The following is a 52331-nucleotide window of genomic DNA, read 5'->3' as shown; positions in this document are numbered from 1 at the left end:
CCGTTTATTTTAGAGTTAAATTTAAAAGACGTTATATTGGTTTCTAATTTGATATGTAATCCACTCCAACGGACTCCTTTCCTTGTCCAAGGAAGTAAACAAGTAATAGTCTGATGAAGAAAGCTTAGAAAAGTACGTGAGATGGACTAACTGCTGCCAATCAAATTCCTGAATTTTTCTTCAGTATTGTGAGACCTAGCGTTGTCATAATGAAATGTCTGGCCATTTTTCCTATCACGGATGGATGTGTTTCGTTCTTTTGCCAAAACACGGTTCTGCGGCGTGTAAAATTTTTTAAAAAACCCCCTTCTCACCTCTTGTCTCTCGAATGAGCCTTCGACGCTTTCTAAATATTCAGTAGGTACATTTTTCATCCGAGTTTTCATAGTCGAGCGGTAGGATTGATAAGTGTGTCATATCTTCAGCATTACTGGGCCGTTGGAATCTCAGTCGGAATTTGTGTTTCACCCGAAGACTTCTCCAGTGAACCAGGCATTGTATTTATGCAGACTAAAATGAGAGAAGGTAAGAAAAGAAGAGAGGAAGATTTTTTAAAAAGCCATAAGATACAGATGATGATGATGATGAAATTTCGCAGCATACAACTCCACTCAACTACTTTAAGGAAATTATATGGCATTATGCAGGTTCAATTTGGCTTTGTTGCGACGGGAGTGTATTCAATTAACATTTTTTGATCCAGGTGTAAAAAAACACAAGAAAAAAAAACTACGAATAAAGTTGATAAATACTCATAACACTTCTTAGACTGTTTTATGGGTATATCTCATACGACGTTACGCTAAAAATAGTAGAGCTGTCGCATGTTTGGAGAATGGTCTTCAGCGATTCTACTATACGAAGCTTTTTCAAACTTAAAATAGACTCACAAACTTAAATGCTTTGGATCACGTTTACCGCTTCTGGCTCTAACTTATCTTGTACTATTCTAATCAGTATTCGATTTTCGTGTGGTTGGCCCAAGATAATTAGCCAAAAGTGTTATTCGTATACATATATCGAAACCACTCATTGATTATTATTCAGTCAACTCTTGTCTTGCTTGCGAAGATTAACTGGTGAAGATGGAAGTTCTTACGGTCATTCTGTGGCTTATAATATTTATTATTCCTGCCACTTATCTATTTTTCAAAAAAAAAATATTCATACTGGAAAGATCGTGGAGTGCCGTATGTAGAGCCGAAAATTCCTTATGGAAGTATTCATATTTCCACCGGTTTGCGAGATTCAATCGAGAAATTTTATAAATCGAAAGGCAGTTTCCCGTTTGTTGGTGCATATATGCTTACAACTCCGGCGGTTATTGCCACTGACTTGGACTTTATCAAGGATGTGTTAATACGTGATTTCAATTATTTCACTGATCGTGGAGTCCCCCACAATGAGAAAATTGATCCGCTCACCGGAAATTTATTCGCTCTGGACGGTCAAAAGTGGCGCACACTACGCACAAAATTATCTCCAACATTCACCTCTGGGCGGATGAAGTTCATGTTCCCAACAGTACTTGAAGTTGCAGACAGGTTTATTGAAACGCTTGGGGAACTTCTGCAAACCCAAAAAACTCTGGAGGTAAAGGATCTTTTGGCGCGTTTCACAACCGACGTTATTGGTACCTGTGCTTTTGGAATTCAATGCAATAGTTTAAAGGATCCCAATGCTGAATTCCGTATGTATGGACGAAAACAACTAGAAAACCCACCTCACGGACCACTTGTCATGGCCTTGATGAATATGTTTCCAAAAATCAGTGATATGTTACGTTTAACGCGAGCACATCGCGATGTTACCAAATTTTTTATGGATATCGTTCGAGAAACAGTTGATTTTCGCGAAAAAAATAATATTCGGCGAAATGATTTTATGGATCTTTTGATTCAGTTGAAGAATCATGCGACACTCGAAGGAGAGGACCATGAGAGCGTCGAATCGAAAATAATTGACAAGTTAACTTTGGAGGAGCTGGCCGCCCAAGCCTTTATATTTTTCGTTGGTGGATTCGAAACTTCGTCGTCAACCTTGACTTTGACCCTCTATGAACTATCTAAGCACCAGGACATACAGGATAAGTGTAGAGCAGAGATTAATCGCGTGTTAGAGAAATATAATGGAAAACTGAGCTATGAGGCGATGAATGAAATGCATTACGTGGAACAAACTGTCTTGGGTATGTACTCAAACGTTACTGTTTTTAGGTACTCCATAATCATGTTGAATATGTGAATTCAATTGTTAGCCAAAATTATGATTCTTGAAGAAAAAGTAAGACGAATGTTCTCTTATTGGATGAAATTCACTTTATTATACCGTATATATGTATGTATTTATGCGGTTTCTGGGAATTCAGCTATTCCCTTTTTTACTGGTCACTGTGAAATTCAATAGCTGTATCCCAAAGTACCAGTATGTTAAATAAGACAATTTCTAAGCAACAGCGGGAATACTTCTTTGATAATGTTTCAAATGTGTAATTTGTATTGAAATTAGAAACTAATGAATGTTAATGCAGTCCCCATCAAAAACGATTTTGTGTTTGAATCTATTTGGAGCTTTGTTTTGGTTCTTGCTTTACTGACATTTTTATTTTTGCGGGTCACCAGTTACATGCGGTAAAATCAACTTCAATACTTTCGGCAGTAAAGTCAGTAACCACTAAGTATTTTCTTTCGACAAGATTAAGACTCTACCACCACCAAAGTCGCAAACAAATCGGAATGCGCATATGTAAGATTCGTTCTCTAAATCGCAGTTCATTCAAATAGAAAAATATCATTCCTAATAAAACAGTTTATCTACACTTTTTCTTTGCACTCTTATATATAACTTATACATATATAGTCGTCATTTACCCCTCGGTGGGGTATCGCGCGTGAACCACACCAACATACCACAGTTGCGGTTACCTGAAATGCCCTTCAGCTCCCTCCACGACTTACTGAGGCGCCCTTGGGGTGACCCACCTGTCGGCGATCTTGGGAGAGTGGATTCCACTGCATGATATAACCAATAATACAATTGTCGCCCCTCATTAATGTGTGACTTTTCCTGCTCCACTTTCGTCATAGTATCAGGACAGCGTAATCCAATGATACGACGCAAACAAGTGCTCACGAAGGCTTTTGAGTAACAATGAGGGCCACTTTTCTTGCTATCCCCATATAGCAATACGGAAAGAACACTGCATTTCCAGATTTTCGACAAAACAACGAAAGCAGATTATAACATCTCATTAAGATTATTATGCTCACAAAGGCCTTCTTGAGTGGTCGAAGACGACCAAGAGGGGAAAGCTCTCCCAAGAACCCAAACAGATGGCGAAATTGACGGTGATCATCCGCCCGCACTGAAGATCCATCGAAGTGCTCTGTCTGCATTAGTCTGCACCGGATCCTGAAACTAACCAAACGGGGAAATTCGCATGACATGAATATTAAAAAGGAAAATAAAAGGAAAATAAAAGAAAATAACGGTTCAAAAGCACGCGGATCCGTCGAACTCCGGATCGGTGCCACGATCGAAAAGAATGATCACGACGGATCGCATTCTCGATCCATGCCACCCTTGCTTCAAATGTATTGTGAGGCGCGGCCTTCGAGGTTTCCTCCCTACCTTGGTATCTCCTGACCATTCTCTGGGAGGTTGCCCCTTTCCAAAAACAATTTTTCAGAACTAGAAAGGAGGAGAAAAAAGGAAGTCCTTAAATTAAAAAGAGTTAACTGACATTCATGTCTCTCTATTCAGTTTAAAAAAATTCATAAAAATGTAGCAAAATAAATAATAAAATAAGATGATAAAAAAATATGAATAAATTTTAAAGGGAAAAGAAAGAAAAGTAAGAAAAAAGGACTAAAATAATTGATAAAAAAAATATGAAGTAAAATTTCAAAAATTAAAATAAAAGGAAAGCTGTTAAATATCACAAAAGTAAAAAAAGTAAATTAGCCCTCACCCAGAACACCAGGATAGGTGAACAATTCGTCACACTTTCGTTTTTTTACACAACAGGTAAATATAATATGAAGTCGCTTTTTTTTATTAAGAATTCTAAGTAAAAATTCGATCAATCAAATCAAGCAAAACGTGAGTTAGTGTCACATTCTATACATCATAGTACTATTCTTCGAGCACCATCAGTTGGTCCACTATTTCCTCTCCATCCCTTGTCCGTGCTGATTCCTTTGGAAAACCAACTCTGAACCTCTGGCCGACGAAAAGACGCGAAGACAGGCGTTCAGATATCCACAGCAAGAGGCACCTTAGTTTTGTTTACATACTCGTTGCATAGTTCTTTAATAATCTCTTGTTTGGGATGTTTTTCTTCCTTTTTAAGGTTTTGCGTAAAACAGAACCTTATTAAAATTAGTTTATTATGTGTCCGTCTATCACATGCATTTTTCGCGACAACGGTTATAGCGTTGGTGGAAGTTATATCGGGGGGTCCCCATGTGTGCAAAAGAGGGTCACTATTCCAAATATAGTAATGCGAGGTATCAAATAAGGTATTTCCGGTCTTAGTTTTGAGATTTGTTAGAAAAATGCTGAATGCGGGGGGTTGAAAGTAATCATTTTTTTTCACGAACCCATTCTCAGAAACTACCAAACCAAAAATCTGAAAAAACCAATAGGGTGCCACTATATGGTGTATACACTCCGAAATACCTTCTATACTGATATCTGTTCACATTAAGTTAATGGTAGCATTCTAGAATGATGAAATTGCAGCAATGTAGGCTATAGAATGGAGCATGATTCTACCATGCTTTGGTGGATATGGGACAACTATTAACAAAGTTAAAATAAGTCAAAATTGTCGCTTCTATGCTAATTCAACACTTTGAATCAAATGCAAATTCAAGACTTTGAATCACGACAGTATCATGCGAAAGTGGATATTCTCATATAACGTATGCATATCTTACGTGCTAGATTCTAATGGGACAAATGTCCATTCAAATGTTTCTATCAAAGAAATACACAAAACCTTTCATACCTAAAGCGTCCAGCTTCCGGCTTCTCGACTTGTTTTTCTTTTTCTTTATACGGGATACTATTCGCTGGGCAAAGAATGGTGTTCGGCGAACGAACAACTACAAAAATCAAATCAAAAAACTTCTACACCACTTGCTTATTTAAATCTAAAGACTCTCTGCCATTTAAACTAGGCACACGTGTTTCGCCTTCCTATTAGAACATAAGCGAACGGCTATGCACTCTGCGCTTGCGAGGCAAGTTTAGAAATATAAGCCTCATAAACGTTCACGCCGCTACAGAGGAGACTGCAGAGTCGGAGAAGGATACCTTCTACAAGGCAGTAGAACGAACCCTCGAAGCCTGTCCCAGATATGATATTAAAATCATACTTGGGGATTTTAACAGCCAAGTAGGGAAGAAGCCCGTATTCAGGCGATACGTTGGCTCCCATAGCTTACACGAAAAAACAAATGATAACGGACTGCGAATTATTCAATTAGCAGGGTCACACGAAATGGTTGTTGGAAGTACCTGGTTTGCGCGGAAAGCGGTCCACAAACATACGAGGGCCTCTCCAGACGGGACCACTTTCAACCAAATTGACCACGTGTGGATCGAACGCCGCCACCTCTCAGCCTTGATGAATGTCAGTACATATAGGGGGGCCAATATAGACTCGGATCACTATCTCGTTGGGATGGTGCTCCGAACTCAAATAACAATACCACCTAGAATCCCATCTGACAATCAGGTGAGAGTGAACACTGAAGTCATCCATAACACAACCCTCCGCTACACCTATAAGAGGGAAATGGATGCTCCAATAACTGCAGTCAACAGAGGACCTGGAGATCAAGCATCAATAAATTATCTTCACAATCACATGAAGAACGTTATCATGGATGCGGCCACAAACATACTTGGCCCCAGCCGCAAAAGGAGTTGGAACGGCTGGTTTGACAATGAATGTAAGCTAGCAACGGAACGGAAGAATGCCGCATACCGAGTAATGTTGCATTCTCAAAGAACGCGGGCACGCGCACAGACTTATCACGAACTCGAGCGGAGAAGCGACTTCACAGACGGAAAAAGGAAGCCTGGGAGAACCAACAAGTCTGTAAACTAGAAAAGTACAGGGAGCAACCGCACCAGGCGCGGGAGTTTTACCAACAAGTCACCAGGATGAAGCCTTATACACCTCGATGCACATCCTGCCGAGACAAAGAGGGAAATCTGATTATGCGACAGAATTGGCATATTGGGGCGATAGGTTGAGTACTTTGATGAGCTACTGAACAACCAGAACATCGGCGAGTTGGAGGTCCCGCCAACTGAAGACGATGGACAAATACGGCCACCACCAAGTTTAGAAGAAGCCAAGCCAGGAGCCGATGTAATTACAGCCGAATTGGTTAAATATGGAGGCGACCAGTTACACCAAGTGGTTCATCAACTTGTGCTCAAGGTATGGGACAGCGAATCAATGCCTGACGATTGGAAATGAGGCATTATCTGTCTCATACATAAAAAGGGAGATATCACACAGTGCAGCAATTATAGAGGTATCACGTTGCTGAGTACCATCTATAAGATATTCTCCACTATCTTGCTAGGCCGAATAGCGCCATACGCCCAGAACATCATTGGCCCATACCAAAGAGGCTTCACTCCAGGTAAATCAGCAACAGATCAGATTTTCTCTGTGCGGCAAGCGATGCAAAAACTCTTGGAATATGGACAACAGTTACATTATCTGTTCATCGACTTTAAAGCCGCCTATGATAGCATAGCCAGGGGAAAACTGTACACAGCCATGAGAGAATTCGGTATCCCGACGAAATTAATAGGATTGACTAGGCTAACCCTGACCAATGTGCGAGGCCAGATAAAAGCAGCAAGATCACTCTCAACACCAACGGTCTACGACAAGGGGATGCCCTATCATGCGTCCTCTTTAACCTGGCTCTCGAGAAAGTGATCCGTGATGCTGAGGTAAATGCAAGAGGTACGATCCTCTTTAAGTCCACTCAACTACTGGCCTATGCTGACGATATCGACATCATGGGAAGAACCACCCGAGACCTACAAACTGCCTTCATCCAGATCCAGCAAGCTGCGATTGGTGCGAGATCTTGGGTTGCACATCAATGAAGGCAAGACAAAATATATGGTGGCAACGTCAGCACCGAAGACAAATCAACCAACAACATCAAACCGCACTGGTCAAACACGAAGAAGAATAAGGATAGGAGAATAACTTTGAGACCGTTGACTGTTTCTCTTATCTAGGGTCAAAAATCACAACCGATAACAGCTACGATGATGAAATCCGCGCACGGTTGTTGTCAGCCAACAGAGCCTATTTCAGCTTACAAAGACTATTCCGCTCGAAACGTCTCACCATAGAGTTAAAGCTCTTACTGTACAACACTATGATCTTGCCAGTTCTCATGTATTCCTCGGAAACTTGGGTTCTTAGCAAGAAAAATTGCGAACTCTTGGTCGCGTTCGAGAGAAGAAACCTCCGAAGAATTTTTGGTCCCCAACATGAGGATGGACGATTCCGTAGCCTACACAATGACGAAATGTATGAGCGATACCACCGGTTGTGGATAAAATCCGGCTCAATAGGTTACGGTGGGTGGGTCGCTTAATCCGTATGGATGAGGATGATCCCACCTGGAAAGTCTATAAGGGCAATATCTATGGTAGAAAAAGAAGACGAGGCAGACCCTGCCTAAGATGGAGCGATGGCGTAGGTCAGGACGCCAGAAAGCTTTTAGGGATATTGAATTGGTAGACCTCGGCGCAAAACCGGGATGTCTGGAGTTCCTTATTAAGGCAGACCTAGACCGAATACCGCTTGTTGCGCCGTTGATGATGATGATGATTAGAGAGAACACGAACGGTAGCATGTAGTTTGATGGCTTCGCCTTCTATGACGCCGGATCCCTCCCTTCCCGGTGCGGAATCGCTGTTGAGGCTGACACTTCAATTTTCAGCAATTTGCCGCTTACCTTTTTCACGATCAAAATGAAAAAAACCTTGCCATCAGCCGATCCCGGTCCCAGTAATGCTCATTCCGTGTCCATTGAACTTGAAAATTTCATGCCAGCTCAGCAACACGAACAACTGCCCATACCTCGGTCAGAAGCAAGAGATCGGCTAAAGCATACACCCTAATACGGTGATCCCTTCACTATGTTGGAAAATTTAATTGCGGAAACAATAACGACGTTCCGAAATTAGGTACAATCGAAGAAAGTGAATGCAATATTGGTTTGTCCTATTTGGAAACTAAATCAAAATTTGGAATTTTTCCAAAAGATTCTTCGGGTTAGGGAAAGCAGCCACTTGTTAGGTTTTCCATAAAATAAATAAAATTATTCATTTTAAAAGTTAAATGTTGAAATGGAATATGAAGATGGGAATTGGTGAATTGAAAGTGGTAAATTGGGATAGCAAAGGGGTATTAGGATGGGAGAAAATGAAAGAATATTGCAAACTATTAAATGCATTGTCCCATCAGATTGTCCCTGGACAAGGAAGATAATGTTGTCTATATCGCATAGTTGCGGACACTACAAGATCTAACCCTGTTAATGCGTCGGACAACATCCAGTTCAGTGCCACCGTCGAAAGAAATCAGGCTTCATACATATATAAATTGATCAATGCTTTCGATGTTCTGGCCATTAATGCAATACGGAGAATATGGACTCCGTTTTTCCACCTCAAATTCCTCTGAGATTTTACCTCGATGCAGCGCGTGACATTTTGCGCCATCATATGTCGCTCTGATAATAGCTAATAATTTCTCTGGAATGGCCCTCCTGGGTTGTCAAAATCGATGAAAAGCAGGTGAAACGAAGATCTAAACTCCGCGCAGGAAAATCAGCCTGCTCTCTGCCGATCAAGCTTTCGAGATGTCCTTTGATGCGTTCTATATAGGATTATTTTAGCTACTATCCCTCCAATTACCAGAAAAAACGGGTGCACTTTTTACGAATGAAAGTTGCAGATCTGCAGTAACTACAGGTGCAGCGACACAAAGTTTCTGTATTTAGCCATATGCATCCCGGTGTGTCCTGGGGTGTTTCAACCCTTGCTGCTACTTTCGTTGTGAGTTAAAACGCAATCAACTATTTTTCCTTCACCGCTTCATCAATTTTGTTGTTCTTCTCCATGGAAATCTTATCAGTGTGTTGTGTGCAAGGGAAAAGGCCGCAAAAGTCAAGGGTGTACCCTCGAAAACAAAACCTCTACCCCAGCTCCCTGAGGCTATCTACGGTTAGCTGATCCCGGAACTCAAGGACGAATTATCGCTCGCTCGCTGCTTGGCACTACCGTACGTTCTCCAGTAGATGTAGGGAAATTAATATCTTTTCCGATCTTTTCGCCGAGTGTTATCTTCACATTATTCAATGAATGTGAATCAAATACTGACTAAAGGTGGTGGTAGAATACATCTCGCATTCGGTGAGTTATCCTTATGTTCCGTTGGAGCATGTTTATATATTTGTTAGCCGAACTTTGAAACATTTAGTTTTAGTTTTTAGCGCACCAATTCCTTCATTGATCGGTCAGAAACCTATGATATTTCTGGTCAAATTCTTGTGGATGACAAAAAACTACGCCGCGTTTTCACGGTCTAGACTTTTTTCGTTTTAAAAATTAGCGTGCGTTCGAAAATTAAATGTCTCACTGCCTAATAATTTCTTATACTACCAAGATATCTAGTTTAATTTTTTGACCTGTTTAACTTTCCCAGTTCTGAAATAACAAAGCACTTTCAGGTTCCAAACTTCTTTGTTGTTGAACTTTCCAGGCTCTCTAGTGGCTTTCCGGAAATCCGTACTACGGATATATGCACCCTCCTCCTCTGGAGGAGAAGGAAACCAAGAAGATCATTTCCGCTATAACGCAAACTGCCTTACTCGCTGCTGACCTCTATGATCATGACACCCTCCTCACACTTGGCTGAACTCACTATTTTCCGGCTTACGGTGGTATCCGATGATGATATAGTAAGACGCATTTAACTATCCCTGGTACGCCTGATGCCCACTCCTCTATTTTTTAATATCTACATAAATCTGGAATTCATAGAATCTTAGGACTTAGAGATTTAGAAACTGAAAACCATTAACCTTCCAAGCGCCTATGATTATTGTCTGCTTTCCGTTTCAGAATGAGGTAAATTTAGCGCACCTACGAGTTTCGCAAATAGCGCAATATTCACCACTATAGACACGCTTAGGAAACGATCTTCTAAAGCAATCCTAACTGCTTGCAAGCATAGTCTAGAGAGCAGTATCCCATTAGAAGTCTTATCACAGTTTAAATGCATCCCGTCTTAAGGAATTCAGATTACTTCAGAAAAATGTTTGCCTACCACAAACGAATTTCCCCATTTTACTCTTCCCAATGACCTCCTAATGCATAACAGACTTAATAAGATATAATTTAAGGCAAATGACAGCTTTGATTTTACCATTGTGGAGCCAAGTGCCGGACGAGCCAGTCTATCAGCTTTCCCGTTACAAACGATGTCCAACAGCGTTGATACCCATATTAGGAATATTTCGTTCAGTAGATTGAGCTTAATCAGCATCTTGGGCAGCTGCATACCAACTGGCTTACATGGTCTTGTCATATATAATAAACATGCCTCTGATGCCAGAAAAATTGTACTTTCTGGAAACATTCCTGAGCCTAATCTGCCTTCCATGGCTTTCTCATCACTAAAGGGGGCTATCATAGTGGACCCGTGACCGCCTGATAAGTATTCTTCCCTTTATCTGGAAATTGTGTGATTTGTAGGTATTAGAGGCGGGTGTTTGCGTAACGATTTCACAATAGCCCTGTGGATCACCTTTCCATGCACGGGCAATATCTGCGTTTGCCATTTTCGTTTTACCTCCATATTAACTGAAGATTAAAATTCCGTAATAGACCTAGTTTCTACTATTCAAGCAAAGCTTAGCCGGTCAAGTCTTTCGATTTGTGCTGAAAATTCTTAAGTCTATTCCAGTTCTACCTACAGGACTTCCGCTTTTGGATATGCGGTTACAGAGTTTCAAAATATTTCGGGCACATGGCAATAGAAATATTGCCATGTGCCATTTACCTATTCAGAGTACAACACACGTGATAAACTGGGTGTGACAAAGTTCCCACGATAAAAACGTGGCACCTAGAATGATATTTTGAAATTTTGATAGATTAGATTATGATGACTTGCAAAAATCAGGAATTTTGCGCGATTGGAATGTAATTTTCTAATGTCATTATCAGAATTCCATGACTTGCAGAAAACCAAAAGGTTGCGCAATTGTAATGTCACTTCCAACTTTTTTTAATTAGATTACTTTGCCAGAACCAGAAAAGTTGAATGGCATTTTCCAACTAATTTACGTTGCATTGCAGTAGAAACTATAATAGTACGGTCGGGAAGCAAGTTCCTAGAGCAATTGCAATCGTATGAAAACGGAGCTATAAAAAAATATATATTTTAAGAATGTGTTAGTGCATCTCATATTTATGTAGAGATACTGAATGTTCTACACAGAGTGAGCCAACGTATTTTCGGCGTCCGAAAGCATATAAACTTCTAAGAGATACAGCCAACATATTTTCCAAATGGATTCAGCGCTAGATTATAGTATATGGGCGCCTTAACAACTGCTGTCTACTCTACCAGTTACAGCTACCAGCCCCGACTTTATCGTTCCTTCTACTGTTTCACTGATCTTGGGTCGCACAAAAAAATACTCAAGCCCAAAATTTCAAGTATCAACACAAACATTTTGAAATGCTCAGTTTACCGTAAAGACCACATCGACCTTTATGGTAAATTCAGAACCACCAAAAACAATACCTAAACGTGGTCCCCCAGGCTCATCATCTTGGGACAGTGGGTTCCATTGCAATGGAGCTGTCGCCCTTTCTCATTGCCTGGCCTATCTGCTGCCATTTTCTCAGTGACATGTCCACGGATGTCTCCCTATACACCGACAAAGTTCTTTACTTGTTTTTGCCTCAGAATAGAATACAAAATGGCATGACATTGACATGCGTTGATGAAAGCTTTGAGTAACGCTAGCGATCACTTTCTATGTACTACTCATATTCCCATAAAGAAGTTCAAGAAGAGAATATTGGCAAACTCCGCCATGCTATTAACGTAGTTTAGTGGTCCCAAGTCCAGGTAAAGGTGGAGAGTTTGAGGCAACATACTCTGTACTATCCTCACTAAAACAAAAATAAAATACTGAGATCAGGGAAAGAGATAAATAGAGTATAATAATAATAATAACCGGTAGCGCAACAATCCATATTGGACCAGGGCCTTGAAGTGTGTTAGAGCACTTCATTCAAAACCGTAACGGTAAACTACAGTACACTATAGGAGTCAATGTGGTCAGCATTGCGCTCGCCCGAGATTGTTACCCTGATTTGGCGCAGGTACTCATTCACAGCTGAGTCGACTGGTATCCGACATCCAGTCACGATAACAAATCCCACCGCCACCAGTGAGATTTGAACCGCGACCTTCCGCTACGACAACCCAGCGCTCTAACCACTTGAACCAACCGGAATATAGAGTATAGTTGGAGTTATTCCACTATGCTAAATCCTGCCTGATCTCTCTTGGTGTGATTAGTCGATCGATTGATGTCAATTAATCGGATTGAGCCACAAGCCTCGGAAAAATGCTGGGGCGTCCACCTCAGTCGACGCGGCAGGACGGACCCCGGTTCTGTCGAGAAATCGGCAAAGGTTATTTAAGCATGGACGCCGTCAGGACGTAAGCAAGATAGTCCGAGCAAAACAAATACGTGTCTGCACGCTAAATGCGGGCACCTTAACTGAAAAGACCGAGGAACTCGCAAGAATGGTCTGGTGCCAAAAGCTGCAACACTGCACGCGAATGCGGTAAAAATGGCCATAAACTTCTCTCTTTCGGTAGCCCACACACTCAATATGGTGTCGGAATTGCCATCTCGGAGAGTTTCCGTGATGCCATTAAAGAAATCGAACGATTTGGTGATCGGCTGATGAAGCTCCGGATAACTGAGTGGTTAGAGCGCAAGGCGCGGTTCAAATCTCACTGGTGGCAGTGGAATTTGTATCGTGATTTGACGTCGGATACCAGTCGACTCAGCTGTGAATGAGTACCTGAGTCAAATCAGGGTAATCATCTCGGGCGAGCGCAATGCTGACCACATTGCCTCCTAGTGTACCGTTACGGTCTTGAATGAAGTGCTCTAACACACTTCAAGGCCCTGATCCAACATGGATTGTTGCACCAACGATTATTATTATTATTATGATGAAGCTCACCATTATATCAGCTGATCACATTATTCACTTTTTCACCGCGTACGCACCACAGACAGGTCGACCTGACGCCGAGAAAGATGTCTTGTGGCAACTTCTCGATGAAAAGACTTGCCACGTGCCTGCTGACAACTACTTATATTATCATTGCCGGCGTCCTTAGTGGTCATGCGAGTGAAAAGGCAGACGATAACAGGTGCCATGGGGGAAAGGAATTCGGAGCGCGCAATGAGGGTGACGAGGGTATAACCGATTTTGCGGACACTCACGACCTTGTACTTATGAATATATGATTCATCAAACGATTGTCTCATCTTCCCACATTTTATAGGGGAAACAATAAAACGCAAATCGACTATATTCTCATAAGATACCGACATTTTACCACTGTCACTGATTGCAAAGTCATTCCCTGTTAGATCACCGAGGCCCTCTACATCGGCCGTTGATCGCCGTCCTCCGAATTAAGCCACCGATAAAACAGCGTAAGGAACGCACTGGCTCGCCGTGTATTAAATGGTGGCGATTTCGTGAGAAGAAAGAAGAAATGATCTCATTTACGCGATTACGAATGTGCAAGAATCGTGAAACATAATGAAAGACATGATTCACAAAGCGGCCTCTGCAACCCTCGGGGTCACCAAGCCAGGTAAGCGGTACATCAACCGAGGTACTGATAACTGGACACTTGGATTGGCGAAACAGATCTGTAACGACTTACTAGAAGGCATAACGAACACAAACAGGATATTGAACACTTCTATTGCGGTAATGACAAGTACGGTACTTTGCTTACTAAGCGTCGAGCCGCAACGGATAGATAACGAGAATACTTCGAGCAGATTTCAACTGAAGAATTTGCTCATCCTCCATTTCCACAATTATTCCCGACATTGGGACCAGTTCCACCTGGCAGTGCAACTGAAGTGGAGAGGGCAATAAAACGAATGAAATCGCGGTAAGCCGCAGAACCTGACGACATAGCATCTGAGCTCTCGAAGGCAAAGACATGGGACCCAACACTGTGGCTCAGTGAATACCTTAATCAGGTTATTCAGGAAGGTAGAGCACCATCTGACTGGCAAAAAAGTACCACTGTTCCAATATGGAAAAAGAAAGGTAGTCCAACATAATGTTCAAATTACCGGTTACTTTTCCATACCATGAAAATTTTTGAACGAATTCTTGACAATCATATTCGCGAAATCGTTGAAATAACCGTGAATCAAGCCGGATTTGTCAAAAACTGCGGAACTACTGATGCAATACACGCTGGGCGGTTACTCATGCAGAAACACCGTGGGAAGCATCGCCCTCTTTACATTGCATTTCTGGATCTAGAGAAAGCGTTTGACCGTGTGCTACACCAACTCATCTGGCATACTTTACGACAACACGTGCCAAACGAACTCGTGCGCTAGCTTCAACTGCTCTGCCACGATCCGAAAAGTAAAGTTCGAAGTATGGCGGGTGAATCAAAACCGCTTCGTGTCCCTGTTGGTGTTCATCAAGGAAGCGCCCTCTCACCACTCCTCTTTGTTCTTGTTATGGATACCGTCACACGGGACAGCCAATGTCCAGCGCCCTATATACTGCCTTATGCATATGATGTTTTCCTAGCGTCCAATAGCAAAAATGATCTCGAGCAACTTGTCCAAAAATGGAATGGTCACAGATTGAATCTGAACAAAGCTGAATTTTTTACGACCGATCCCCATGTAACAGACACAATCACTGTCAGCGGCAGTGATCTACCCAGAACTGAGCGCTTTAAATACCTCAGGTGAATGCTATCAGCCAATGTAGAACTGCGTAATAAAATTGCTTCACGCATTAACGCAACCTAGATGAAGTGGCGTTTCACAACTGGTTTTCTATGTGATCGACGTTTCAGCGAACGTCTCAAATCTGAAATTCACCGCAATGCCGTCCGTCATGTCGCTCTCTATAGTTCTGAGTGTTGGCCGACTATAAAAGACAGTGAACGGCGTCTTGCGGTAATGGAGAAGATGTTGCGTTGGACTAGCGGTGTGACATGTCACGCATTTCGCGCTAACGAGAATTCACTTGTTAAGATGGGTCTGAACGTCGAAGTCGATGGTAGACGACCAAAAGGCAGGCCTTGATACGCTGGATGGGGATTTAAAAGCCTCGAGATTCCATCCAGATCAGGCATTTGATAGAGTCAAATGGCGAAACTGATCACGACGAGCCGACCCCGCTTGTGAACGGGACAGAGGCTGAAGAAATAGAAGAAGAGGGAGAGAATATTTTCATGGAACATTCTCAATTTAGTGTTAATGCCAAAGTAAATGTATTTCGAGATTTTCGACAAAACAGCGAAAGTAGATTCAGCGCTGTTAATATCTCGAGCGATACCAAGTTCGCTTCTGGGTTTCGCAGAGACAGTGTCTGCAAAGTGATGAACGCCTTCGTTGTTCGGTCCATTAATGCAAATGCGAAGAGTGCGATGACCAATCAGATTAAAAATTTGGCTTTATCGGTGTTCATCTTCAGTCTAACCTCGTTACCCCTTTTCCCAAATTGAAAGCCACTTGCCCAAGGCCCATTACTCGATGCTAGAGCAAATACTTGTTAGCTACAGCTGTTGAAAATTATTTGACAATTTGAGTTACGAGACCGACTTTGCCTTATCATAAAATATAAATATGTTCAACAACAGTGGCAAGTTAAAAACCTCCAGAGACTAATATAAATGATAAAATGCAAGTTCGCATTTTATGAATGGGGAAAAGAGATAAGTGAAATTGGGAAAAGTATTACCAAATTAAAGCAAAATCTGCTTAGCCGAACTAATGTGTCATAATTGAAACTAAATAATACGAATAACAGAATAACAATTTGGGCGAAAATTTGCTGAGAAAGATGGGAACTATAAGCTATTAGCTCAGGAGATAAAATAAATGTTCCAATTGACCCACTATCGGCCACTACCACCAAAGCCTCTCAATTCTTTTTAACACGTTCACTGCGGGTTCGAAGCAAATTAACTTTTTCATCCGCCTAACCAATTTTTTTGCGAATAAGCCTTCTTTAGAGTTGAAATGACATTGTTTTACATTTATTAATTATGTTCGAATGGATTAAAATAATTAATGAACGTCACCCTGTCGTCCGCCGCCCCGGAGAACAGTATTATGCGGCCAAACCCGCAACACTTGATTTTTTTTTAAGTATCTAATTCCACAACGTACAGTTACTGAACCAAGTTATTATTTGGAAATGTGAAGGAAAACCTGGTCAACCCTTTTAGGAAACTGACAAAAGGAGTAAAAAGAAAGAACGTGGTCAATTGATCCTTCTCGGAGCCTAGAGAGGACAGAACTAAACCTTTTAGAGGACCTGCAAGGCAGGGGCCTTGGGTAAAGTAAATATGACCTAGACGTCACCGTATCGTTCACCGCAGTGAACGTGTTAAGTAAGATTGTTCCATGTATCTGAGATTGCGACGGTTCAGAAAAAAATAGAGAAAGCAAATTAGCTAACAAAAAACAAACATTTTATCTATTTAATTAGTTATTTAACATACATAGAGCCTTTTCTTTACTACGACACGAAAATATTCTTCGGATTTGTTGATACCACAGACTTACCACCGAACGTCCAGTTTATAGGACACAGGACTACACCCAGTTGGGCAATGAATTGATATGCTTGAACTAAAAGTAGCGTTTCATCGAAGTTGCAGTGACCCGATTTATCTCGTTACCTGATGGTGAGGCGAACGAGAAAGATTAACAGGGATTTCTTTGCAAGCACCGAAACGTATAATTTGCCTAATCTGACCTGTGCATCGGTATCGATAGTGCATACAGCCACCTCTCAGCGAATCTCATGGCACACCTGCATTCTTTCCGAGAATGTTATAAATTTAATCAGGCGTACCAATACATAGAACAACCGAACCACATAACCTCCCGTCAGGTTAATTCCCTTGAGGTAACCCCTTCCCCCTTCCCCCCAATTATGGAACAGGCTTCTAAGCCTGCGGCTTAGTGCCCACTCAATTCCTCCAACCCATCACTTTCGGATTCACGACAGTAATAGAGACTCACTTCCATAAGTTACACTGAGTGTAAACTTTTGCTTCATTGTCCAAGCTAAAAATCACGTGATGCCACGTGCTGATCGAATTGCGTTTGCTAGTCGAATCCGACACACGTCAGTCTGTAAGAGGCATTGCAGAGAAATTGGGCGTACACTACTCGGCAGTTTCCCGGCACTTGCAACAACTTGAAAAGGTGAAAAGCTCGACAAATGTGTTCCGTATGCATGTATGCATGCATGTATAACAAAACACAACGCTTCAAATGGAAATTTGCAGTTCTTTACTCTCCCGCAACAGAAGCAACCCCTTTTTGCACAGAATAGTGACATGTGATGAAAAGTGGATATTATACGACAATCGTCGCCGATCAGCACAATGGCTAGACGCTGATGAGCCACATAAGCATATGCCGAAACCGAACCTCCATCTGAAGAAGGTAATGGCGGCTGTTTGGTGGTCTACGGCTGGAGTTATCCACTATTCTTTTTGGGCACCTGGAGAAACGATAAATGCACAGAAATACTGTGTCCAATCGGAGGAAATGCACCAAAAATTGAATATTCAATGGCCCAGATTAGTCAACAGAGATGGTGTGCTACTCCTTCACCACAATACACGAAATCATGTATCCGTAACTTTCAAAAGTTGAACGAATTGCAGTATGAGCCTCATCTGCCTCATCCACCGTATTCACCCGACCTTTCGCCAACCGACTACCACTTCTTTAAGCATTTGGATCATTTTTCGGCGGAAAAACAATTTAGGAATGAAGAGGCCATCAAAATTGCCTTCGACGAGTTTATCAACACCTGAAAATTAAAAACTAAAAAAAAATTAAAAATTAAAAAAGTAAAAACTACATTATATTATATTATATATATTATACTATTATTAACTTTATTTGAACAGATATCGGTTTGGTGGGTATTTCAGAGCCTGGACACTATGTGGCGGCAGTCGCTTGATTTTTTCCAGATTTTTCGGTCGGGTAGTTTTTAAGAATGGGTCAGTGAAAGAGATGATCAATTTCGACCCCCCGCACTCGCGACCTTTCCCACAAATTTCAAAACTAAGATCGACTTTGCAAAGTACTAACCGAGGCCTTTCACTTCATACCCCACATGACTATATTTGATGAAAAAAAAATGTACACCTCATATTACATGTACGCGACCCTTCTAAATTCGGCGTAGAACAATGTAACTCACTGTTTGCATGGGCGTACACAGTTTCCACCTTTCCACAAATCCTTCGAAAAGCCTGCCCTCCAAACTACACTTGCTTAATCCAAATTACCAATCTACCACATGGAGTAACCTCCAATTTCAGCAGTGAACCCAACAACGGAGCCCGAATGTTACTGTGCCCTTCTAAATGTAGAGAATACACCCGATAAGTGCGTCAATTCGTCCACCCCCGATTACTTTTTCCAAATTCAATTTTAGATCCCACTCTGCTTCAACTTCATTATTATCATAATTAGTGTTGTGCCGATGATAAGCCCGCAATACTGAGTCAACGAGAAGAAGAGCACAAACATGCATGACGGCCCCGATCAAAAAGTTGTCGCTCAGCTAACGCACCGCCATTTCAAACTGTCAAAATAAACTTTTCGATTTCAGAATAAAGCCTTTTGTGGGTTTTTCATGTAAGAATATTTGGGTGTACGATCCTTTTATTTGTACATCACACATAGTGTATATTCATTGACTATATCAGAGTATCCACTTCACTGTTATTGGTTTTGATATTTTTTACCTTAACCTGTAATAATTCCACACGAAGCTGTGATAATAATAGGATCTCCACCAAACGTTTCAGTGTGGGACTCCATAATACCACACCAGTCGCTTTTGTTTGCGTTTTTTTTTTTCTTCCGCAAGCATCAAAGGGTTATTGAGTAGCTTTCAGCAGCAGCAGGGAGAAACCTATTAAACTTCCACGAAAACTGGGGATTTGTGAAGAAATATATAATATATACATATATATAACAAAAAATATAACAATTACCAACAGAAACGTTCTAACCAGGCCTTTTGCCCCCTCCGGGTTTTTCTCGGCCCGGAATAGAGATTTCAATAAAAAAGAAAAAATAGAGAATCCATACAGTTTTCACCTCAGACCCGTTTAATTTTCACCTCGGGCCCGATTTTCCTACATAATTTTCACCCCGATCCCGGATTTTCTCTCTACGGCCCTGGTCCTAACTGATACTACAACAAATATATCTGTAAAATCATCGACAGGACAGAATACATTTACACGGCCATCTAATTGTAATCTCGGTTTTTCACCATTTTGTTGTTTATATATCCTGTAAGATTCTGTATCAACAACTGAATACCAATTTAATCTCTTAACTTTTCTTCATTTTATTTCCAGAGACTCTGCGTAAATATCCAATTCTACCAGTGATTCTCCGTCAATGCATTAATGACTATCAGGTACGGGGTACCAAAGTCGTTATTGAGAAAGGAACACCAGTTCAAATTCCAGCTTATGCAATTCACCATGATCCAGAAATTTACCCTGATCCTGAAAAATTCGACCCCGATCGATTTTTACCCGAGAATGTTAAATTGAGACATTCTGTTGCATTTCTAAGTTTCGGCGATGGACCAAGAAATTGTATTGGTCTGCGTTTTGGGAAAATGCAATCCCGGATTGGACTTATAATGCTGTTGAAGAGCTATCGATTCCATCTATCATCAAAATCACCTGATCCGCTAGTTTTTTCTAAGAAAAGTTTCCTACTAGCCCCGGTAGGCGGAATGCACTTAGACGTTGAAAAAGTGTAAACTATGTAACTCTGTGGTAGTATATAATGTGTAGCATGTAACATTTTTTGGAGAAATCCTTGTATTAATAAATTTAAAAAATATTGGAAATTTCTCTAAGTGTAGTTACGCGATGTTTCTACCGATTAATTATTTGAAATAATAAACACTTGTTTTTCCAATTTGTTAGTGTTGATATATATTTTGCAAATACCAATATTTCCATACACGGAAAACCAATGTTACGAAGCCACAGAAGGAGCCTCGGACAGGATGGACTTTACAACGACGAACCCTTCAACGACAACAGAATAATGCTTTGCGCAGAGGTGAAGCTGTCAAGCAGCTAGCCGATACTCTGTCCCAATATAGGGCAGCGACAGCGTTGATTTCCTAAAGAAGAGCCACTATACCATATATTATAGTGGCCATCCAGTAAACCATGTGCTCGGAGTAAGTTTCTCTGTCAGCCAAAAAATGAAACCTGCTGTTATCGGCTTTGAAAACATAAGCGAAGGGCTATGCGCTCTGCGTTTGCGAGGCAAATTTAGAAATACGAGCCTCATAAACGTTCACGCCCCTACAAAGGAAACTGCCAAGTCGGAGAAGGATACCTTTTACGAGGCAGTTGGGCGACCCTCATATGATATCAAAATCATACTTGTACATTTCAACAGTCAAGTAAGGACGGAACCGGAATTCAGACGGTATGTCGGCTCCCATAGCTTACATTTGGATACCAATGATAACCGATTGCGGATTATTCAGTTAGCAGTATTGCACGGAATGATTATTGGAAGTATCTGGTTTGCGTGGAAAGCCGTCCACAAGCATACGTGGGAATCTAAAGATGAGACCACTTTCAATCAAATTGACCGCGTGCTGATTGAACGCCGCCACCTATTGATGAATGTCAAAATATATAGGGGGGCCAATATATACTCGGATCACCATCTCGTTGGCATCAACAATCAGATGAAGAGAGAAGCACAACACAGCCCTCCGTAACACCTATAAGGGGGAAATCAATGCCGCAATAATCACAGCTAACAGAAGAAAGAAGAAAAGTCGGAACAGCTGGTTTGACGATGAATGTAAGCTAGCAACGAGAGGGAAGAATGCTTCATAGCGAGTAATGTTGCATTCTCAAAGAACGCGGGCAAGTGCAGATACCTACCAAGAAATCCATCGAGCGGAGAAGCGACTTCACAGACAGAAGAAGGAAGGCTGGTAGAACCAACAGGTCTGTGAACTCGAAAAGTGCAGGGAGCAACTGCACCAGGCACGGAAGCTGTACCAACAAGTCACCTCGATGCTCATCCTGTTGAAACAAAGAGGGAATTCTGATTTTCAACAGAATAGGTATATTGGAACGATGGGTTGAGTATTTTGATGAACTGCTTAATAACCAGAATATTGGCGAGTTGGGGGTGTATGACAGCATAGCTAGGGTAAAACTGTACATTGCCATGAGAGAATCCGATGTCCCGATGAAATTATTAAGACTGGCTAGGCTGACCCTGACCAGATAAAAGCAGCAGGATCACTCTCGAGACCATCCAACGTCAACAACGGTCTAAGACAAGGGAATACCCTATCATGCGTCCTCTTCAACCTGGCCCTGGAGAAAGTGATTCGCGATGCAGACGTAAATGCGAGAGGCAGCATCTATAAGATATTCTCCGCTATCTTGCTAGGCCGGATAACACCATACGCTCAGAACGTCATTGGCCTATACCAAAGAGGCTTCACTCCAGGCAAATCAGCAACAGATCAAATTTTCTCTCTGCGGCAACCAATGGAAAAATTTTTGAATATAGACATCAGTTGCGCAATTTTTTATTGACTTTAAAGCCGCCTATGATAGCATGTGTCCGAACAGCTCAGTGGTTAGAGCACTGGGTTATCATACTGAAGGCCGCGGTTCAAATCTCACTGGTGGCAGTGGGATTTGTATCGTGGCTTGACGTCGAATACCAGTCGACTCAGCTGTGAATGAGTACCTGAGTTAAATCAGGGTAATAATCTCGGGCGAGCGCAATGCTGGCCACATTGCCTCCTATAGGTTATCCTGTAGTGTACCGTTACGGTCTTGAATGAAGTGCTCTGACACACTTCAAGGCCCTGATCGAATATGAATTGTTGCGCCAACGATTATTATTATTATTATGATAGCATAGCAAGTGTAAAACTGTACACGGCCATGAGAGAATTCGGTATCCCGACGAAATTGATAAGACTGACTAGGTTGACCCTGACCAATGTGCGAGGCCAGATAAAAGCAGCAGGATCACTCTCAACACCATTCGACATCAACAACGATATACGACAAAGGGATGCCCTATCATGCGTCCTCTTTAACCTGGCCCTGGAGAAAGTGATCCGCGATGCTGAGGTAAATGTGACGTATACGATCCTCTTTAAGTCCACCCAACTACTGACCTATGGTGACGATATCGACATCATGGGAAGAACGACCCGAGACGTACAAACTGCCTTCATCATCCAGATTGAGCATGCGACGCGGAAGTTTGGGCTGCACATCAATGAAGGCAAGACAAAATATTGGGTCGGGAAGAAAGAAATGTTGTATTTTGTCAATAGATGGCTACATTTAAACATATCTTGTGTTGTACTTATCGCATCGGGGATTTGAAGACGACAATCTGGGCTACAAGTGTCTCTTCGACAGTGTTGTGATTGTACATTTCAGTCTCAAGTTATAGCGCGTTAAAGATGGACCAAGGAAGAAATTCGTCATATTTTACGTTTTTACTACCTGGGAGGTAAAAATTCAACGAAGTCGGCCGAAAAAATTTGTGAAGTTAATGGGCCCGATACTGTAACGATTCGCACAGCACAGCGTTGGTTTGATCGATTTCGTTCTGGTGTAGTGGATGTCGAAGATACACCCCGTACTGATAGACCAATCATCGTAGAAACCGATAAAATCGTCGAAATCATCCAAGTAGACCGGCATGTGAGCATTCGCTCGATTAGCCAGGAACTAGGTATAGACTATTAAATCGTTTGGAACCATTTGCAGGAGATTGGATTCCAAAAAAAGCTGGATGTTTGGATGCCACGCGAGTTGACGCAAAAAAATCTCTTGGACCGAATCAACGCCTGCGATGCACTGCTGAAACGGAATGAATTCGACCCATTTTTCAAGCGAATGGTGTCTGGTGATGAAAAGTGGATCAAGTACGACAACCTCAAGCGAGAAAGGATCGTGGTCGAAGCACGGCGAGACGGCCCAAACCATCGCCAAGCCTGGATTGGCGGCCAGGAAGGCTTTGCTTTGTGATTTGTGGGATTGGAAGGGAATAATCCACTATGAGCTGCTCAACTATGGCCAGACCCTCAATTCGGTCCTCTACTGTGTGCACCTCGACCGTTTGAAGCAGGCGATTGCCCAGAAGCGGCCAGAATTGTTCAATAGAAATGGTGTTGTGTTCCACCAGGACAATGTTCGACCTCACACATCTTTGATGACCCGCCAGAAGCTACGGGAGCTCGAATGGGATATCCTACCGCAACCACCGTATAGTCCGGACCTGGCACCAAGTGATGGCCATGGTCTCGATGGTGGACGTCTTGGCCACTGTGGCATCTAATACTACAGGTGTTTTATAGTGGGAGAAAGAAGTGTTCAAACGTAGTACTATCTTACCTAGAACAACAGTAATCAAAACAAAGAAATATTAGTTAAAAGTAGATCGCTGGACTATAAAAACAGTGGGATGAACAAAAGCGGTTGTTTGTTCAAGGAAGGCGACAGCAAGAAATACTCTACGACCAACAGAAGGACCCATTCAGGAGGAGCTCAACAGCTCTGAGATCTCATCCACTGCCAAACACCATGAGAGAAAGAATATATATAATAAGTTAAAATTGAAGGAGCGCATAGAAGGAACCATCCCGTCGGGCTCATAGTGAACGAAGCCCTCATCTGCAAGTAATCTCTTCACCCAGCTTGGGAAAAAAATTATGGGCTGTTCGAGTTTATCAAGGATAAGCACAATTTGCACCAAGCGATAAAGAATATGGTAAGGGCTATAAAAGTGGCATTAATCAATCCGATCGATGCTGAAGGTATGCGAAGAAAGGCCATATTGCCAGGGTATGCAATTGGGATCTCAAATGTATTTTATATGAAGGAAACGAGGGACGAGGTAGCCGCCATATTGATGACCGCAATTCACAGAAGCGTTGACTACAATGAACGAATTAAGTTTGTTGAAACAAACCCTATCATTACAGGGTCGCTTAGCATTTGCTTGAACAAATCACCTACGAATCTGAGAAGGAAATTGCCATTATATGTGAACCTTATAGAAAGAGTCACGATGACGTATGGGCTACAGATTTGACTGGAGCGGCGATATGAATTTGCGGGCGACAAGCCAGACATTGTACTATAAATCAGGCAGCCATTGGGTTTCTGTGGGCGAAAATGAATGCTTAATATGTTCACAGCTACTTCGCCCCATCAAGTCTGACACAGTCTGAATTCGAGGAAATACTTGCCAATCTCGGGGACGAACTGCAAAGGTAATTGCCGGTGAACTCAACGCTTAGGCACTTGAGTGGGGTAGCAAAAAAGCACATGGGCCTAGTCTATGAAAGGCTTTTACGCAGTTGGATGTAGTTCCGGCCAACATGGGCGATGTAAACAGCTTTCGGAACGGACGTAGTATGTCCTGGTGCATCACCCACGATCACCAGGCAATCCTCTACAAAATCATCAACTCTGAAACCGAAAAAATTTCAGTTGGGTATGTAAGAGCTTTGAATGAGCAGAGCATAGAGATGTGGTTAGACCAATCTAATAAACCAGGCGTCTTCTTATCCGACCTATTGCATCGCAAAAACGCGTGGCGCATGCATGCCTAGAACATTCTCTGGAAGAAAGCGAAGTGGCCACCATTCGATCAGCCTCCACGAGCCAAATGAATGGCTTAGAGGGCGGTAGGCAGGATCATTCAGAAGACCGATCGATCGAAAACAGCACGAAAGGGACACGCAAAGGCCTCATGCTGGCGTTCGAGCGAAGCAAGGAGGATTGCTATAAAGAGCTCTGCTGAGAGACAAACGTAAACCCGGGGGATAGCGCCTATAGAATCGTGATGGGACGGTTTAGAGAACATTCATTTCAGATCAATCATACGCCCTACCCTGTTGTTGAAAATCATCCAGCGGTTGTTCCTCCACCAAGACCCTGAACCTGAGAAATGCATTCGATTCGGCCAAATAGAACCTAATACGGAAATGCCTGGCAAAGATTGAAATTCCCGCATATCTCGCTGCTATTGGTGATAGCTACAAGAACGGAGATATATATATATGACATAGATAACAAACCCAGGAATACGTTGTCTCCGCAAGCGTCCTACAGAGCTCCGTATTTCACCCACTGCTGTGAAACATAATTGGCAACTATGTGGGGAAGAGGCTGAGTTACACTAATGCGAAGCGGTTCTCATCACCAAGCACCGTAAAAGAAATTATGCCGGTATTTAAATTGGGAATTATATGTATCATCATTTCCAAGCCTGCTCAACTGAGCAGTATTTTTGCGACCAAGCATCCACCGCAAATATCGTTCTAGCAAGGATAACGCCGAACGTGCGAGGGCTCCTAAATATTTCTAGATTGATTGTTGCCAGAATGGTAAGCTCGATCTTGCTCTTTTAAACCCTAGTTTGCGAAAAGGCATTGAAGATCTCAGCTAACGCTCGTCAATTGAGTGCGGTCTACAGGAGGCCAGCCCTGAAATATCTTGTTAGCACAGAATGATGCGAATTAACATATTGGCAGATGAGAGACAGAGGGATAAACAGACAGTAAACCGATTTTCATAAAGTTTTGTTTTACTATTTATATATATATGTATGTCCGCTTTATCCCATGATTTAAAGCGGAAATGCATATCCTTATATATAATATATGTACGATTGAGTATCCACTAATATTCAACGCCATCATTAAGGCATACTTGCAAATCATTGGGCTAATTTCCTGTAGCAGGTTGTTTTGATTGGAGCTCATTTTCGGAATTTTAAAACCATCGTCTTTCCGGAGGGCGACTAATTCCTTCTAGATTTCCTTTGCAGATGCATGACCGTTAAGGTTGCCCATCCAATCATCCATATAAACTTTTCTTAATAAAACTTGAGCCGTGAGCAATAAAACGGTGAACAGTTCCTTGTGCAATAGGTATGTCGTTCCAGGGGATGCTCGCCGAACTTTTGCTGCGATGTCGAATAAGACCCTTACCGTCTGATTGAGGAATGAAACTGGATTGTGGTCAAAGGGTAGTATAGGTCCCCGGGCAAAACGTGGATTGGTACCCACGATGGAGCATAAAATCTGGGAAATGCCTGCTGAACCAACACCAACAGCTCTACTACCAAACACTATCTCCACCTCCACGTGGTGACCGCTAGGAGCTCTTTCGTAACGAAAAGCTGCAGACGGAGAAGGATGAAGGCGAGTCTCCCGCGCCTAAAAACGGGACAAACTGTACCAACTGGTCCTCCAGGTTGGGGGTTGGATGGACTTTACAACGACGAACCCGGCAACGACAAGGGATTAACGATTTGCGCATTTTCTCATGGAACGTGCGCTCCCTGTACAGAGATAAAGCTGATGAGCAGCTAGCCGATACCCTGTCCCAATATAGGGCGATATAACAGCGTTACAAGAGATGCGATGGACAGGGACCGGTTTCCTGGAGAAGAGCCGCTACAACATATATTATAGCGGTCATCCAGTAAACCATGTGCTCGGAGTAGGTTTCTTAGTCAGCCAAAAAATGAAACCTGCTGTTATCGGCTTTGAAAACAAAAGCGAACGGCTGTGCACTCTGCGCTTGCGAGGCAAGTTTAGAAATATAAGCCTCATAAACGTTCACGCCGCTACAGAGGAGACTGCAGAGTCGCAGAAGGATACCTTCTACGAGGCAGTAGAATGAACCCTCGAAGCCTGTCCCAGATATGATATTAAAATCATACTTCAGGATTTTAACAGCCAAGTAGGGACGGAGCCCGTATTCAGGCGATACGCTCGCTCCCATAGCTTACACGAAAAAACAAATGATAACGGACTGCGGATTATTCAATTAGCAGGGTCACACGAAATGGTTGTTGGAAGTACCTGGTTTGCGCGGAAAGCGGTCCTCAAACATACGTGGGCCTCTCCAGAGGGGACCACTTTCAACCAAATTGACCATGTGTTGATCGAATGCCTCCACCTCTCAGCCTTGATGAATGTCAGAACATATAGGGGGGCCAATATAGACTCGGATCACTATCTCGTTGGCATGGTGCTTCGAGCTCGAATAACAATACCACCTAGAATCCGCTCTGACAATCAGGTGAGAGTGAACACTGAAGCCATCCACAACACAACCATCCGCGACACCTATAAGAGGGAAACAGATGCCGCAATAACTGCAGTCAACAGAGGACCTGGAAATGAAGCATCAACAAATGATCTTCACAATCACCTGAAGAACGTTCACAGATGAAAAAAGGAAGCCTGGGAGAACCAGTAAGTCTGTGAACTAGAAAAGTACAGGGAGCAACCGCACCAGGCGCGCAAGTTTTACCAACAAATCAGCAGGATGAAGCCTTATACACCTCGATGCACATCCTACCGAGACAAAGAGGGAAATCTGATTTCCGACAGAATGGGCATATTGGACCGATGGGTTGAGTTCTTTGATGAGCTACTGAACAACCAGAACATCGGCGAGTTGGAGGACCCGCCAAGTGAAGACGATGGACAAATACTGCCACCACCAAGTTTAGTAGAAACAGTCCGTGCAATTCGTCGGCTTAAAAACCATAAGTCGCCAGGGGCCGATGAAATTACAGCCGAATTGGTTAAATATGGAGGCGACCAGTTACACCAAGTGGTTCATCAACTTGTGATCAAGGTATGGGACAACGAATCAATGCCTGACGATTGGCAACGAGGTATTATCTCAGAGTGATATTATGCGGTGTTTCCAACGATTAATTAAATGAAATAATAAAAACTTGTTGTTTCTTTTTCGTTCGTGTGGGTATTTATTCTTGCAAATACCGATATTTCGAGAACCACTTGTTCCCTTCATCAGTGCAAACAAGTTTTCCATTCGACATCAACAACGGTCAACGATAAGGGGATGCCCTATCATGCGTCCTCTTTAACCTGGCTCTCGAGAAAGTGATCCGTGATGCTGATGTAAATACAAGAGGTACGATCCTCTTTAAGTCCACTCAACTACTGGCCAATGCTGACGATATTGACATCTTGGGAAGAACCACCCGAGACGTACAAACTGCCTTCATCCAGATCGAGTAGGCGGCGCGGGATTTTGGGCTGCATATCAATGAAGGCAAGACAAAATATATGGTGGCAACGCCAGCACCGAAGACAAATCAACCAACAACATCAAACCGCACTGGTCAAGCACAAAAAAGAATAAGGATAGGAGAATACAACTTTAAGACCGTTGACAATTTCTCCTATCTAGGGTCGAAAATCAGAACCGATAACAGCTACGATGAGGAAATCCGCGCAAGGTTGTTGTCAGCCAACAAAGCCTATTTCAGCTTACAAAGACTGTTCCGCTCGAAACGTCTCACCATAGGGTCAAAGCTCTTACCGTACAAGACTATGATCTTCCCAATCCTCATGTATTCCTCAGAAACTTGGGTTCTTAGCAAGAAAAATTGCGAACTCTTGGTCGCGTTCGAGTGAAGAATCCTCCGAAGAATTTTTGGTCCCCTACATGAGGATGGACGATTCCGTAGCTTACACAATGACGAAATCTATGAGCGATACCATGACCGTCCGGTGGTGGATAAAATCCGGCTCAATAGGTTACGGTGGACGGGTCACTTAATCCGTATGGATGAGGATGATCCCACCCGGAAAGTCTATAAGGGCAATATCTATGGTAGAAAAAGAAGACGAGGCAGACCCTGCCTAAGATGGAGCGATGGCGTAGGTCAGGACGCCAGACAGCTTTTAGGGATATCGAATTGGTGGACCTCGGCGCAGTCCTTATTAAGGCAGGCCTAGACCGGATACCGGTTGTTGCGCCGTTGATGATGATTATGATGATAAACAATTTGTTAATTCACTGTCAATGTCTGGAACGTTCCATTCACCCTTTTGAGTCAACAGTGATGACTAAACCTCCAACTAATTTGTATTTGCTCATTCAGACTACGATGACTTTCTTTCTGTCCCTTTTTGGCTATCTTTTGAGCCATTTTTACTAGAGTTCACTGGTCAATACAGCTGATTTTTTTCGGAATAAACTGCTAAACACTTGAAAGCATTAATCATGAATTTGGCATTGAAACTGTTTCTAAAGGAATGCAAGTCATAATGATTACTATTAATTCTTGCTGACGGGTTTACACAAAAAATCTATTAAATTCAAGTCTATCGCCATAGATAACGCACCTAAATCCTATCTTTGCTTACTAACTAAATGCCGCAAGTGGTGAAATGTAAGCAAAGCTGAAATGCCCAAATACGCTGCTTATCAATCATCACTGGGAAAAGATAATATTTTTTCAACCTGTGCTGTTTGCTGTTTATCATATAAATACCCCTACTACCGAAAATCTAAAAAGTTTATTTAACGTTTTCGTCGTTCGCGTTTACTTAGTTCAGTGCGTCGAGTCTCAATGGAAAGGTGGCATAATCGAGTAGCGGTTGTAACTGGAGCCAGCTCCGGTATTGGGGCTGCAGTTGCGGAGGACCTGGTCAAGGCTGGACTCGTGGTGGTTGCTTTGGCACGGCGGGAATCTAGACTACAGGAAAATAAAAAATCATTGCCCACTGATCTGCAATCACGATATCATCCAATTAAGTGTGACGTTACCAACGAGGACGATGTTAAGAAGGCTTTCGCGTGGGTGGATGAAACTCTTGGTGGAACTGATATTCTCGTTAACAACGCAGGAACATTTCATTATGGGGAGAACCTGATTGATCCCGGCAATACGGAAATAATTCGTAAGACCCTAGATACAAATGTTACGGCCGTTGTGTTCTGCGTTCGTGAAGCCTTCAATTCCATGAAAAAGCGAAATTTCGATGGCCATGTGATTATCGTTAATAGCGTCGTTGGACACACCACTGAGCGAATTCCTGGAGGAAATATCTACCAACCATCCAAATACGCTGTTACTGCTATGGCTCAAACGTATCGACATGAATTCGCACATGCTGGCACAAAGGTCAAAATCACGGTCAGTTTCATTTGCATTTATCTTTTTTATATTCACTTGGGCGGAACGATTTCAAGGGTGTCGAATATTTTGAATGAAAGTGTTTGTTGTGCTGCGTGTACTGTGATCACGGTGTCTTTCGTTAACGTTGTTGAAGTTAAGTAGTCGTTAGTTTATATCGTAAATGTCTTAACGTATCCACGTCGAAGATTATCTAATCTTATCGCAAATTTGATATTGATATGATTGATACTGAATGAATTCCATCCTTCTTTCCCTTCCCTTAAATTTGGTTTCAGTCGGTAAAGGGTTCGGCTTATTTGAATTGGCTTCGATCTTCCCTGGCCGTAAGCATGATTTAAGTGGAGTCAAGATGGGATCGCACGGGACGCCCTATGTGAAGTGCCAGTTTATTCAGATGACAAGTAGAGCAATTTCAAGTAGTAGTTGCTGGTAGCGGCCAAACCAGTTTGGTCATCATGCACCGTACTACATGAGCCGATCATTTCAGATTTGGAAAGCAGTGACCTGCTCAGAACTAAGCGAGTGGAGAACTGCGTAATGAAGTTGCTTCACGCATTAACGCAACCTGGATGAAGTGGCATTCCACAAGTGGTATTCTTTCTGATCAACGTATCAGCGAACGTCTCAAATCTAGAATTTACCGCAATGTCGTCCGTCTTGTCGCTCTCTATAGTTCTGACTGTTGGTCGATCATAAAAGACAATGAATAGCGTCTTGCGGTAATTGAGGCGAAAATATTGCGTTGGACTAGAGGCGTCACACGTTTTGATAACATCCGCGATCGATATGGATTTACACACAGACCACACATTCTCACCGTGATAATGGATTGAGCCGTTTCAGAGTAAATCGGATGTGACAGACAGACAGACAGACGGACAAACGGACAGACAGACATTCAGCCGATTTTGTTGCACACAAAACCTTAAAAAGGGCTGTAAAGAACTGGATTCTTCATCAATGAAATTTTAATATTCGACTCGAATGTCAATAATTCTCGGTAATTATGACATCTTATTGGTATGGCTTAGGATGCGGCAAATTTGCACGAAATTGATAAGTTTGAACTGGTATAACTTTGACATTAATAGTTGGATTTTTATGAAACTTGGCATGCGTATTCGCGATCCTCTATGCCCGTGCAAAGTTTAGTACTCCTTGGATGAACTTAAAGAGGTTTTTCAGTGAATTTCTAAAAGTTGGTAATATATTATTAGTAAGTTTATTTGATAAATATTGGAGTGGGACATATTTTGAGGCCTAGATTTCATCTAAGCGCATCTTCCTGATTTTTGGATTTTTGGGTTGGGTAGTTTCCGAAAATGAATCCATTCTCACTTTAGGTGTGTACATTTTGACTCCTTACTCGCACACTTTACAATTCACGTCAAAACTAATATCAAATTCGGGAAGCACTAATTGAGGCCTTTCATTTAATATCCCACACGACTATATCTGGTGAATCAAATTTTAAATCCCCCTTTTACATGTATAGGGAGCCCCTCTTTAAACTGCACGTAAATTTATGTCACTCACTGTATACGTGGAACAGTTCCCACATGTTCACCAAATTTCATTCGGATCGATTTAGCCGTTTAATAAGGTTTTATTTTACACAAAAGATTATCTGCATAGAGCATTGTGTAGGGCCATGAGCGTTTGATATCCCGCGTGACAATGGCAATAAAAACAATGACGGGAAGTAACGAAGAGGCACCTCTCTGGTGAACATCGACACAAAAATGGAGTGGTTTTCAATCCCCACCACACTCCAAAATGTGCTGTTTGTTTCTTTTAGAAGCAGATATTACCTCAATTCACAACCAATGTGCCATTTTTATGGTAAAAGATCTCTAAGGCCCGAAGGTAATGTAGAGAGATGTATTTCTCCTGGGAAGATAGATTGATTTTGTAAAGCACTCTCAGTGCAACTCCATAAGAAGAAGAAATTATGTGGTGTTAAACCATTGGTCCAACGTATCATTGTTCATCTCTTCCCTGATTTCAGCGCAGCAACTTTTTCTTTCATGAAGCAGCCGTAGTGTATTCAAGTCATCACCATCACCCTTAATAAATCAGTTGAAGGACTGACGAACTGAAAGGGCTGGTTCCTACCTCTTGGTAGTTAAAAAAGTACACAGATAAAGAAGAAATATAAAATTTGGTTTGCCACTTAGTAGAAGAAGGTATATAACAAGCAAGCAGATTAGATGGGATGATATAAAAATCCAAGGGTTTGTTTGTACTTTCGCAATTCAGCCGGAACAACAAAACGGGATACGCCACCTTTATGCCAAACAGATTTTGTGGAAAACAAAACCTTTCTAAAATTGATTCGTTATCTGTCTGGCTGTTTGTTCGTCTGTCTGTCTCTATGTCGGTCAGGCGGTCAGTCCCAGAGTCCCTAGTCAAAGGAATATAGAGAGAGAAGGAGCCAACCAGGTGGCTGAGGTTGTGAAATCTATTCACACTACTCGGCAGCCGTGGACTCTAGATGGCAAAGGCTCACCGCCTGCGCAAAATCAAAGATGACCCCTTCCTCCTCTAACAAGATCCGATCGCGAGAACTTTCATACCAGACACGCGCGAATGTGCAAAAACTCGGCACATCCTGCAATTCCAATTGTTATTACAGAGATAAGGGAGAAATTTTCAGACATTCCTGCTCTTTTAGCCTTTTGTGATGGAGCCGCACATCGGAGGCACGTGGTGAATTGACTCCGATGTGTCGCCATATCCTAATTAGGGCCAGGCTGTGGGGACCATTCTTTGGAGACCGTAATCCCTGGTCAAAGGGTGGAGGCTGTCATCCCTGGTACATGCCATGAGCTAGCTCAGACGATCTGATCCGATTACATATTCTTCTACTTGTAATTCCTACAGCAATCACGGTCTTCGGTCATTTGAATTAAATAGCCACCCTAAAAAAAATTCTGGAAAAAACTTCATGGTGATCCCCGATATGAAGTCTACTTCTCAAAATAACCCCCACACCGATGCCTGATCAAATAAAGGTATATAGGTAATACATTATTCATTTCTAGAACTAATTAGTTAGGGTACCATCAATGTCCTTAATTTTTTTCGAGTTGTCACAATCTCGGCGGAAGCCCGATTTTATTTAATACTAGTACTAGCATACTAAGTCTAGCATTTAGACTTAGACGATCCTACCTACTTAAAAGATACACGGGCTCTGATAGTAGTGGCGGCGGTCGCAACATCGAGCACGTTTGTAGAATAGTGTACTTTTGCATGCTTTGAACCAGATTGTGTGAGAGTCCTAGAATTTCTTGGGGCCCATAAGAGATTTAGGTACAGTACCTGCAGTTGACAATATTATGGGAACTTCTCTGATTTCCCGAGCAAGTGGCTCTTTGTTTACATTTTGCGTCTATTATGGGGGATAGCAACATCAGCAATATACGCGGGGCGAACCCTCCCGTCAACCTACAGCACGTCAGGCTTGTAGTCTGGTATGTGGCGTGATCGCGGTCGTGTTTTTTGCACTGGCACCATAACGGTACAGCCAGAACTAGGATAGTCCAACGTCTCTAATGCTCAGCCACACGTTCTGTACTGATCGGCCTCCACCCGCTCTTTCATTATGACCTTTATATACGCTCGAGTGGCGACCACGCTGCCCTAAATGACATCCATAAATATAATAATGCCCTCTCAGCAAAGAGCTTCCCAGCACGCAGTCATCCGTTGGACACATGCAAATCGACAAGTGACTGTCAAAGACAATTCCCGTGTTTTCCGTGCATTGCCTTCGACTTCCATTCACCAGTCCAAGTTAAGTGAAGTCAGCCCACAGTCTGCCTTACAAACAGTCGCATGCAAGGGACTCTTTGATGTAAAAAACAAGCGTGTAGTGAGTCGACTTGGGGATGATGTTGTGCTGCAACGTCAACGACGTCCTTGCCTCCGATGTCACCAGGCAGGTTCATCCCCCCACGGCAATCTCTATCTGTGAAATGCGATTTCAGTACCTGTTTCACACGTCGCAGGAATCCAGACAGCAAAGCATCCTTCACATCACCAACTCGGGCATGGGTTCCTTGCAGAATTCTTGGGTACTTTATTGTGAAACCACCCCATCTAGCATCATACAGAAGCTTGGAAGTTAGTTCAGTGTCATATCAAAGAGGACCCAACGAATTTCCTGGAATCACTCTCCATATGCGGATGGGTTCTGAGGTGTTGCTGCCCTCAGATGAATGTACCGACAAGGTGGTATGATTGCTGCCGGAAACTTCATTAGTTTCAGATCAGTGTGAATAGCCTGGAGTAACCGGTCCTTTTTAGGGATAAAGTAGGTGATTCCCTTAGTGAAGCAAGGTGGAAAATCCTCAGGTAGACTTATTAATTGGTTTTTGCTGTGAACCAACCAACCATGTACACTGGTAAACTTTTTATAGCAGAAATTCTGCACCCGTTGCAGACCAAGACCCCTCAGTTCTACGAACTGCTCTTCGGTAACATCCGGGTAACCACTGAATTCCACTCCAAAACTCTTTTAGTTCCGTTACCGAAAAATGTATTCTCCGTACGCTCAATGGAACTCGTTGAGTAATGTAAAAAATTACGCTGGTTCCTGGCGTACGTTGTATTCTGAACACGTTTGTAGTGACTTTCGCCATACCGTCGTAACCGACTGCATACGACAGAAAATTTCTGCTTTAGTGTATCCAGAATTTGAACTATCGGTGTCTAATTAGGGATGGTATAGTTGCGGTAAACTCTCAGCACTTTATTCTTCACCCGGGTACAGGCATCACCACATCTGATCAGCGTACCAAGTAATCAGTTGCTGGTTTAAGTCGTGTGTCACAGCCCCTTATTACACCAACGTGAAACCTTGTTGTCATGTTATCCCTTTGTATCAACAATTTGAGATACCGCCTAGAAAGAATATCAATCATCCTTCGGTTTAGGTACCTCCCCGCCTCACTGATACTCCCGGTCATCATGAATATCTAGCGTAATTCTTAAATATTTGACTCTGTTTCACCTCCATGTCATGTAACCTTATACTCTCAGGTGATCAAGCTTACATCTCCTTGTTGAGGATCCTACCTTCCTGCACCATGCACTAGTAACCCTTAGTCCAGTTTGGATTCTATCACATAGGGTATCCTCATATTTGCCCCTACAGGTTAAAACAATGTCGCCCACGTAACCCTGGACCTGTATTCCAGTATTTGTTAGCACATCCAGGCGTTCGTCCACTACCATACTCCACATACCCTTGAGTAGTATTCATTGCAATAGAATTTGTACCTGTCGGTACTTTTATTTGCCTATTCCCTAGCATTTTGGCCATCCAGTGCTATTTCTTTTGTTTCTATGGTGCCCCGTAGTACATCCGCCAGCTGATACAGAGCAGTTTCAATTGACCATCCTGCCCGGTAAGCGTGTTGACACTGATGTAGGCGATTACGCTTTAGAACGTTAGTTATAATATAGTTGTGTATGACCTTCTCTAGCGTTTTGAGGATGAACGATGTTAGGCAAATTGGTCTGAAAGGTTTAGGGTGGAAAGGATCCTTTTCACCCATTTTCGGAATAAAGACCACTTTTGCAAGTCTCCATGCCCTTGGTTTATATCCCTAAGATGATTCCTAAGCCTCTCTGAATTACTACTGGGAAAATGCCATCTACTCAGGGTGATTTCAGTGATTTCAAAGTTCCCTTACCATACCCAACCTAGCTTCTGAGCATACCTCTTTTGATAGTTTCCAGTTCTCCTTTCTTCCCTTTTATTCGTTGTTGGGATGTCAGGCAGAATGTTGTCGGCTGCCGCCGTGGGGTAGGACCCCAGGAAATGAGTTCTGAGTAATAGGTGTACTCTCTCCTCCTTATTTTCGGTAAAGGTGCCATCTTCCTTCGTCAAACAGACAGAGGATATTTCCCCGTCTTTGGCTACAGCCTTGTAAAACCTGCTCGCTTCTGCGTTGCTATACGCAGTCATTTATTTTTGTATCTCTGCCAGTCCTGGGTTTGTTTTGCAGGTTGAAGAGTTTTCGTGCCTCTGTTCTCATTCTGGCCAGGTTCCTGTTCCACCATGGTGCAGCCCTTGATGACTTAACTGTCTTAGGCGGACACTGTATTTAGGTTTTCCACGACTGTTTCTAGTTCCAGCTCGTTCCTGAGGTCACCGCCCCCTTGAAGGTGACCCCATTCCCAATCCGTTCTCCTAGGAGTCCTTATCATTATTTTATTACGTAGTTACTCTCAATGTCGAATCTGATTATTCTGTGGTCAGACACAGAGGGCTCATCAGACACCGACCATTCCTGACCAGCCAGCCTTCATTAGAGTTTGCCTAGAGTTATGTCTAGCACCTCCTGTCTAGTGCTGCTTAGTTATATATTCTAACTTATTGTTAAAAATAAATTCAAAAAGGTACTCACCTTTCCGATTGGTGTCGCTGCTTCCCCTGATAGGCGTTGGCATCCCAGCCGAGGAGAAGTAGTAACGGTCTCTTCGCATAGTACTTCACTAGTTCAGCGACTTGTTCCAGTGGAACCCGAATGTCGTTTCCTGGGAAGTTTCCCGGTGCCACGATTTCCTCTCAAGTTCTCCTCTCGGTTTTCAATGAGACTTGGATACCCACAAGGCCCCCGGTCAGGAACTGTGAAAGACATATATATTTTAAATTACGTTTAAGATGACATGGCGCTTTCATGCGCGTCGCCGTTCATCCTCAGCCCTGGAAATCCTACGTCTAGGTCGCCTAACTTCTGCTCTTCACTGGGCAGCAGCTCTACTTTCCTCGCTGATCCAGTCCTTTCCGCCTCTATGGCTTTCGAGATTTCTTGGGGACCTCGGTATGCTTTTCACCCGGTGTCTCCTCCGAGGTGACTTTCCTCGGCTTTTCCCTGTGCAAATGTACAGGTATATTGCCAAATCAATAGTTGACATGGCAACTCCGACGTTTGATTGCCCACAGGGATTGGTCGTCTACCTCTGTCGTGAGGAGTCTACTCTTGCCCTCCACCTTGGTTCTGAAGACTCTTCATAATCGCGTATGGAGATCCTCATTTTGAGCGATTACGAATGAAGACTTCCATATCTATTGTTGCGGCTTTTGGGCAAAAAACCAGGTGTCACCAAGCCACCAGGTGTGCTCCTGATATATCATCCCGAGCACATGTTGACAGTTCTGCTGCTTCCCAGCCTGGCAATTTAGGAACTATGGTGTTAAGCCACTCTGCAGTGTCTTCCGTCACACAGTCCACCAGTATATGGCCTGGTCGAAAGTGTACACCGATGAACACAAGTTTCGCAGTCCATCCCTTAAACATTTGCCTGACGACAAAGTCTTCGATGGTTTCCTGCTCCTCACGAGTGATTATTTGCTCGGGAAACATTTTTGGCAGTATGGCCAGTCGAATGCCCTTAGCCGCACTAGCATAGCTAATGGCGGGCTTCCTGATTCCTGCCTTCACCCCTGACCGCCTGGGTTTTCTCCCCCTTGGGTTCAGGTTTGGATTTTTTGGGAGCATTCCCTTCATGCGGGCTAATCTTCGCTGCTCCCTACTTCCTTAGCTCCGATAACGATGGCTTAGGTCTATCCTGAGCCTTCTTAAGGGCATCATTTGGTTTCAGGCCTTCCATCAGGTAGCGCAAGTACCATTTAGCGCCTTCCTGACGTCTGATATATTTATCTCAGACGTGCTTCTGCTAGTCCCTACTTTTTGAGCGTGTGTTTGCTGGTTGTTGTCCACGCAGTATACCAATGTTGACCTTGGACCCACTGCTTGACGTCCCAACTTCTCCCTTCTTGGGTGTAATCACCTGGCTCTCAGTATTTCAAACATGTTCCTCCGTCTGGTTAACCAGTTTGTGTGCGGTATAGGGTCCCACTGTATTGACTGTAGTTTTTTTTATTTTAATACAGGTACTCATTTGATTCCCACGAGTATGGGGGATAAGAGGTCCGCCGCGTCATAGCTCCCGGTTGCACGAGAAGGTCTAACTTACTCACTGAGGCCACCAGGTATCAGTGAGGCTCCGTTCGAATACAGTCAGTTACCGCCGACTGCAAACTATCCAATGGGCACGGTTCGTATGACACCCTGGATTGGGAGAGGTGTTTTTCGACTCCTCAGTCTAGATTCGTAGCGTTTTGTTAATAGTAGGGTCACCTTGTACAGGGTATGGCAATCACCATTCAATAATGATCTTGGTAGACGAGAGGCTTGGCCCCTGAAAAGCCACACATCGCCCTAGAGGAGAGGCAGCTCACCCTCAAAGGGAGATAGCTTGGCCTCAGGAAGCTATATTCCGCGTCAGTCTATCCTGTACTGCATAACCCTGGACTAATCGTATTTTATTGAACTGATCATTTTAAATTATTCTGGTATTATCCTGTAAGTGAGAGTAACAAAAGAGGACCTAAATCTAATTGGTTCGTTTAAGGTGATGGGTAGCCTTTCCCGAGTTGCATATCACCACAAATGCTTTCATGAGGGAAGTTATACAAAGCTGACTGTGCCCGGAATTTATTTTTACACAGTCTTTGCTTTTAGGATAATTTAATTGTCCTTAGTTATGCATAAGCAAATAACGCATTTGACAGTTACGCTTTGGCCCTACAAAATGATGAGGATTTACAAAGTTTCAGTTCCACTAGTGATATCTGACTTTCTCCATCTGTGACCATTTCACAGAATATCAAAATATCCTGCCTAATTACTTTGGGAGTAAGTTCCTACTATACGATTAAATGGAGTCTGTCATTTTTTGACTAACCATGATATTAACAATCAAATTTGTCATTAAATAATTTCAGAGTATTAGTCCTGGTGCTGTTGATACGGAGCTCGTTCCCGGGGGCCTATTAGAAAGCTTTGGAATTCCCTATTTGAGTCCGGCAGACATTTCAAACGCTATACTGTACGCGATTGCTACTCCACCCAATGTTCAAGTGAGTACAAATATCCCAATGATAGATAACAAAGCCAAAAAACGTAATTTTTCTCGAAAATTTCAGATTTATGAATTGACGATTGAGCCAGTAGCATCGCTGATGCCGAAACAGAAAAATTAATTTTAAATTTCACCACAAAACAAAAAGCCAAACATATTCCAATTATAAACTTATGGAATTTGTTTTTTTTTTTTTGAAAATAAATTTTCCGGAATAAATAATAAATAGTTAAAAGTGTTCTAATATTCTGTAGTTTTTTTTTTATCACAAGTCATGAGGAAGGGCTTCGCAAGAGCAGAAGAGGAACACAGACGATGACCGAAGAAAAGAAGTACCGATTATGTAATTGCTGTTGACCCCTAAATGGAACGAATCGCGGGAACCATGCATTCGCGCCACCGTTGTTGACTTACTAAAATGTGCCCTAACTCCATGCAAGAAGTCCAGGCTACTGTTCCAGTGTTTTACGTCATGTAAGGCTAGGGCTACACTCTCGTCAGTCATTCCATTGCATAGTATAGCTAGTAATCGAGTTCTCGCCCTTTCCCAATATATAACCTACCCACTCCCAATTCCAATTTCTGACCAACGCATTCACAGATATCTGGCCCACATTTTCTGGAAGCTCTTTAAACAAAGTTGTGCCAGGTCTGAAAATCCAGTTGATAGGACGCAGACGAGTGTCGACGAAGGCTTCGAACTTTCGAGTAACAGTGGCTGCAATTTTGCATGTACCTTCATATGATGCCACAAAATGGGACACGCTGGATCGAGGTAAAATCTCAGCGGAATTTGAGGTCCGCCAGGGTTGTATTTTGCCTTGTCTGGAGGGTGTGGAGGAGTTCAGTGGAATATGATATTTTTCCTCACTTCGACACTTCGAGTACGCTGATGACATCTGACATCTGACCGGTCGAATGGCTCTGGATTTGGAAAGACCAACAAAAACCAAGGTTCTCAGTCTGACAAGTCACCGCGCGCAAAATCTTGAAATGCAGTCATCCCAACACCAATATCGAATTAAGACTGTTCCGTGCTATTCTTTTTTTGTGTTGCTATATGGGAGCATATGGAGAGAAATCACCACTGCCATTCGATCATCATCGGAGTACGCTGCTCTGATACAATTTTCAACAAATAACTTGGCCGGCGCACAGGTCCGTTACTCGTAAACGATGTGGTCAGAAGGCAGAAGTGGCAATGTATAAATCAAATATTAAACAGGGGCGACAATTCCATTTCTGCCGTCGCCATACAACTGATTCCACTGTCCCAAGAGGGCCGACAAATGGATCACCGTAAGATCCCATGGCGCAGAATAATAAAGAGGGAGTCGGGCGTCTCGGAAAGTCGTGGGAGGCTTTGAAGCACTTTTCAATAGACCCGCTACGATGGCGCGTATGTGTGTTGGAAACGCTACACTCCACCTAGAGGTAAATAACTACCATACGAAGATTGTTTAACCCATATTTGTTGGACTCAAGTCCAAAATCTTCTTAGTACAAATAAAATGCAACTATGTTTTAACCGAAATAATACCCAATATCAAGAGTAGAATAACTCTATAGGCAAATATGAGTACGCCCGGGAGATCTTTATTTCCAGCAGATTGTTTGGAGGAATGGTCCTGCTAATAGAATAATAAACACTGTCACTTTTACCGCCACGTCCGCAATGTTCCTCGGAATATGTAACTTTATGCAATCGTACATTGCATAAATTTACATATTCTATTCAATCTACACAACCTGAAGTTGCTCATGTTATTCTTCATGGTCCACGTTAAAATTATGCGGGGCCCAACTTGCAGTCCGATCTATGAATCAAATTGCTCAGGCATTTAACAAGACTGATGTAAATCAGACTTACTGGAATGATTCCACTATTGTACTTACCTGGTTGAGTCACCACCCAGACAAGTATGTAGCAAACAAAGTCAGTTACATTTTGACGAGCTCAGTAAAGCCAGAATGACGGTATGTTAATACGAAACAGAACCCAGCAGATATTGCCTCCAGAAGACTGTCGGTTGAATCATTACATTAAAATGCGCGAAATTCATACAAAATGTAAAAATTTCATCTTTGTTAATAATAGGTAGATTTCCTTCAAACTTCCCAAAGTTATACCTTATGTTATTCCTTATGCAAGTGCCATATTCTGTAGTTCAAGCATGAACTTAAGGGGGGTTTCCCGCTAAATTTCTTAAATTTGCTCATGTACTACTATTAACTTTATTTGCGCAAATGCAGGAATGAAATGTTTTTGCAGGTCTAGATTCCATATAGTTGCATCACTGTGATTTTTTTCAGACTTTTTCGATTGGATAGGTTCTGAGAACGAGACCGGTTATAGCCATATTTTGAGCTCTCGCTCCGCTATTTTTCATACTATATCAAATATATGATCAGGTTCGAAAACTACTAAAGTACTTTCATTTAATACTCCACTTGGTCACATTGTGTGAAAAAAAATTGCGCCCTCTATTCACAGGCACGGGGAGCTCCCTTAAACTTAACACAAAATGGCGCCACTTGCTGTATGTAATGGAAACAACAGAACACATGCTTTCCCCAATTTTCGTGACAATCGGTTCGGCCGTTTCCGAATAAGTGGGTTATGACAGACAGACAGATAGAGATCGACTCGATTCTGACGTAATAATTAACGAGAATAATTGACATTCGAGTAAAACGTTAGAATTCCATTCCAGAAGAATCTATAGACATATATATTTATTAATATGAATGTGTAAACGAAGCTTTGAGATAGTGCCTCATTCAGGTAGATAAATTTGTACATTAAACCAGCGTACTTTATAACTATATATGTATGCTTGAAGTAAATCGGAAATAGGTGTACGATCAATTTATATAGGTGCATATATAATACAGTATTAAATAATAGGTAATGTTTGTTTGTTTAAGGGGAGCATAATATTAACGTCTGTAACATGTGCGTATGTCTTGTTGTTTGAAAAAAAAAAAATATGAAAGAATATTTAATTTTGAAGCTGGCGAGTTGTGTTGTCCTCCAATGAATGATATGCCGTGTAAATATTGGACGGCAAAAATGTGTTCAACTCAGCCAGCTCCGAGTAGATAAAAGGCTCATTTGCGAATACGGCTGTTCCTAGATACTTGACTAGACTCCTCGAAAGTTATCTCCCGGAAAGAATCCCTTGGTACGATACGGATGCAAGGCCTAAGCAGTACACCAGGAGTACCACATGGTTACAGGAGAAGTACCCCATGGTTCAGTATTGCGTCCTTTACTGCGTAGTGTAACGTACATTAGGGTTTTTCCTTCCTGTGCCAGATTCGGCTTCATAAACGATCTGGCCGTGGTTGTCCCGTAGAAATAACTTGAAGAGGTTGATGTGCACGCTAATAAAGCCATCACCGCCATAGAAGTGTAACTGGAGACAATTCAGTTTGGCCTTGTGGAAACAAAAACAAGTCGGGAAGCCGGAAGCTGGGCGCTTCAGGTATGAAAGGTTCTGTTTGCTTCTTGTGTGAGTATATTTGAGTATAGGACTATCCCATTTGTACGTAGCCCGTTAAGAATAAGCATTTAGCATATCAGATTTAGTACTTCGGGTTGTAAATTTACACGGTAAAGACAACTTTGAGCTACTGTAACTTTGTTACTAATAGTATGATTTTGATCAAACTTGGGGATAATATACTTCATATTATATTTTATACTACTACCAACTTTTATAACTCTGACATAAACTAAAGGGGGGTTTTATTCAATTTTCCCAAAAATATGGTAATATACTATTATTAACTTAATTTGAACAGATATCGATATGAGTATTTTATGGCCTGGGCACCGTATAGAGGCAGCTTCATGATTTTTTTCAGATTTTGCGGTTGGGTAGATTCTGAGAATGGCTCCGTTAAATCATCGCTTTGCACCCCACCCATTCCCCGCCTTTTTAACAAATCTCAAAACTAAGACCGGCTTCGAAAAGTACTAATTGAGATCTTTCATTTGATACCCCACATGACTATATTGGGTGAAAAAAAATTTTACACGCCCCTTTTACATGTATGGGGACCCCCCTTAAATTTCAACGTAGAAGGATAAACCAATTGTTTTTTTGTTTTTTCAAATTATTTTTTTTTTTAAGAGATAGGTAACAATAATATATAGATTGGGAAAATGAACGAAAAAATCAAGCTTTTAAACTAACAAAAATAACTTAAATCGAATGGCCACTGTATGTGATACATAACCGGATCACCGGTAGAATCAAGACCTAGACAATTTCTGTCAAGATACACGAACGCTTCTGAAGGAATGAAGCCTGTCGTAAGAGTTTTCTCATCATTTGGGTAGAACAGCTACGAAACCCAAGGGTTCTCGCCATACGAAACAGATCGCACTATATGATCCCGAAACAATCTGATGATAAATGTGTCGATTCTCGGCATAGCAGCAGCTGCATACATCACCTCATTATTTACATAATGCTCATAGTTTGACGAAGCAGTCCTATTAAGCCCCGTGCAATCACGCAGACATTTCCTTTCAAAGATCCTTATTTTCTCCATTTGACTAGCACTCAAATTAAACCAAATAGGATACCCGAAGGTGAGCACCGGTCTAAACAAAATAAGATAGCAAATAATGTTGATGTGGAGCATAAAAAGATTCTTCGAAAAGACATGAATGCCTTGCGAGCGCTTTCTGGTGCGACTTTAACGTGTTCGTTAAATTGGAGGCGCTCGTCAAGACGCACACCCAGGTATCTCGCGCGCTCAGAACTATCCTCGTTCGCGAAGGAATATGATTAGTGTTCGCGTTGGTGGCCACATCATCACTTCAAAACTAGCTATCAAATACCTGGGGGTAAGGGTAGATGCGAAAATTAATGTCAAGGGACACCGGGGCTACACTTGTGCAAAAGCGACAAATACCAGCATATGTTCAGTATGAGTGACGTCTAACATTGGAGCCCCAACATACAACCGCAGACTACTTGTGTTTTGATCTACTCTACATATATACGCAGCAATGGTCTGGTAGGAAGCACTATTATGTAAGAGCATTCGGAAGAAGGTAAATACGAATTACCGTTTAGTGGTGCTAAGGGTTTGCTAGGCCTTGAGGACAATTTAAAGCGATGCGACGGGTACCATTGCGGAATAAACTCGATGGATATCGTAAACGATCAGACACGGTACCTGGACGAGAAAAAATGAATGAACCTACCTGAAAAGGATGCAGAATACCGAAGGTGGCAAAGCGGAAAAGTGTCAGCAACGGTACGATGAATCGCAGAAAGGTTGCTGGACCCACACTTTGATTCCCTGTATTCAAAAGTGGATCTAGCGACGACACGACGAGATTAACTACCACCTGATTCAGGACGTACCTGAATGATTCTTCTTTTTACCCTAAATGTGGTTGGCATCTGAAGACCCAGAACATGTCATGATCTTCTGTCCAATATTTTGCCGAGACAGTCTGGAAGAATCTTGGAAATTCAGCCTCAGCCCTCAGAACATCGTCGGGTGAATGCTGAAGGAACTTGGAAAAGCAGAATGCGCAAGGAAGACACGAAGATCGGAAGACTTGGCCGCCTGAAGCTCAGTCCTTCTTGCGATATAACGCTTTGCAGCGGTGCTAAAATAAATACTCAGGACAACGGGAAAATTATGTTTCCATCTATCAGCTGACACCAATCCAATAATTAATAAATTAATCGAGAGAAGCAACAGGAACTGACGACATCGCAGTCGAATTTTTGAAATTGACGAGCTTGTATCCTGTCCTCTGGTTCAGTTCTTCAAACGAATCGGGTTATTGAGGAGGGTAGAACACCATCTAACTGGCAAAGAAGCATGACTCTTCCAAAATGGGAAAAGAAAGACAATCCAGCGAACTGTTCAAATTAACTTCCAATCTGCTTATCACCGTATACTATGATGGACTTTTATTGAACACATTTTTGACAACGCTTCGTTAATGAAATCCTGAACCAAGCTGATTTTTCCAACAAGTCGGGAAACCGGAAGGTAAACGCTTCAGATTTGAAAAGTTTTTTTGTAATTTAAGAGTATTTGGGTGCTCAATAGTTCCATTCGTGCATATATATTCTCATTGATTATGTCAGACTATTGACATTCTATGTCTTACGGAGCGTAACTTCAAGCATAAAAGGCATCTTTAACGTAAAGTAAGTACAGCAGGATTTGCACCAAACTTTGCAGTATCATGTTAAATATCATGGACTGCATCATCATACTTCTATGATTACAGGGCGACCTTAAGGTGCGTTTTCGAGCAATTTAAAGGAAACCTAATGGCATACTATTCTTAATTTTATTTGAGCAGGTATCGGCACAAGGGTACTTTGAGACCTATATCTCGTATCTATATACTTGACTTTTATCCGATTTTTCGGCTGGGTGTTTTCTGAGAAAGCCCTCCGAAAATAAGTTTGTGTTTTGTAACCCCTGCACATTTACACCCCTCCTGTGTTGCATGAAAGCTTCCCCTATACTCAACCTTGAAAGATCACTCCTCCTTCTTCTTCTTCTTTCCCCTCTGCCCCGTTCAGAAACGGGCTCTGGCCAGCTTTATGGCTGCGCCTTTTTGCTTTGTGAAAAAGCTGACCTGGATGCGCAGATGAATTGTTAGCAACAATCGGGATATAGCAACAGATTTTCGTGTAGTCGCAACATCGCTGTAACGTGGGTCTTTGGATGTTGCCTTGAGCCCATCCTAAGATTGGTCGCCTCTCGGTCCGGTTGGGCGAGAAGAGGGTTCGTGGACTCTTTTAACCATATATAAATCGTAATTTTTCCCTTGTTTTTTTGCAGTCTACTTAATAAGGGTATTACTATGGTACAAAATACATATGAACATATGATAAACCAGGTGTGACAAAGTTCCCACCTAAAATGACTTTCCGAAATTTGTTTGATATCATAGATTAGATTATAACAACTTGCAGTAAGCATAGAAATTGCGTGGAATAAAAAAGTTGCGTGATTGGAATGACAGTTCAAAAATCTTTCGTAAATTAGCTTGTGACGGCTTATGATAAGCAGAAAAGTTGCACTCTGCAAAAGCCATTTCCAAATTAATTTACAATAGATTGTAGGCAGAAATGGCCTACATCCTAAATCCTTTAAGATCCTACTCATAATCGCAGCCACCTCAAAACAAGCACTCTTTATTATGTCTTATTGATATTTGGTAAGCGACTATTATGTATAGAAAGAGTTGAAGGTACATTTCGGAAGCATGCAAATCTCCGCAATTACTAAAGGCACATTTTATAGTAGACATGTCTTACGCCGATATTCTCTGGAAGGTCAAAGCAAATCCGACATTAACAGGCCGGGGCGGCAGTGTTAGACAGCTAAACAGAGGTTTATACAAATCAACCTCAATCACTGAGAGGCAGCTCAAGACTTACAGTCGCAAACCAATCAAGAGCGGAATGTGGACGTGATGGTAATTTGTGAAGCTTACCGAAATAACGACTCATATGGAAACGCGTGGATATGGGCATGCGGGTGGCAACCCATTCAAGGTTTCGTAAGGGTAAAAGTCAACGGCGTTCATATCTACAGCAGTTATGCTCCTCCAAGTAAAATATTAGTGCAATATCAGGAGATGCTAGAAGGCTTGGTATTGGACGCTGGGGTTAGATTAAGGGCACCCTGGTTACTAAGCTCGGATTTTCAAGAGTTACCTTTCGAAGAGACTTCTTTACGTACGAGACGGACGACGAGCGGAAGGAAAATGTTGTTACAGTACTTGTTCGCCGTGCTGGAATTTTCGCTGTGGACCATAATGTATGACGAAATGCTCGACATTCGCGTGCCAAAGGAGGCAACATGGATTGGTTTTGCAGGCAACCTGGCGGTGGAAGTATCATAGTTGCGAAACAGCCCCAGTACGTGAAACTGTATGGAAGTGAAACTATTCATACCATCAAACCATGGCTCCAAATGATGAAACTGGACCTGGCGGATTATAAGATGGACGCGGTCCTTATTACTAATAGCAGGACAATACAACACTGTAAAAATCCGGGTTGGTAATCAAGAGGTCGTTTCAAAATCGATCATTAGATACATGGGGGCAATGGTCGATGAAAGTTCTGCTTCAAGGGGCATTTGGATTATTCGCACGAGAAAGCTGCAAAGGCTAGCTTATCTCTATCAAGGATGACACCTAATATTGAGGGGACAAAATCTAGTTGCCGGCTGCTTATCGTAGGGGTGGTGAAATCCATCCTTCTATACGCATTCCCCTTTGGCCGTGCGCGCTGGATAACGCAGTGAACCAGGAAAGGGTAAGTTCGGTATACCGGCCTATCGCGTTGAGAGTGTGTAGTGCATATAGGAGCCTATCCGGTGAGGAGTATTCCCTTGGAACTTCTAGCGGTTGAGACACACTGTCTCCACAGGACAAGGAGGGTGAGTCTGGCCAAAGTGACTGCTGGCTTCCGGGAAGCCACTAGGAAGGAGGTACAGGTACAGGAAATGGAAGCAACCGTGGGATAATTCCGAAAAACACGGCTAGACGCATACACTAATCCCGTGTATTAGAAGGTGGGTCGTGCGGAAGCATGAAGAGTTGAATTACCACCTAACTTGCATCGTTTCGAATTGGATGAGTCCCCAGTCCCGAATGCGCCACTATACCCGAGGACTCGGAGCATGCTATATTCCGTTGTCCGAGATTCGCAGTGACCTGCCCAATGCAATCAGCCAATGGAGAACTGCGCAATGAAATTTCTTCTCGCATTAACGCAATGTGGATGAAGTGGCAAATTTACCGCAATGTGAGTTTCGTGTCACATAGTTAAAAATTCCATTGCCCTCTATTTTCTAGAAAGAGATTTAAATAAATCATTTGATGGAAAGCACTGTATTGATAATAATCAATCTCATACGCTGCACACTCGGAGTTTAATATTATAAGTAAATGTGAAGAACTTAACTTCCAATAGATACAAAAAGGGTTGGGGAGAAGTAGACTCTTCGGGATTGGAATTTTAATATTTCGCTCGAATGTCAATTATTCTCGTTAATTATGACGTCGGCATCTTATTTAAATGGCTTAGGATGCGGTAAATTCGCACAAAATTGATAAGTTTGTACAACTATAGCTTTGACGTTAATGGCCAGATTTTGATGAAATTTGATACATATTTTGAGGCCTAGATTTCATCTAAGCGCACCACCCTGATATTTATCGTAATTTTAGTTTGGGTAGTTTCTGAAAATGAGTCCTGTCTCAGTTCAAGAGTGTACATTTTGACTCCTTGCTCACGTACTTTACAATTCACGTCAAAACTAATATAAGCTCCGGAAAGTATTAACTGAGACCTTTGATTTGATACTCCACACAACTACATCTGATGAAAAAAATGTAAATCCCCCCTGTGCATGTATGGGGAGCCCCCTTTAAACTTCACCTAAGTTTATGTCACTCTCTGTATGCCTGGGATTTCATAGCCATCTGTGAACCAAATTTCGTCCGGATCGGTTTAGCCGTTTTGGATAAAAGTGTGACAGCCAGACAGAAAGTCAATGAATCGACTTCAACTTTCAAGTGATGTTGACATTCAAAGTCTAAAATTTGCACAGAAGCGTCAGCTTTCACCTATTATAACTTTGTTAGCAATAGTGCAATTTTCACCAAATTTGGTAGAGTTATGCGCTATGCTGTAACCTACTTTGCTTTGTGCTGTAACCTACTTTGCATTTTGTTATTCTTGGATGAAATTGTGGGGGGTTTTCCTGTCAAATATTAAAAATTACAGTAATGTACTATTATTAACTTAATATGGACTGATATCGGTATGGAAGGTATTTTGGAGCCTAGGCTCCAGAAAGTGGCAGACTCCTGATTTTTTTCAGAGTTTTCGGTTGGGTAGTTTCGGAGAATGGGTCCGCGAAAGAAATGATCACTTTCAACCCCCCGCACACAAATGTCAAAACTAAGTCCGGCTTCGAAAAGCACTAACCGAGGCCTTTTATTTGTTACCCCACGTGACCATATTTGATGATAAAAAAATACATCCCCCTTTTTGCCTGTATGGAGATCCCCCCTTAAATTCAACGCAAAAGGATGTAATTCACTGTATGCGTGAGCATTCACAGTTCTCAACTTTCTACCAAATTTGGTGGCAATCGCTATAACCGTCTCCGAGAAAAATGCATGTGACAGACAGACAAACAGACAGTAAACCGGTTTTAATAAGGTTCTGTTTTACACAAAACCTTAACAAGCTTAATTGTTCACGCAGAATCTCAAAAAGGGCTGGGAGAAGTGAATTCTTCATGAATGGAAAGTTAATATTTCAATCGAATGTCAAATGTCAGCATCTTATTTGCATGGCTTAGGATGCAGTCGATTCGCACGAAATTGATAAGTTTGAGCTGCTGTAACAAACAAGCAAACTGACATTAATAGCCGGATTTCCATGAAACTTGGCATGCGAAAGTGCGATGCCGTCCTCTGTGCCGGCGCGGTTTTAGTACTTCTAGGATGAAATTAAGGGGGTTTTTCAGTCAATTTCTCAAAGTTTATTAGTAAGTTTATTTGAGCATATATCGGAATGGGACATATTTTGAGGAATAGATTTCCTACAAGCGCACCGACCTGTTTTTTTAAAGATTTAGGTAGGTTAGTTAGGATTTAGTTAGGTAGTTTCAGAAAAGGAGTCTTGTCTCATTTGAAATGTGCACATTTCGCCTCTTTACTCAAACACTTTGCAACCTAGACCAAAACCGATATCAGTTTTGGAAAGTATTAATCGTGACCTTTCATTTGATTCCCCACATGATCACATTGGTTGATAAGAAAATGTACTTCCCCGCCTTTAAACTCCATCTAAATTTATGTCACCGACTGTATGCGTGGGATTTCATACTTCCCACATCTCCACCAAAATTCGTTTGGATCGGTTTAGCTGTTTTCGAGAAAAGCGCTGTGACAGTCAGACAGACAGTGAATCGATCTAAATAAGGCTTTGTTTTACACACCTCAGAACCAGCTTGGTCCTCTGAACTTTCGGGAAAAGTCATCTTCACAGATGAGAGCAAATTCAATGTATATAAATATGTAGATAGGTAAAATAAAAATATGGATGAAACAAAATTGTGAAATGGACGAAAAGAATCTAATTCCAACAGTAAAACACGCGGAAGGTTGATGTCAGCCAACAGAGCCTATTCCAGCTTACCAAAACTGTTCTGCTCGAAACGTCTCACCATAGGGTCAAAGCTCTTTCTGTACAAGACAATGATCTTGCCAGTGCTCATGTATTACTCGGAAACTCGGGTTCTTAGCAAGAAGAATTGCAAACTCTTGGCCGCGTTGAAGAGAAGAATCCTCCGAAGAATTTTTGGCCGCCTACATGAGGATGGACGATTCCGTAGCCTACACAATGACGAAATCTATGAGCAATACCATGACCGTCCGGTTTTGGATAAAATCCGGCTCAATAGGTTACGGTGGACGGGTCACTTAATCCGTATGGATGAGGATGATCCCACCCGGAAAGTCTATAAGGGCAATATCTATGGTAGAAAAAGAAGACGAGACAGACCCTGCCTAAGATGGAGCGATGGCGTAGGTCAGGACGCCAGACAGATTTTAGGAATTGGCGGACCTCGATGCAAAACCGGGATGTCTGGAGTTCCTTACTAAGGCAGGTCTAGACCGGATACCGGTTGTTGCGCCGTTGATGATGATGAATATGCACCAGAAAACCTATATTAATATTTCCAAATGTCATCTTCACAGAAGCATGGAAAATATGGGCCTATCTGCAGATTACATTTTTACATTTTTAGTCAAGATAATAACCCGAAACCCATAGCGTCAAATACAAAATTGTGGCTACTTTACAACACTCCGAAAAGGTTGGAAACTCACCACAGTCTCTAGATGTAGCCTTTTTACAGGACTTGTGGCACACATTAGAAAATAAAATCCGAGACAGACATATTTCAAACAAAAATGGATTACGAATTGCTCTTCGGGAAGAATGGAGAACCATTTTAAGAGGTGCAACAAAAAAATTCAATGCGAAGCCGGTTACAAGGTATTATCTAGAATAAAAATAGACTACAACGCAATGCCGACTCACTACACACCAAAATGTTTGGGTGAGTACCTTTTTCTGGTAATATTTCAAGAGAAAATGCATAAAGACGAAACTTTCTTATGTGTAATGAAGGTTATCGGAGTAAAGGTATGCACACGAATACTGTTTTGACTCACTGTATATTTTATCAGGATTTAGCAAATACCTGTAGGAGGTATATAGACTTTTTGGGTATGTGCATATATAACAGTTAATCATAATATGAAGGATTATGAGGAGGTCGGAGATCACTCTCCCTCTTTTGTGAGGCACAGGCACATCGAAGGCTATAACTTCAAAATTGTTTCAAATTTCCATTCAAAAATTTCAGGGTTTATTATACGGAATTTTACTGTCATATTCAGATGAAAAAACAAAAATTTAAGTTTCTGAAATCGGTTTCAAGTACATTTCTCCCCCCTTAATATACCTCATTGATAATCTCTCCTCCTGGCAGTTTCATGTTAATTATTCTTTTAGGTATCAGCCAGAGGAATTTAGTTGGGGATATTAGTCGGTTAGGAATGTTTGTTTATCTCTGGCTGCCCCTATTCTATACGTAAATATAACATTACTTCATTTCCAGCCTAAAAATTGTTGAACCACAACTAATTTCATGGTAAACAACACTGACACCGCTGCTTCATTGGATATTCTTCCATGGATCTGGTTACTAAATATTTCAGCTTTTAAAGGTATACAAGCCCCAAGCATAGGTGTAGAATTAAACTATGTATTCCCCTTGAAAAAGAAAATACTTTTTGAATAAGACCAACAACTACACACAAATACTGGTCATACTGGCTCCTACGCTATA

At 42.1% G+C, this 52331-nt stretch overlaps 2 protein-coding genes across 2 annotated transcripts; both read left to right on the top strand.

The window, feature by feature from the left end:
* The first annotated feature begins 991 nt into the window (after positions 1-991).
* LOC119651402 (cytochrome P450 6a9-like) lies at positions 992-20202 on the top strand. Its single transcript, XM_038054993.1, has 2 exons — positions 992-2188; positions 19787-20202. Exons 1-2 carry the CDS (start codon positions 1303-1305, stop codon positions 20200-20202), a joined length of 1302 nt encoding a protein of 433 aa, XP_037910921.1. The 5' UTR covers positions 992-1302.
* Positions 20203-29873: 9671 nt separating this feature from the next.
* On the top strand, positions 29874-39504 carry LOC119646680 (farnesol dehydrogenase-like). Its single transcript, XM_038047235.1, has 3 exons — positions 29874-30440; positions 39247-39381; positions 39448-39504. The coding sequence occupies exons 1-3, from the start codon at positions 29874-29876 to the stop codon at positions 39502-39504; spliced, it is 759 nt and encodes a 252-aa protein (XP_037903163.1).
* The last annotated feature ends 12827 nt before the right edge of the window (positions 39505-52331 follow it).

This window comes from Hermetia illucens, chromosome 1, assembly GCF_905115235.1.
Source record: "Hermetia illucens chromosome 1, iHerIll2.2.curated.20191125, whole genome shotgun sequence".
NCBI classification, from domain to species: Eukaryota; Metazoa; Arthropoda; class Insecta; order Diptera; family Stratiomyidae; genus Hermetia; species Hermetia illucens.
Note: the sequence above shows the minus strand (reverse complement) of the source record. Positions and strands in the feature narration are given on the sequence as shown.

Bases quoted from the DNA above. Each gene is read 5' to 3' on its own strand.
- LOC119646680 (XM_038047235.1), top strand. From the start codon at position 29,874: ATGGAAAGGTGGCATAATCGAGTAGCGGTTGTAACTGGAGCCAGCTCC. The intron at 30,441-39,246 runs GTCAGTTTCATT...AAATAATTTCAG, and splicing joins GCACAAAGGTCAAAATCACG to AGTATTAGTCCTGGTGCTGT. The intron at 39,382-39,447 runs GTGAGTACAAAT...CGAAAATTTCAG, and splicing joins CTACTCCACCCAATGTTCAA to ATTTATGAATTGACGATTGA.
- LOC119651402 (XM_038054993.1), top strand. From the start codon at position 1,303: ATGCTTACAACTCCGGCGGTTATTGCCACTGACTTGGACTTTATCAAG. The intron at 2,189-19,786 runs GTATGTACTCAA...TTTTATTTCCAG, and splicing joins CGTGGAACAAACTGTCTTGG to AGACTCTGCGTAAATATCCA.